Source organism: Lygodium microphyllum, chromosome 30 (genome assembly GCF_053477565.2).
Source record: "Lygodium microphyllum isolate KBCC chromosome 30, Lygodium_microphyllum_v1.1.10, whole genome shotgun sequence".
Lineage (NCBI taxonomy): Eukaryota > Viridiplantae > Streptophyta > Polypodiopsida > Schizaeales > Lygodiaceae > Lygodium > Lygodium microphyllum.
Window position 1 is genome coordinate 5,477,200 of NC_141164.1, and position 72,089 is coordinate 5,549,288.

The 72,089-nt window shown below is 38.8% G+C and overlaps 1 protein-coding gene across 2 annotated transcripts; it reads right to left on the reverse strand.

Moving 5' to 3' along the window:
• Nucleotides 1–12,619: 12,619 nt before the first annotated feature.
• SYP71 (syntaxin of plants 71) lies at nucleotides 12,620–32,329 on the reverse strand. Of its 2 annotated transcripts, XM_087672374.1 has the most exons (9): nucleotides 31,987–32,325; nucleotides 31,686–31,811; nucleotides 13,783–13,954; nucleotides 13,630–13,715; nucleotides 13,458–13,526; nucleotides 13,329–13,373; nucleotides 13,168–13,230; nucleotides 12,985–13,061; nucleotides 12,620–12,895 (listed from the first exon to the last, which is right to left on the reverse strand). In XM_087672374.1, exons 1-9 carry the CDS (start codon nucleotides 32,140–32,142, stop codon nucleotides 12,880–12,882), a joined length of 810 nt encoding a protein of 269 aa, XP_087528500.1. In that variant the 5' UTR covers nucleotides 32,143–32,325; the 3' UTR covers nucleotides 12,620–12,879. The 2 variants fall into 2 exon arrangements, with proteins under 2 accessions (XP_087528500.1, XP_087528501.1); XM_087672375.1 differs by lacking the exon at nucleotides 12,620–12,895 and having other exon boundaries at nucleotides 12,981–13,061; nucleotides 31,987–32,329.
• Nucleotides 32,330–72,089: the final 39,760 nt, after the last annotated feature.

Sequence of the window (72,089 nt, forward strand, 5' to 3'; positions counted from 1 at the left end):
ACAAGGGAGTTGAAGAGGTATTTGATCTCCTTAGCAAGTAGGTTTTTGGTTTTTTGGATTTGGAAAAGCATGTTGGAGTAGTATAGGTATTTTTTTGGTGATTTGGATGCATTAGGGTAGAAAAAAATAGAGAAAAAGGAAGAAAAACAAGAACTGGAATTTTTGCTATCATAACAGGGCTATTTGCTATTCTAGGTATATACAACTCTTCCTCTCCACCCATAGCTTTGATGTGGAGGTGTATGCGATAGGCCGTGACCTAAATCGTGTGATTTGAGTGATTTATTATTGCGTCGCTCAAAATTGCATCACGTTCGGCCCATCCGAGTGACTGCGATTCTAGGCCGAGTCCCGAAATCGGCCCTCGGCCCACTACGACTTGGATGCCCACCACTCGGCCCATCCGAATCAACCATTCCGACGAACTCAATATTCGGCCCTCGGCCATGCTGACTCGGCCCAACCCCACTCAGACGAGCTGACATTTGGCCCGGCCAAAATCCACTACTTGACTCATCCCTCGACCTCATGGACTCGGCCCACTTGACTCTGCCCTCGGCCATTCGAACGAGCCGAATCGGACATTCAGCCCCTGCAATTCGGACCTACTGGGCCAAATTTGAATTTTTTCAAAATTTTTAACATGTAGATTTTGAAACCGACATAAAGACCATATAGAGCTGAAAGCACATCATAGATCTATCACTAGGCTGAAATCTAGAGCAAGCAGTTCAAAACTTAGCTACGAACGGTCCTTCAAATCACACATGGTGTTTATCGTAACGCCCCTACGGGTCGAGGGAGATCTCCACACCTCCCCTAAGTAGGCTAGAGAGAAAACGCGTGTGTAGTAATGGCTTTACACAAGCAAAAACTCTCACTTGTAAAACAGCAACCGAAAACCCATACCCGAACAAGGACAAACAAAGACCCTAGAACCTCAATGGGCCAATCTAGCCAACAAGGGCAAAAAGGCCACACCACAAAAACATGTAGAGGTTGCATGTGGACTACAACTACTCAAAGTGAAATGCAACAACATCAAGCTACAACTGGGAGGATGACTAGATATGACAGTCCTGATAATAGATGCACCTTGAATGGCATTGCACAAATAACCCAAGACATTAGTGGAGAATCCACATCTAGTTGTGCAGTTGAGGACTCAAAGGCATATATCAGAAGGCTTGAATTTATAAGCCAAGACTCGGAAGATGAAGACATGGTATTGCCTGCTTATCTTAGGGTCAAACTCACCACAAAGAGAGAGCACACAATTGATGCTCTCATCGATGAAGGAGCTGATTTTAATATCTTAACCTATGAAGCATGGACTTTGCTAGGCCAACCACACCTCACACCGACTAATGCAACTCTTAGTTCTTATGGGGGACATCCACAAGCACTTATAGGGAAGTGCAAAATCCTTGTTACAATTGAAACTGAAAGCTTGCCTATCCTATTCCATGTTCCTCTAGATAGTGCTAATTGTGGAAAGGAAACCCTCCTAGGACGGCCCTTCAAAAGGGCGACGAAGTGTGAGGCCGACTATGTGGCACAGAGGATACACTTTACACTACTGGGGGTGAGGGTAATCGCAACCTTTAGCAAAGGTGACCTCATCAAACCTCGAGGGAAGGATAAGAAACATTCTGACATGCTAGGCAAGCTTGGTAACAAGAGTAAGGACTGGGTGAAGGAGTTGATAAAGGCGCATGTTAAACAAAGAGAACTAGTGAGTGAGGCCATGCTTGAAATAAGAAGGCTAGGAGACAATGCCAAGGACAGGCTTTGGGCCCACAAATATCTTAGAAGACCACAAAAGAAGCCCAAGTCCTATAGAAGAAGGTATCAATGGAGAGCCAGCACAACGTCGTGATAGATATCCAAAGCATTGCTATATGCTCAAGGGTATTATGCAGGTAACCAATGGATTTGGGTACCGAAACCCTCTGCTAAACCACCTCTGTCAGCCAAAGGCCATGATGTATCAAGAGTGAAGAAGCGCTGGAGGAAATCTTAAAAAAAAACCAAGTCTTGAGTCAAAAATCTTGGAGTAACCGAGCCCTTCATGATTGAAAGCAAGAAACCAAGTGAGACTATTCGAAGGGTAGATCCTCAACCTAGTGTCCTTGACAAGCAGATATTGGATGTAATCGTTGAGGGTACTCAAAAGCCACTAGTACTCAAGGAGCCTTTGATCTCCCAAGAGGATAACAAGCATCATAGGCACAACATTGCTCATGGTAAGGTCAAATACTCAACAAAGCAAATGATAGAACCATCTAACAACCAGCAAGTCTTCTAGCCAGTTTAGGAGTCCCAAGTCTCCTACACCCTCTTTCCCTAAACGGACATAGGAAGCACAATGGCATTCGTCAAGTATGGCTACTCAATTCCAATCTCTATCTCCATCTAAGATTCCGAATGTCCAAGAGGTGGAACATGACACCACCCTTAGCTCTCAGCCTAAGAATATGCATGTCCAATCCATTGTGACTAGCTCAACTAATGCTTTCGATCTGCACAAGTGAATGCTCAAAGGGTAACAAAAGACACAACCACTTCCAATTTGCCTAAGGACTTGACACCATAGTAACCTCGGTCCATTGAACTAGCTTTTACTACTTCCAATCAAGAATCAAAGCAGTCACAGCCTTTGACCGTGACGATGTCCCTTGCGGAATGTGTCCTTAGCAATTCATCGGTGGAAGAGGTGTCGCAACCAACATCCTTGATGCCTCCAACACTGTCGAAGCACCTAAAGCCTAGGTTTGAGGAGAAAACTCTCGAAGATATGGCCAAGGAGATGGCGCATCTGACCAATCAACCTAGCAAGGCTGTTCAACAGGTCACAGCTACATCCCATAAGAACAAACTGAAGAAAGAGAGAGCTAAGATCCAACCAAGCATATCAACGACTAACCTAGTTCAGGATCCTGAGTCTTTAAGGGACACACATTCATTGCCCAAGAACAAGAGGAGAAAACAACAAAAACAATGGCAGTTACAAGTGGTTCTGGATGCCAAGAAGATTGAGACCGAGAGCATGGAAGTCCTTGGGAATAAAGCATCTAGTCTACCCACTAAGGAACCCATGGCCATCTCTCCTAACAGCAATGAAACCTGAGGCACATCCGTGTGTTCTAATAATTCAAAGCAACCATTACCATCAACGATTGCTTGCAACACTCAATCCACCAACAACAGAACTCGCATTGATCAATCAAGAGTAGATACAACACTGTCACAACAGGTTGATAGAACTATACCAGTCACTTTCAAGGGAAACCATGATACAATAGCAACAAAGCCTCAAGGGAAGAAACGTGAAAACCCCAAGGATGTAAGCAATCCTAGCTTTGAGACCAATCTTGCTCATTTAGACCCGACCCCCCCAGCTATGCTAAAGCCTAGAGAAACTCCTAGAACCTTGCAGGAGATGGCTACTGAGCAAGCCTTCATAGAACATAGAAGTGTCATAGAATGCTTGACTGAGTTGGATGCTAAACTCAAATTATTCGCACATGTCTACATCCTTGCAAACATGGATACATTCCCTAAGGAGCAGCTTGAGGAATACTTGCCATCTCCTCTATCCTAGGAAGAGCAAGAATATCTTGATGAGCACTATGACAAGCTCCTACATAAACGCATGCAACTCATCTCTGACGAGGAAGCCGACGACTTACACTTAACTATGACATTCAATGATGTGCTTTGCCAACCAAATCTCTTAGAGATTGAGCAACTAAAGAGACAATCAGAGAGTTGAAGTCAATTCAAAAAACGTAGGTTTGAAAACCGTGTTACAATGGCCGAAGTGGGAGCCCAGATTATGACGGTCTCAGAGGAACGATTTGCAAAATGGCGGTCTCAAAGAGACCCAACCTATGTGGCACCAAATTCCTTTCGAGTTCTGATTGCCATTCAGGGTATGGACTCAACCGAAAGTAGCCAAGAAAACTATCTGGTTGATAAGGTTCTCACTAAGGAGGAGCTACATGTTGCAAGTAGACTCGGACAAGGTACCATGCTACTCGATGTTACGAAATATTTGTTGTTATTGAGTAGGCTGCCACGAGTATTGGATGCGTGTGCCACACTCCAGTACAATCCTAGTGATTGTGTATAGATAACACATGAAAAATAAAACCACCACACATACAAGCAATGATAATCAAGCACAGGTGATATGCATTGAAGTCAATGCCATGGGATTTAGATAAGCGATGTCTTTTTGAGCTGCACCTACTCATTATGATTGAAGCATATTACTTGCATGTACTTTCATGAGTTGTCAAGTGGATGCAAGATGACACATGTCTTTGTACGAAAGTGTTCAATGTCCAAGTCACCACAAGACCACCAACCCCACAAAGAACCGTTATGGAGGAAGTGATAGAAATACCAAGAGCAAAGAGCCATGATGGAAGCCCCGTTGGAAGACGAAATCAACCATGTAGAAAGCACACAGTGCATTTGAGCATGGCCCAAAGCATATTCATTGGCTACTCTTTCTTTATTGGCCAAACTCAACATCCGGGTAGGAGCCACACTCTCAACAATGAAAAATGTATCTTCATCTACTACTAGGATGCAATTCACCACTAGATGCTCTAAAGCCCTTGTCCATGCATAGCTCACTGCAGTCACTACCTCAATTGTGTCGATGTCTCACGTGTTACAAAGAGGTTTGCAAAATCTCAAGTGTATCTCTCCATCTCAACAAATGTTCCTCTAGCTTCGAGGCTAGTAACACAATCATCTTCATAATATCCATTTTTCACAGCCTTTGGATCTCGACATTTCCCAATCCAAATGAAAGGCTGATAGCCTCAGCGTATTGCAATGGACATATTCATTTTATCCACACAAAAAAGAGAGTAAAAGAAAAGAAAAGAAGAAAAAAAAAACACCCACGATCACAGCACAGCACCTAGGGGTCCTCAAATTAGGTATGTCTAGTGACCATGGTCGACTGGCTCCGTCCCTAATCCCCTAGCCCTTTTCCACACCCCCCACAAATTTTCAAGACACATCAAGGGCAAGACATACCTAGGGAGCTCATCTCGCCTATGGTTCTCGACCTATCACCCTAAACCATTTGCATGATTCTTTTTCACACTCCAACTCAATGCCATTGCAATCAACAGAGGTAAGCAAGGCATGAAAGACCATGGAAAGTACATTGTACTCTTCAACCACTACTAGTAGCCACCATCTACAAAAGCCAAGGCATTAATGAGCTCAATTATGCTACATCGCATTGTCCAAATCACAAACGATGTCTCAAGAAGCCTTCAAATGTGCTTCTCCTCAGCATCGACAATTTTTCTCACCCCATCAAACCCTTGCTACATCCACCCATTGCTACGAGGAACCATACCAGCAGTCTTCTAACTACGTAATATCTAAGTATGCACAGGCACACACATAATATCTGAACCACAATACACAATTCGGGTCCTCAAGCGCATGATATTACTCTCAGATTGCTTAGAGTTCCACCTATCTCCCAAACTAATCAAACTACATCTTGTGCACGATAAAAGACTAGCACTACCCCCAAGGAGAGACCACATATGCAAGGTTTTCAATCACACAGATACTGAGAACTCCATTAAAAGCATCATCAGCTCTTCATCATCAATCAATTCTGACCTCTTGACCATTCCCATCATGCAAGCCCTCGTCCTATGCAGAATCCCCAACAAACCACCACCTATATCAGCCACCCACGCCAACAACGTGGCCCCAATGACCTTCATCTGCCCCACCACCAAAACTCCTCCAAGGCAAACACAGATGTCCCTGCCACCCACGTCTTCGATGTATGCCAAAGTCTGCTACCTATGACGGTGAGTGCCATGGGACTGGCACTTATCTAAAAGGGGGGTAATGTTAACCCTCAGACAAACAAGGTGGAAAATCAGAAAAATCTAAAGCAGAAGTCAAGGTCAAGGCAAAAGTGAAAAGGGAGACGAAGGCGTGCCAGGAGAAATATGGAGACACAAGAAGTGCAAAAAAGTCATGAATCAAGGAGAAATGTGCACAAGAAAAAGTGCAAGTCAATACTTTTGTAAAAGAGTGCAAGGTGCACCCCGATTTATTTTAAGAGTGCTAGGCTCTCACCCATGCAATTTGTAAAGGTAGAGGGGCGGTAGGAAGGAAGCTAGAAAGATAGGAGGACAATGGGAAAAGGGGGCCTAAGCCACAGCCGGCCATGTAAAAAGGGGATGACTGCCCAAGGGAAAGAGGGCATGTATATAAAGTTCAAAAAGTGAACGAGAAGCTCATTCTTGTGTGTGGCCAAAAGTGGCTCTCCTCTTCTTCTTCTTCTTCTTCTTCTTCTTCTTCTTCTTCTTCTTCTTACTTGCTTGAGCTTGTGCTTGAGAGAGGGGTTGTGAGAGTGTGAGGGTGAGGGACCGGGGTGGAGAATCTCTATGTCGTCTCCTCTCCTCTTCTCTTCTCTTCTCTTCTCTTCTATTCTCTTGCTCGTAGCAATGGAGCTTGGAGCATGGAGCTTGAGGATGGAGCTCGCTTGAAGCTTGCACTTGGATTGTGGAGCTATCGGAGTGTTCAGGAGAGGAGGTAACTCGATCGGGCATAGAGGTAAGCTCACTACACCCGTAGAGATGGATAGTGTGTCGGCTATGTGAGAGGCTATGTGAGAAATAGCCATTAGTGCTTGGCTTAGAATGCTTGAAACAATAAGTAGTCTATGGGTCTTGGCGGTTGATCGCCCCCACAATGTGTGACTATAAATATTTTGGGTTGTAGATGCCAAAATTGTCGGAACTAGGAAGGGTAATTTTTTCTTGCCCTCTTGACTTGGTGTATAATCTTGGATGGGCAATGATAGAATACCAACATGCTCTTTCACCTGGCCAAATGAGGAAGAAGCTCAAATTCATGATTTTTTGAGCCTATTTTCTCAAACTTTTCAAACAATTCTCTCAAAGTTTCATTCTAATTTTGATGGTTATCTGTTATTTGAGGCTTTTAGGCAACTATATTTAGAGGTGTGCTATATGTTGCTACTCCATCAAAGCTCTCTATTCAACTCTCCAATATAGTCCTAAATTCGGGGCATGCTACAATAAGTTCAAGGACCTAATAGTTCTCAATGGGTGGATAAATTCAAGAGTGGGTGGGTTGTGAGTCACAAGTTTGGCAACAATCGACAATGCTATGCATTAGCCATCAGTGTCAATAGATAGCAAAGTGGACAATATAGATATGTCTAGATGGATACAGTGTCACTTTGTATCTAGGAGAATGAATGGACGTGTGTCCATTTATATGATGTGCCGTTTGTATGCAAGTGCGATGTATCTCTTATGTGCATTACCCAATATATTCAAATATACCATAATGCATTTTAATATTCTTTGTTCTAAGATTCAATGTGATTACTATGTTATGAGCACCTTTGTGTATTCTATTTTTTCCCTTCTATTCATGCATTTTAATATTCTTCGTTCTAAGATTCAATGTGATTACTATGTTATGAGCACCTTTGTGTATTCTATTTTTTCCCTTCTATTCATGCATAGTTATAAATCTCTATTCTCTTCTTATCTTTATGGTTCTTAAGTGATTATGATACTTCAAGGCTATCTATTCTTGTTGGCAACCTATTGGCTATTGTGAACACATGATGAATATCAAGAAACCCATGTTTGCCTCACTTAAAAGGAAGCATAGAGGATTTGTATGCATCACCAAGCATGTGCGGCCTTTGGTCCCCTGGTGTAAAGAAAGAAGCGAGCCTACTTGGAGAAGTTGGTCATGAGTTATTCTATATTTTCTTAGGACCATAGAGTAAGGAGTCCTAGCAAATTTTTGGCCTTCCTTGAGTTTAGACACTTATTAAATCATCAAAAGTGTGGCATACTTATGATGCCTTGCTTTACCATGTACATGGGTAGCCACCTTTCCTCAACCACCATTGTGCAAACCCATCTAGTCCAATTTGTTATTTGGTTGTATGATTTGAGATGCCATAAATGACACAAGGCCATGATGGACTAGTGGTAAAACAACTCTCTCATATACACAAGATGTGTTGCACCACTCTTAACCCATCTCTTTAATCCATCCCTTTGGAAGGGTTTCCTAACCAGCTAGTCCACTAGTACAATGATATTGATCTTGAAAGCGAATGATCCTACAATTGCAAGTAACTATAGGCCATCATTCTTGGCCACGTGATAGCCAAGCTTAAGGAATCAAAAGCATGAATTGAACAATTGGGTCAAGATACATGAGAATTAGGCATGTGGACAAATGGATTTTAGGACATATTCCACCTTGAACCATATTTTCACACTTAACCCATGATTGAGGAGAGTATAGCCCATGGGACAAGAGTGTATTGCTACTTTGTGGATTTCTAGAAAAGCTTCGACATGCTACAATGAGGGAGGTTGACGTAGAGGGTGTAGGACATGGATATACCAAAGGAGATAAGATGGAGTGTTATCTTTATATGAGTCAACCAAAGGCCAAGTTTGAGCTCCAAGGGGGATGTCAAAGGAGATCAATAGCACCATCAATATGAAGTAAGGTTGCTCAGTCTCAACCACACTCTTCAATATGTATATTGATGAGACTTGTGATTACATTGATAGACTTGGAGGCCCATGCATGAACTTAGGAGTGTTGATTCTTCTTTGCTCTATGTTGATGATATTATACTCATCTCAAACACATCAAAGGGACTACAAAGACACCTAGATGCATTATAAACATTTTGCTAGGACAAGAACCTCACAATGAACCTATGAAGATATATATTTATTTAGATGTCACCTTTATTAAGATGTGCTTCACTACAATGAGAATGGCAAAGGATAGATTAACTAGAGGTTATGCTGCACTTAGAGCTCTGGAGAACCAGTTTTTACACGTCTAGTTTCATGATCCTCAGACACAACTCTAGTTAGTCAACAAATTGGTTCAACCTACACTTTCAATGTGATGACATTATCTAGTAGTTGAGCCTCTATGATAGAGAAGTGGATCCACAATAGAGTCTCCAGTATTAAGCAAAGGGGAGTTCTATAATGGATGGGAGCAAATGGAGAGACAATTCATGATGATAATATCCCACATGATAAGGATTAAATCAACAGGATCACATGAAATAATCCAAGTAGAGATGGGAGCCCCATCAATTATAACCAAGTTTCATTCTTGAATCATTCCCATCCTAGCTATTGTATCAAGCCATTGTTTCTACTTTGACCCGCAAGATGTATTTAATCATTTTCAAATTCATATGTTTCATTTTCTACTTAGAATAACTAGTTTTCCCTAGGTTTTGGATGTCCTAGTACTTTTGTCTCATAGGCTATTTTGGTCTCCCCTCCCATGTTTGTGTGCTCATGTGCATGTGCGCATGTATGTGTTTGAACCAATGTGCAACACATGCATTACTACCCCCTCTATCCCAATCATTCTTTTAACAAAAGTTTACTCATGTTGAGGTCCCTAACACCCTAGGGTTAAGCTTTTACAACCAACCCATATGCACGTATTGCCATCATTGGATTTTGCATATTCACTTGCATTTTGCACGTCATCCTTGTGTTTGGCATCGTATATCTAGATTCATGTGGATTCCAGATAAAGAATTACAGCTTTGATGTACGAAAAGAAAAATGCACCAACATTGGAATACATTCAAAGGCAAGGTCCCAAGCCTTGCAAATGATGTTAAAGATCAATGCAAATAGCATGTAACTCATTGTGATTTTGGGAAGATATTTGCTTCAACACGTCCCCATAGTCTACTTTGGTAGTATTTAAGGATAGACATCCAAGGATGGACAATCAACATCATTTAGAGGAACTACTTGTTCAACATGTGCTTGAGGGGACTAGACCTAACCTATTTCAATGAGTCTTGGCTATATGCAACAATAACTTAGAGATCATGATTGTATTATGAAGCACATGTCAATTTTTCCAAATGTGTATTGATTTTGATCCTTGCATTTGAAGCACACAAGCTAGATTGACATGTATGCTCCAGGTCCTTGTATCCACAACACAAACTTACTAGAGGGTTGGGTCACAACAATGCAAAACTTTTTGAAATCAATGCTACAAAGCTTGTGAATTTGTTGTTTCTATTGGTAGGAGTGCCTATCTAGTCAATGTATGTGTCTAGATTTTCTAACCAAGGTAACCGTATCATTTGTCGCTAATACATACTATCGGGCTAATATACCAATATAGAAAAGTCTCATTATATCTTATGTACTAGGTAAACAAAGCCACAAGCTCTACATCATCATTATGACCTACATTGGGCATACTAGACATGGGATACAAACTCTCTACTTTATGTACTAGACAAACAAAGCACCAAGCTCTACATCCCATTGGTTTTCCTAGACATCTCTTCTATATCACCTCTTTGGCTATTTCTTCAATCTAGATGTGATATGCCAAACTAGGTTGATCATGAGACCATTGGGCAATAAGATCCAAAGTTCCCTTTCTAATTGTCAAATCTACAATATTGTTGGTTGTATATTCAACCCTTGATTGAGTAGTACTTGTAAACTAAAGTTGATCACAAGAAGCAACATAATTGTGAGCATTTAATACAAGTATCACACCAAAAGAGTCCAACATGATCTAGTCTAGAGTTGACTAGTGGTATAATTTGTGTTGTGCAATAGTCATTACACTTTGCTCCTAGGCTAAATGGGACTTTTAATTATTCATTGGCTGGCTTGCATTAGCTAATTTGTTCATTTGTACATCTTATTATAGGTAGAATCCTTCACCTTGCCTGCCTTCTTATTTAGGGATTCATCAATTGTCTTGCATTAGGTAATTTGACCATTTGTATATCTTATTCTAACTAGAATCCTTTGCCTTGCTTCGCTTGATATACTTTTTCGGTTGTGATGTCCCTTTGTAGGCAAATATGACTTCAACCATTGACCCCCAACAAGTTGACTTCCATAGGTATGGCTTCCAAAAAATGTATCGCAAATGTTTTCACATGCATGCATTACCAAATTGAGTATTTCCTTGTTGGGCATTCTTGTCAATGAAAATGTCCCTTGGAAGCAATTCCTTGTGAAACTCTCTTGAAGCACATAATCACATCTTATCCTTTTGACTATAATTGCAAGCAAGAGTTGGCAATGCACCATCTCGCAAGAATACTTACATGTGTGTGCCATGTAATATACAATAGTCCACTTGTTCAAATCATATCCAATCTATCCAAGTCCAAGGCCATCAAGTAGCTCTTCCTTCCAAGGTCATACTAAAGGTATTACAAGAGTCCTTTCTTGAGTCACTAGCCCCAAATGTGGTATACTTGCTTTTATATAGGTTTTTTTTTTTTGGCTCACTACTGCTCCACATGTTTATGAGATCTCCACTTCTAACAAACATGGAGAGGTAGTTCTCCAACCATCCATTTGCCCAAAGTTGGCAAAGGTGGAGGCAAGGTAGGCCAAGTTTCTAGGGTCATGCTTACTACACTTGCATAAGTTTCTCCTAAATATAAGATAGCAATGTCTTTCAAAGGAAACAAAATTCCATGGCAAATGAGCCACCTCATTGGGGGTGTTTGTTATATGTCCTTTTTTCTGAATTTTGGGGTTGGATAGAGTTCCTTTCAAGGGCAAAAGGGTAGGGCAACCAACCAATGTGGAATTTACGTGCAATTGGCATCAAACACTACAATATATGTACAAGCAGAATTGTAACAAATATCAAGGTTCCTAGATCTAGCAAGGCATCAATGAGACTACAAAGAGTTCAACGGTATACATATAGTAGCTCCCATCCACAAATAGATCTATAATTGAGGATGATGGTCACACTATTTTCTGGAGGATTCAAGCACATGCAAGTGCAACATTGGACAATGTTTCTATTGCACCCATATTACTTGAAAAGAATTCAGCCATTCAAGGAGAAAATACAAAGTTGAAAACACAAGTTGCCACCCTTCACAAGGAGGATTAGAGTTTAATTAGATGTGCAAAGAGGTGGAGCTGCTTGGGAGCTGGAATGATTAGCTGTAATGGGCCCCCATTGGATGCATTATCAATGGAGCCCTATTCAGATAAGGGATTTATTCATATTTGACAAGGACAAAACAAAGTGTGAGAGAAACTGCCATGCGGGTAATGACCGCCATCCAACTTGAGAGAATATTAAATTTGTAGATTGCCAAACTTCGGCCCTTTAATAAATATACTACTTATCTCACTCTGCTAATTGCAGTTCATCACAATGTTTATTAAATCTTCAAAGAACTATCCATAAATTATTGCTAAAAGTAAATTAATGCAGCACGTTCTACTACATGGCATGTTCCTAGGTGGCTAAGGGAGAATCACAATCTTGGGCTTGTCTATTGCATATATTACTTGAACTTTGCTTTGCTCAAATTCTAGGTTAACTTCGGATATTATACAAAAGATGCTCAAATTGTAGGCCAACTTTCAGATGTACAAATACTTCATACAATAATACCTCATGTGCAAGTTACTTGGACCAACTGAATAAGGAATCAAAGTTCAGTATCATGAGCACAGTGAACGGTTCAACTACATGAACCCAAAGACACAAGTCATGCTTCCAAATATAACAGCTGTATCTTTTTAGAAAATCAATTCGGTCAGAACAAGAATTGGTTACTCTCACATGATAAAACATGCAAAAGAATATGAATTCAGGGATTGCAAGCAAGGTTTGGACTAAACCACAAAAAAACACAGACTACAACAACAGCAGAAACTCCAGGAAATAAAGCTGATAACTTTTCAATGCCTTCACCAGCAAGTAGAGACAACATATTCCACGTGTCCAGATCCACAACAAGGAGTTGGAGAGTTATTTCTTTAAAACACTGCAAAATGAAATCAAGATGAAATATCACAAAGAGGCACCATAGGTGGTCCAAGTGAAAGTAAAAGGATGAAGGGCAGTACAGCTTACTTGTACAAGTAAGCTGCTATACCAAGTATAACACACAAAAGTATAATGTCGATACAAAAATTGCGACTGGAGCGTAACTGTGAGAATGAAACATATGCAACAGATAACCATGATCAAAAACAACAAAAAAAAAGCCCGCAGAAGAATGAGCATAAAACAATATTATGAACACCTAATATGCACCTTAGTGACCGTCTCCTTGAGTCTGACATTTGTGTTCCGCAGATCCGCAGTTGCTTTGTCAACCTTTTGAGTCCACAAACAGTTACAATAATATTTACAAGAAGATGAAACTAAATTTCCAAGCACTAGATCATGAATCCAACATTTGGAATATTTCTCACCTTCGTATCAATCTCATCAATTAATGGCACTTGCCGGTCCAATTCCTAGCAGAAGTATTGACAGGTTACACACCAGGACATAAAGTGCAAATGTAACCATAGCAAACACTCTTCAAATAGAACACAAACCTCATTAATATCCTGTGCCATATTTTTCAGTGTTGCAAGTCCTTCAGAAATTGTCTCTAGCCCTTGATCCTGAGTTCAAAGTGTCTTTTACTTTGGATATGGAAACCAATACCACTTTTTAAAGCAAAAGTGCAACTGAGCTGTGTAAAAGGATGTCAAAATGTGACCAAACCTGCTTCCTTTTACGCATTTCATATTCTTGTCTGAATTGACTGGTCTCCTCAGTTTGTTGATAATGTTCTGGTCGTAAGATATCATCTGCATAGCCATTGCAAACAGATAAGCACAAGAGACAGGAAGAGAACCAGACATGTTTACAATCAACCTGGATCCATGTGATCGATCTTGATTTCCATCCGAGTCCCTGCAGCTTTGCCACCCCATGCACTGGGTTTTGCTGTGCCCATCGTGCCATCAGGGATAGCATCGATTCTCTCTGAGAGTGCCAAGACCAAATCTGGGCGAGCTGCAAGTTCTTCCTTTGAGAGCCCTTTAACCTGCAGAAGGGTATTAGTGCTTGAAAACATGCATTACCATCTTACACTCACAAAATTCGCCCCTAGTTGTGGGCAGTGCTGTACAAATAAGACATCAATCTCAAACTGTTCCCTCCACTACCGAGAGAGGCAGAACTATCAATCATAGGCATTTGCTCACAGACAGAGAAAGTGGCCTTAGGCATCCACTGGAGGATTGATTGTCCAAGGGTCAAGCAGACAATGAAGCAAGAAGGACCTCTAAGCTCTCCTAGTCCTTTGTCATCATTATTTTGAGAATGCTTCAATTTATTTACTTGTTTTCTAAATGTTACAATTGCTCCATTATGGGCAGTGCCCAATATTTTAGTGTGTGGTGTGGACACAACTAAGTTAATAAGTTGTGTCACTACTTCTAGAGTTAGTTACACTCCAATTGAGTTAGGGATAGGTCTAACTTAGTTAGGACCTATTGTATTTTCATTCTATCATTCTAATACTTGCATCTTTTGAGCGTGGGACTGCTGCTTAGTCACCCTGTTTTTTGAATTTCAGGGTTTCTGAAAATTTGTGCAATTTCTGGTCCATTTTGCCCATCTCTGCCATTTCTAGCTGTGTAGAAATACTCAAAAACCCTAATTATAGAATTTGGGTCTTTTTGGAAATTTGTGTAATTTCTCATCCATCTTACTTATCTCATCCCAAATTTCAAAGAAATTTCCAATTTCTCACCTTGGGTTCCAAGAAATTTGGGGGTTTTCCACCAACTTGCCCAATTTCTGAACTTTCTTGAGATTTCCATCAGAAAAGTAGTGCTTTTGTTGAAATCAAGTCCCATTGCCAATGAAATCTTGGGATTCATCACCAATATTGATCGTTGGTTGTAAGTAATTTTGAATTTCTCTAATTTCTCAAAATTTATATAGAAAAACTTGGAGCTTTTTGCTCCTGTGCCTTTAAAGGCATGCTATAAGTGGTGGTACAGTATTAAATTAATGTTTTGATCAATTTGGGCACGGAAATCGAGGATTGATAACCATTGTTTGGCTATAGAACAATGATTCAGCTCTTGACAGTTTTGGTACAGCAAGTACTCTTGTTTGCATTGGGTTCCCAAAGAGGATTTTGGTCATTACCTTCTATGCTCTAAGTTTTGGTTAGCTTCCATCTAGGCTTCATCATTCATCAGCTCCACCAACATTAGCTCCTCTTCTACTTCAGCATCGACATCTTGTCATTTTGTACAACACTCTAGACAATTGTATGACACACTAGACATTCTTCTAGCTCAAACATGTCCTATGAAAGAGACTCAGTGTGCACATCACCATTCATCCCTTATGAGCACAATTCCTACCATCACCAATCTATAGTAGTGTATGTATCTTGGTGCCAAAGTGCAGACCCTAGGTGTCAAGACCTCCTGTCAAAGTGCATTTCATTTCTAAGTCTGGTGCATTTAATGTGGCTGACTGGTATACATATTTATTCATCAAATACTCAGCACACTACTTCCGTTGGAGATAGGAAGACTACTGAATTTTGTTTGCTCTCCTAAAGCCCATAACACTGCACGAATCTTGTGCCTTGGTATATGGATTCCGTTTCCAAGTCTATTCTCTTTGAGTGCTTTTATGTTGTTCTTTTTTGTTCATTGTCTTTACAGAAGATCTATCAGCACCATCTCTTTGCTTCTATTGCTCCACACTTTTCTTACATCAAATCGAAGCATGTGTCTCTTGGTTTTGGTGCTGGTTGCTGTTTTTGATAGCTATTCTCAGGTCTGACCACAATAGATTGCTCCAAGAATTTGTGTTTGCTGCCATCCTAATTCGGGTATGCCCAGTGATGGTTCCTACAGCTGAGCAGCAGTTCTCAACTACCAAGCCGCCTGTTCGGCCCGCATTTTTTAGTGTCAACCCTGTGTTTTGACTGATCAGCTTGTCTTTTGCCTTGACAGCTATCGTTTTGGCTCCTGTTGCTTCCAATTTGTTGTTTCTACAATCAATTTCCATTTTTTTCACAGGCTTGATCATCTACATTTTCAAGAAGTTTGAAACCAATCTTCCTCCCCAGATAGGGTGGTACTAACCTAATTTAACACTAATTACAACAAGTAATTAATTCACATAAATTGAAATGCGCACTTTACCACTTTAATCTTAGACAATGGATAGCCTATTGGCCCCAAGCGCCCCTTGCAATATTTCTTTAGCTTTTATGACAAATGGATGGAGTACAACTGAGATTCTCTACTCCCCTCCACTAATCCAAGTGCCTCTTGCTATTAAAATTGACCAACAAGCCTTCAAACCAATTTGCCCCTTGGTTTAAATGGGGAGTTGGCCTTCAACCTGCTCCTTGTGAGACAAATTTAGCCCCAAATTGACATTACTTGGCTGGCATCTTGAATCTCCCTAATATTCTTTAATTTCAGCTTTCAACTCTGCTAGAATTCAAATCCTAGACCCTCAATTCTGAGCACCATCTCCAAGTGGCTATCAAACCCTAATTTTTGCTCTGAATTAGGATTTACAACTGATATTTTCCAATATCTCCACCTCTAATAACCCAAATAGTTGGAGAATGCTAAGGGAAGTTCAGAAATGGCTGTAGGATGAGAGAGAAAGTTAAAGAGAGAAATCTCATACACCCCTCTTCCTCCATGCGAACCTGCAATAGCAGTAAGAGAAAAGTGAAGACAAGGTGGCCTATCTCTTAATATTTCAAGGGTATTGGATCCCACACTGTGAAATTGACTTGTACCTCACATGTGCAAGTCACATTAGCACATTTGGTTAACTTTTAATCAAATGCTAAGCAAAGCAATAAAATTTCACAACATCATCAAAAAACCATCTCTAAGCACAAAGTGCTCATGCCTCTGGCCATTGCAAAGGTGATCATATACATTTGCAAGTCTAAACAAGCAGCATACTAATCTTTCGTAGCATCCAACTCAGTGTGATATATGTCACGAGGACATGAATATTTATTGCTTTGCTTAGTGTTTTATTAAAAGTTAATCAAATGTGCTAACGTGACTTGCACATGTGAGGTACAAGTCAATTATTTCAATATCAGTTTAGTATTGAAGACAAAAGTCGCAATAATTTATGCTTAACAGATACTAGATGGTACCCAATGTCAAATTTAGACCTAGACCAATTTATTGGCTACTAATATCAATGGTGACATTAGCGATTACGTATTAATTACTTAATTAATACCAATCTAAGAACTAGTAGCTACTCCGGGATACTTGAAAAATGTCAATGATGACATTAGCGACTACACATTAATTACTTAATTAATGCCAATCTAAGAACTAGTAGCTACTCAAGGATACTTGAAAGATAAATTGGCCTAGCTAAATTTAATTATCGGCTAGTGAAATTAATTTTTTTAGCACTAGAATAATTATTAAATTAATTTTTAAAATATTTAAAATTAATTTAATAAGCTCAATAATGCTAAAAAATAGGATTAAAAGGTTACCACTTGGCAAAACTTGCCCATGCAAGTGGGAAAAACGTTTTTAGGGGCTGGTGGAAGTCTATTTCAACAATTGTGAGAGAAAACAAGACTATTAGAGAGTAAGGAGAGACTGTTGATGTGATTTGCAACCATCAAGAATCAGTCCTACAACAAGTGACAATAGTTTGGAGCCCTCCAAGAGAGGGTAATAGCAACCCAGGTCCTTCTGGTGCAGATGACCCCATACAAGAGAGCGCAACAGTCTTTTTGGTGGTCCTAAGCTATAGGTGACAGCTTCCATGACCGTTTAAGCAAAGCAACAACAGTTTTTTAGCATTTCTTGCAATGAAACTCTAAAATACCTCTCTCTATAGCATTTTTCTCATTTCCCAACCATCTCTTAAGTTATCTCAATAAACACCGGCCAACCAATAAGAGATTTGGGGCTGAATTTGTCTTTCAAGGAGCCAAGTGAAGGCCAATCCCTAAGCAAACCAAGGGACACATTGGTTTGGAGGCTTACTAGTCAATTTTGACAAAAAGAGACACTTAGATTAGCGGCGGAGGTCAACGAACCTCTATTATACTCTATCCATTTGTAACAAAAGTTAAAGAAATACCGCAAGGGGCGCCAGTTTTGGGACCAGTAGGCTATCCAATGTCCAAGATTGTATGGTAAAGTGTGCATTTCAGTTTTGTGAATTTGTTAATTGTTGTAATTAAGTGCTTAATTAGGTTATTTACCACCCTATCTAAGAAGGAAGGCTGGTTTCAATATACCATGTTAATAGCCAAAATCTTAGGCTTACGTGATAATGTATCAGCCACCACATTCTTTTTTCCATCTATGTGCACAATCTGAAAGTGAAATGTAGATAAAAAGTTGACCCATCTCATATGCTTCTTAGTCAACTTAATGCAAAAATGGTACATGGTTTGAGAGAGTTTCTATAAAACCCTAATTTGGGAGGGTCCATCCACATCCATAAATAGACAAGCTGCCCCCATTCAGTCTTCATCCTTTTGTGCACGTTTCTCGCTCTACTATGTAGATTTCAGCCATCAACCACCTACCATCTATTGTCCAAGCCATCACCAACTGTAGCACATTACTATCCAACCCTAGGCGGCCTATTTCTAGCCATTGCCCTGCTGTTTGGAGATCTCCATCTGCTACGTCATTAGAACACCTGATTAGCCTGTGTTTTCAGCAACTCGTTCTAAGCGACAGGCCGCTCCTATCTCTTTGACTAGATGACTACTAAAATACATGTGTTTATGTTGTCCACGGAGCCAACTACATTAGCAAACACCTCTCCTATTGTCGCTTTACAGTTCTCTGCCTCGAGTGATCAGTTTTCAGCCTTCTCTAGTAGTGCATTGCTGCATTTACTGGATTTCAATCTCCAACTGCTATGTTTTGGTGACCACCTTGCTGCCCTTCATTATTCAAAACCATGTCATCTCCAACTAGTGGTTATAGTGCTTGGGATCCGTCTTTGATGGATGTCACTCTCCGACACTATTGCTCTACCCTTGGGCACTTTGTACACTCTTCATTCATTTATAGTTTTCATTCACTTCAAAGTTGTGTTCTTTCTCTCTCCTCCTACTTGTCTTTGTTTCTATGTTTGAGCTTTGAGCTTTGCTTTTAGGGTTTAAGTCTTGCACATCTACATCTGTTTCGTTCTATCATGGTCGTACACTTTGTGTTTCTTTAGTGCAAACCCTAGTAGCTGCCCCATAATTTTCTTCTCATAGTATCAAAGCCAATGCTCTTGTAAAAAGTATCCTACAGACATTGTGGAGACTTGATTTTTTGAACGGCATACGAAGGATTTGTAACCAAATCACAATGTCTCAATCACCTTTTTCTCAAGACCCCATGAGGTCTTATCAAACTTCTCCATCACTAGCGGCCCTGAGAAGGCATTATGGACTCGACAAGGAAGACGACACCCCACCTTTACCTTCATCTTCATTGTTTTCTCCTCTTTTAGATTTCAAACTCATGTCAAAGGATGAGTTTCAAGAATACTTGTGTATCACGCACACTCAAACTTACACCCCTCCTACCCACTTTGCTACTCCATTCAGATCAATTGGTGAGACTCGCCATCTCTCTGATCATGGAGGACATATGACATTTGGAATGACTAGCAACCCATCTTCATCATCTCAGCCAGGCCCAATATCAAATTCATACAATCCCTTTAAGTCATATGAATCAAAACCCTCTCCTGTTTCTCCTTTAGGTGGTGCAGGATCAAATGATTTTCTATATGTAAACTTCAATATAGGCGCTCTCAAAGAAAACATCATTCATCAAGTATATCTACATCTTCTGTTTCATTTGAGCATGTAAGCCATTGTTCTCAAAACCAGCCTCTTCTAGTCTACACCTCAATTTCCTCTCTTCTTCATTCCAAAACCTTGGATTATACTCCACATCTACATCCTCCATACTAAGAGTTGGAACATCCATGTCCACACTAGCACATTCTCATTCTCCATTCCATACTCTCATTTTCCTACCACTTCACATCATGGTGCATCATTACAAGGAATGCCACTCTTTAACATTGTACCATCCAGTTACCCTTAAGTCATTTTGCACCATGGAGCTTTGTTGCAAGGCATGCTACCCTTTAACATGGTTCCCTCCACCTTTACGCAAGTGAGCACATCATTTGCTACTTGGACAATTGTGATGGGCATCCCTCCCACTAACCCAAGTCACACACATCCTTTGACCTCTCAAACGCAAGGATTTCCATCCTTTGCTTATGGTGCGTCATCACACTTTCCATGGGTCGCTCCTATGCAAGGATTCCCATCCTCTACTGCATGTGTCACTATCCCTCCGCCGTGGGCTCCTCATGCAATTACCATACCCATGCCTAGTCAATCTATGCCCACATTCGAATCCACTATGCACACTTCTTGCATGCATGGTGGGCACTCTAAGATTTTAATTCCCAAGTGTACTCCACTCCCCCACCCTATCCACCCTACCCTCATTACACACCTTATCCATCTCCTAGCACTACCACTCCTGTTGTAACGACCAAGAATGCCTTCATGGATAAGACTCATTTTAATGAGTCTAATTTTACCACTTGGTCAAACTTCATGCAACAAGCGCTTAAGTCTCAAGGCCTTTGAGACCTTGTTGTTGGTCTAGAGCCCATGCCAGATCCTCAATTAGCCCACCCTGACCATATCTGTCAATGGAGAGCCCGCAATCCCACAACCAATGTTGAGTTAATGCAGGGGTTCCTTCCTAAGTTTCACTCTCAATTATAATATTTTCCCGTCGCATCTGAGCATTGCAATCATCTCATTGACTGCTATGCGGCACGAAATCGCACTCGGCATATCAATCTTGATTTTGAGCTTCAAGAGTTTTCCATTAAGCAAGGGGATGATCTAAAATTCAAGTTGGCCAAATATCAGCGATTACTCGCGGAGTTTGCCCCTACTGACTCCCCGAAGTCTGATGATGATTAGGTCACGTTCTTCTTCAACAAGTTACCCGAAAAATACTTCCATTTTATCCAACACATTATCTCACTACCTAGATTGCCGACCTTCTACGAGTTTGAGTGCCAGTTCTTGCCTTACGTAGGGCTACACAATCAAATCCACAAGAAAGCCTCTACCCAACCTTACTCTGAGCAGAGGGGATTGGTTGCCTCTTCTTCAAGAAGGAAAACCAAGAATGCCAAGAACTCAATGCAAAGGCATACCAAGCATGCCAAATTACTAGTGGGCGTACACTATGGTGGCCACATCCTTAGATTATCTCCATCTTCAAACTCTTAGGTCTTTAGGCTATTGAATCAGGCCCATAGGATTTTGTCCTTAGATTTTCATTCTTAAGTCTTCCATTGCATTTACTCACATACACATACACATTTGCATCATTGCATTATTCATTCAATTAGCTTTTCATTTCTATTTTGCTTTGATTTTCGGAGCATTTTACTATTGATCTCTGTGGTGCTTGCAAATTTTCATCTCTTTTGCAAGGTTTTGTTTTCTGTGTAGGGCCAACATGCAAGTTTGCACCCGTCCTATCTAGGCTAGAGACTTGGGATGCACATTGTACCATTCATGGTTTCATCATCCTACGAGTTTTGCTTTTCTGCCAACATGGAAGCTTCCCCTCTCCAAGCAGATCATGCAACGTCTCTCTTGATGCTATCATGGCAATGACTTCTATCTTGTTCTTCCAATTGGGATGTTTTTTCACATCATGGTTCTTGACACCATACAAAGACTGCCATCCAGCTCCTCTTCCTCCTTCAACATTGACATCCAAGGTTGAAAGGGTGTTGCTACCCTTCTAGATATTCTAGAGATATCGACACTTGTCTTCGATATCAACCTTTCCCTCACTATTGTACCTCCTTTCGCACTACACAATTTTATTATCTTTGTAAAGGGCGTTTGGGCAAGTGAACAATTTTCCCACAAGAAATAAAGTCCAAGTGACACTTGCTACATGAGCATTTCACAACATGTAGCAAACTCATAATGTAGTGTACCACTAGACAGATCCTAAGTTGGTTCCGCCGGCACTTTTTACACCACACCATCATTACTTCATCTCCCTTCCCTCATCATCGACACCCCCAAGTGGATGGGTAGCTTGTCTATTTTGTGATGGGTTGGATCTAACCATCCCTTCTCGTTCTCCCGTATGGTACAGTTACTTAGTTGACCGCAAACCATTTCTCAAAATACCTTTACCTAATCTGGATGGGTAGCTTGTCTATTTTGTGATGGGTTGGATCTAACCATCCCTTCTCGTTCTCCCGTATGGTACAGTTACTTAGTTGACCGCAAACCATTTCTCAAAATACCTTTACCTAATCCAAAGAAAACACACAAAAAAAAACCAAAACAATGTTCATTATGGTTTCATTTGCCTTTGCAAGACTTGGTATGCCACTAGGTAGCCAAGTGCGCCCTTTGTATGATACCATGTCCTCTCTAGGGTGACTACTTGGACTCCCTTGGTAAGATAACAATTGTCCTTGAAGTCTTGGTAGGCGATTCAGCAACCACCATGCACCCTTTGTTCAATGCCCTAGCTGCTTTGGGATGGAACGCCTTAGGAAAACCTACATTGGCCTTCCTTTCTAGCTCTATTTCGGACCTAAGAAGGGATGTTGAGCTAAGAAATGCATTACACGTTGATTAGCCTCTTAAATAGCTCCAAAACATGCTTATTTAATGGAAAACGCAAAAACAATGCGCAGTTCGAGAGAGTTTCTGTGAAACCTAAATTTGGAAAAATACATCCACATCTATAAATAGACAAGCTATCCCCATTCTTCATCTTTTTGTGTAAGTTTTTCACTCTACCGTGTAAATTTCAACCATTAGCTACCTACCATCTATTGTCCAGGCCATCACCGACTATAACCCATCACTATCCAACCCTAGGCAGCCTGGTTTCAACCATCCCCAGCTGTTTGGAGGTCTCTATATGCTACTCATCATAGCACCTGATCAGCCTACATTTTTAGCATTTGATGCTAAGTAATAGGCTATTGTCATCTCTCGAACCACGCGATTGCTACAAAACTTGCGTTTTTACTATCCACCAAGCCGCCTACATCAGCAAACACCTTTCCCGTTATCGCCTGACAGTTCTTTGCCTCGGGTGATCAGCTTTCAACCTTCTTTGGTGGCACACTACTGCGTTTACCGAATTTTAACCTTCGGTTGCCTGTGTTTTGGCAACCAACCTATTGCCCTTCATTATTCAACACTCTCTCATCCCTGACTGGTGGTTGCAGTACTTGGGATCCATCTCCAATGAACGTCACTCTCTGATACTACTACTCTGCCCTTAGGCACTCTATACTCTCTTCATTCATTTACAATATTCATTCACTTCACAGTTGTATTATCTCTCTCCTTCTACTTGTGTTTATTTCTGTATTTGAGTTTTAAGTATTACTTTTCGGGTTTGAGTTTTGCACCTTTGTGTATATCATTGTGTTTGTGTCATGGTCGTACATTTTGTGTTTCCTTAGTACAAACCCTAATAGCTACTCCACAGCATTCTTCATTGTAATTGCCCTTGAAAGTGACTGAGAGAAGCAATTAGTATACATTTTCAAAACTAAAATGTGATCATTCTCTAACTTTGGCATGTTCCCAACATGTTCATTATCAACCTTATTCTTAGTAAAAACCAAGTATACTAAAATGTGATTTTTCATTGCTTAGAAAATGGTAGCAATCCTCCCCCTTTCAACTTTACATCCAAAGTATGGATCTTGTCCTTATGCTGAATAATGATCACTTTACTATGTGAATCAATCACTGCACGCACACAATGGCACCAAGGCATACCAAGCAAGACATCACAACCCTTAAGTGGAGCAATAAAGAACTTTTCGCTATCCAAATATCCTCGAGTCTATGAATGAAGCTTTCCAATGAGGAGTGTGACAAGCTTTGCATAGATCTTGCATGCAATACCAACTTCTTCCATGGGTCCATCTCATCCTCTCTGATACCTAGATGGACAGCCATGTCTATACAGATAAAATTGGCACCTGCTCCATTATCAAATAACATCAAAGTATGCTAATCTCTAATTTTGCCCCATGCTCTACATAACTTAGTAGCATGATCATTGGGTTAATCACTAACATCCGGTATCAATCCAATTGATGTTTTGGGCTTCTAAACAAAGCATTTATTTACAACCCTTAATTCCCTATGTTGTGAAACTGATTTCCAACCCTTTTTTCTTTTCAAGCTGATTTTTAGATCTGCCCCTTTTCTCAACCTTTTACAACTTCTTATTCAGCTTCTCCCCACTTTCTTGGAAGCATGAATCTTTCCCACGTAGCAATGCATTAGTTGTAGCAACAGTCTCCAAGAGCTAAGACATGCTAGACATTGTGGATTTGATGGAAAAATCCCCGATTCCCTTAGGCAACCCACATACATGCTTCCCCACTTTCTTGGAAGCATAAAGAGAAACTAGAGATAAGAAGTTATTGGAAGCAAGGCATCCCAAAACTTCTTATTATATTGTTCCAAGTTCTTGCATTGCATTGCATCAAGTTTGTTCCAAGTTGTCATGATGTCCATCTCAAGTGTACTAGTCAATTGATTCGATGAAAACATTTACTTAAAGTGTACCCATGTTGACGGTACTCCACCTTGCATTAAGAGCATGGACCACCATTGCAATGCATTTCCCTCCAAGAAATTGGTCGCCTTCCAAATCTTAGAGGATTTGGTGAAGTTTCCCCCCGAATGGGCTACATCAAACTACTGAATAAAAGTCAAGACTTTCAACCTATCTTGTGCACCACTAAAGGACTCAAACTTCACCTCTTTTTCACCCTCATCATAGTTCTTTGCTGCCCCTTTGGAAGTCAAGTCATGCACTGGCCATTGCAAAAAAGGTGCATTTGCAATACTTGCATCATGACCAACACCAAAAGAAGCTTTTGCGTGACCAATACTCATTCCTTAAGCCCCATAAGCATTTGAGTGTGCAAATGCATTACCAAGTGCCCCAAGCATCATACCAATGCTGCCATGCATAGGGTTATGCATATTACCAGCTATACCTAGATACATTGGGCCTTGCACACCATGCATTGGTTACTACATACTATAAGAAGTTGTGCCATACATTCCCATATGCGATCCCTAACCCACCATAGCATGGAAAATAGTGTCACCACCAAAGTATCCTAGCTACCCCATCATTGCATGCGCACCCGGCTGTCCAAAACCCATTGAATTGGTACTACCAATATGGCCTAGCATTTGGGTATCCAATCCCACTAGTACCATTTGCTTCTGCTTATCCCCAACCTTGGGTGCATCTTTAGGCTGCAATGGCTGTCCTTTGGAAGCTTTTGGCTACCCAAAAGCCTTTGAAGATGACATATTATTCTTGCCCTTGCTATGCTTTTTGGAAGAATTCAAAAATCTCTCAAATTGTGGATCTTTGGCCAATTGATCAAAGATGTCAACTATTGCCCTCAACCAAGCCTTGAACCAGTCATCAAATTCTTCATCTACTTGCTGGTCATTAGAATCTTGGGCCTTGAAGGACCCGCTTTCTAGTCAATAACCACATTTTCTCCTTACTGTCCATGCTGCAAGCTTGTTCTAAGATTAGGCATTGCATTTTCCCCTTCATTATGTGCATTTTCAAAATGAGATGCATTATTACTACTTGATCCCATCCCACTATAAGATAACATACTTACTGAAAATGCTCAACTGAACATAATTTCAATACATGAGCAAAACTTCTAGCCTTCAATCAAGTGCCTCAGGCCCACTAAGTCAAGGGATTTGATTGTATCCTGGCAATGGAACCATGAAACCAGCCTTCTTCCTGGGATAGGGAGATGCTAACCTAATTTAACACTAATTACAAACGTAATTAATTCACATAAATTGAAATGCACACTTTACCACCTTAATCTTGGACAATGGACAGCCTGTTGGCCTCAAAACTAGGGCCCCTTGCGGTATTTCTTTAGCTTCTACTGCAAATGGATGGAGTACAACTGAGATTCTCTAATCCCCTACGCTAATCCAAGGGCCTTTTACTATCAAAACTGACCAACAAGCCTTCAAACCAATTTGCCCCTTGGTTTGCTTGGGGAACTGGCCTTCACCCTACTCATTGAGAGACAAATTTAACCCCAAATTGACATTCTTGGATGGCCTCTTGAATCTCCATTATATTCTTTAATTTTAGGTACTGGAATTCAAGTCCTAGGCCCTCAATTCTAAGCACCATCTTACTGTCAAACCCTAATTTTTGTAATAAATTAGAGTTTACAATAGAGATTTTGCAATATCTCCACCTCTGATGAATCAAACTATTGGAGTTGAGAAATGGCTGTAGAATGAGAGAGAGATTTCAGACTTTCATCGCAAGAAAATGGAAGAAATCATATGCTTCCCTATCTAGATAGCCATAAAAGTTGTCCCCATTGTTGAAACACACCTAATACGATGTTATCTTGCTCAAACAGCCCTAAAACTGCTGTCATCTATAGTTGTAGTCTCTTCAAACTATGTCACCTGCTCTTGGAGGGTCTCTTGCTAGCTGGAAATGGCCTGTCAATTGTTGTAGCAGCTATGGCAACCTTCTATCTCTCTTAGCTTGCACAAGGCTAGAATAAGCCTCCCCCCCCCTCTCTCTCTCTCTCTCTCTCTCTCTCTCTCTCTCTCAAAACCTCAACCTCAACCTCAACCTCAAAAATGTCTTTCCCACTTGCATGGGCAAGTTTTGCCAAGTGGCAACCTTCTAATCCCAATTTTTAGCATTATTCAATTTATTAAAATATTTTTTAGAACATTTAATTCTAAAAATTAACTTAATAATTATTCTAGTATCCCAAAAAGTAATTCCGCCAGTCAATAATTAAATTGGCTAGGCCAATTTGTCTCTCAAGTGTCCCTAAGTAGTTATTGGTCCTTAGACTGGCATTAATTCATTAATTAATGCTAGTCTGTAATGTCACCACCATGGTCAATAAATTAATCTAGGCCCAAATATGACACTAGGTACCACCTAGCATTTGTCAAGCATAACTTATTACAACTTTTACCTTTGGCACCAACTGATATTTCAAGGTCCTAGGTCCCACACTATGAAATAATTAACTTGCACTTCACATGTGCAAATTACATTAGCACACTTGATTATCTTTTAATCAAATGCTAAGCAAAGCAATAAAATTTCACATCCTTGTGACAGAGTTTGTGTTTCCAACCTGATCTAGACAATTTCAAAGGACAGATTACACTGTCAGTTGTCGTGCTTCTGTCACTACACTTTCTTCACATATATTTCTGCCTTTTTTCAAAACCTATTTGCTTGGCAATCCACCCTTCTTAAAGTCCACTTTGTGGGGACTGTTCTCTACAAGCTATCTCTAGAGCTTAATGTGTTGCTAATGCCTTACGAGCTCAAACATCAATGACGCCTATCTATTTTGATCATATGACCTCTATGCTACTTGAGCATGAGGCTTCCTTGTATTTACGAGCATTATCATCTTGGTCTAGCAGCAAGATTAACAATTTTGACTTCAAAGAGGGGTGGCAAGCAGCAAAAGAAGAAAAGCCAATGCTACCATGGTGATAGAAGGGCCATCTCCAAAAGGATTGCAAGAAACTAGTAACATTGTGGAAGAAGAAAAAGAAGAAGAAGGGTAAAGACTCCTCTAATGAGTCGTCATCCTCCCCCGAGTCCAGACTTACACTTGGACTCTAGCAAAGTGCTGAAGGCCACACCACCCTCTTCAGCTTTCTGGCCCTAGTGATGCTTGCATCCCTTATGGCTTTCGAATGCCAAAGAGAAGTGTGAGAGGGTGGTGGTGATGGTGGTGGTGGTGGTGGTGGTGGGGCATCCGAGCTAATCCATATGCAAGTTTAGTAGACTCTGAGTCCAGCTTCCATGCATCAACTAAGTTTGGTACATTCAAATCATGTAGTTGGTTTGCCTTTTAGGCTCGCGATGGGATGTTTGACAGAGAGTAGTCTTTGCTCATAGTCTAACATCACATAAGGGGATACATTGGCGGTCTCGTAGAAGGCAGGGAATCCATGGTCATGACTTGCTTTCCGCAGAGTTGGTTCATAACAGGCATCAAGATTCAACTATTTCTACTCTTTGCATGCTGTTAGGGCTTGGTATGATTGACATTAGTGTCTTTTAAAGGCACATTGGTGGTGGCTCAATCACCAACTGCTAGGGTATTGATGGTCCCATCTGATTGTCATTGTTATATATACTATGATGAGTCCTTAATCATTGAGTTTTTTTATTGGACCACTCACCCATGAGCTATGAGAGGGTCTTAGCAGTGTACATATCCTAGGTGCCAGGACTTCCTATCAAAATGCATTTCATTTCTGATTTTGGTGCATTTAATGTGGTCGACTAGAATTTTGGCCACATTAAATGCTAGTCGACTCATCATAATTGTTGTATTATTCTTGCCTACTTATTATTCATAAAATACTCAACACATTGCTTCTGTTGGAGAGAGGGAGACTACTAACTTTGCTTGTTGTCCTCAGCCCGTACCATTGTACTACTCTTGAGCCTTGGTATATGGATTCCATTTTCCCGATATACTCTCTCAAGGTTCTTTTGTGTTCTTGTTCTTTTCTTTTTATTGTGTTTACAGCAAATCTGTCGACACTAACTCTTTGCTTTCTTCCTCCACAATTTTCTCACACGGTCTCCCATCATCCAAAGGTGCTAACTTTGCTGCCAGTCATCCACAGACTTCTGCCAACCTATTCATGGCCATCCTCCTACTGTTTCCAGCCTCAAGGGCACTCACATCCTGCTGCTTTTCTGGAGATTTACCAGCCATCATCTATTGCACACGACATGCCTACAGCTGCATTTATCCACCAGCAGACCTGTTTTTTGGCTGCCACATGGCTCCTCAATGCTGCATTTTGGCTCTAGACTACCTCAAATGTTGTTTTCTCCATCTGCAGATCTGTTTGCTCCTCCTGGTCTATATCATCAAGCTCTTTCACCAAAATCATTCCAACCCATCTAGAGGTTGTGACCAGGCTGTACACTGCTGCATTTCACTATTCCAACCCTAGAAATTTCTGTGTTTCAACATCCTGCCTGCTGCCCTATAGCCCTCAGCCCTAGAGATTGTTGTGTTTTGACCAGCCCTCAGCTGCTGCCTTTCATCACCCTCAATCCCAATCTACTACTTCTACTTCATCATTGGTGGTTTTGCTGCACTTGGGATCCGTTCTTGAAGGACCATTCTCTCCGCCACTCTCCCTTACTCCACTCACAACACACAGAGTGACTATTGGACGGTCTTCATTTCTTAAGCTCCATGAATATCACACACTCTCCATTCCTTTATTCATTATCAATCATTCATTCATTATGTTCTTTTGCATTCTTGCCTGTGTTCGTTCTGTTTTAGTCTTGTTCATAAGCTCTTAAGTGTTTTCTCCCTGCAAACCCTAGCATGTATTCACATCGTGGCAGTATTGTAACTTTCCTCCTGCTTTCAATGATGGATTCCATCACCCATTCATGATTCTCTCTCAATTTTGCATTTTCTAATTTCACCTTGCCAATTGTGTTGTGTTTTGTTTCATGCTTATCATTTCTACTTGCACTTCCATTATGCACGATCACATGGTAACAAACCTCTAGTTCACCTAGATCTCAGCACATTTAGTTTGTGTTTTGTTGTTGTAGGTTTGCTCACAATTACATTTTGAGGTTTGGGAGTGGTAGCTTCTTGTGTCTACCTTTTGTCTTCATCAGGGCAACCTACTGGGTGGTTGTAGACAGCATCATGAACTCTACCCTCACCAATGCTGCCCAAGAACTTTTTTTCTCAATTGCAACGCAACTACATTGGGTTGCACGTCTCCTTTTGTAGTTGTGCATGTTTTCTCATCACATCTGCATTTTAACGCTTGAGATAGGGTCTCTTGTGTTAATTCAATGCTCCTACACTACATATTGTTCATTTTTGTCCCCGTTCTTCATGGTACATGTGCATTTTGTACTTTATTGGTGTGTTCTTGAGCTGTAAATAGCAAGCTATTTAACCTTATGTCTTGTTTTGGGCTCTTTAACCACTCAATTACTCTAGGTATCTCTTTCTATTCCTCATTTCTATCATCAATTTTCTCTATGGCACCCCCATTTACTACGAAAAGAATAAGCCCCACAATGTTGACTATAAAACTTAGAGCACTGTTATGAAGGCTTGGTCTGTGCAAAAGAGGGTCTAGTATATCATCTTTGGATGAGCTCCCAACCTTAATGACCATTACTACTACTAGACAACCAAGACGAAGAGGACTTTCAAGAGAGCCACCTCCTTGGCACCATGATGACGCTTTGGCATATTCGACACTTCTTCAATGCATCTCCAAAGAAGTCCTACCAATAGTCACCTCGTATGGGGCAGCTTCTTAAGGTGTGGGCCAAGTTCAACTCATGTAGAGGCTCCATCCACAAGCAAGCTGTTATTTGCTAGGCAAGAGAAGGGAAATCAATCCCTGATCCAAACGCCAATTTGGACCGCAAGCACACAACAAGGCAACAATGATGAAACAAAGATTGTAATCTTGCACCTTCCACAACCCCAACCTCAACCCCCAAGTGCTGACAATTATCATTGAATACCCATCGATAATGCAGCGTATGGACAACCTTTGTTGGACCTCCCATTGACTTTCTATCCCAAGCACAATATTTTCTCACTTGAGTTCTCTCATGATGGGTCCTGGGTCCATATCTATCAGCTGCCAATTGCTCCACTGTGCAACTAGTAGAGGGGCCACCCTACCCTCTGTTGTGGCCATCCAATCAAGCAGATCATGGATAGAGGTGCCACCCATAATAAATATCTTCATTCCACAAAGACCTATGGATGGGGGTGTCTAATTTAGTAACAATTCCACAGCCAAGTTTCAAAGCATTGGCTCAATTCACTTTGGAACTCACCTAGGCTTGAATCTCCTACAAGTAGACAACAAATTCCTTGTTCCACAAATCAATGTTAAGTTACTCTCAATCTACAGTTTTACCTGTTGGGTCGAGCTATGTTCTTTACCAACAACGTAGTTGAAATAATTGATAAGACAAATTAGTCATAGCTCCGGATGGAGCACAGCCCCATGTTGGAATTCTCTTCTAAGCTGAGTACAGAGGGCTCTAAGTTTCATCAAGTTCACACTTTTGTTGCTCAAGTTGTGCTTCTGATATAGATTGCCTTTGGCATCACTATCTTGGCCACATTTCCTATGATACACTCTACAAGAAGGCTTTGAGTTTCATCCCCATTGAGTTCACTCTTTTGTTGCTCAAGCTCCTTCTAATACAAACTACCTTTGGCGTTACTATCTAGGCCTCATATCCTATGACATTCTCTGAAAGATGTCTAGGGATAAACTGGTAGAAGCTATATGCTTTACAAGGCACCTACATGAATCGATATCAAATTATATGCTCTGCAAGGCACCCACATTGCCAAACATCCTAATCTGTTATCTTGTGGGCAAAACAAGAGTAAAAACTTAAGTGATGCGGTTACAAGAGAGATATGATCCAATTAGAATGCAGGGGATTCTTTAAAATCTGCTGGGGCTTAACAGCGTTTGTTATTGTTGATTACAAAGCAAGCTATGTAGAAACTCACAGCAAAGGATACACATTCCGACCAGCATTAACAACAGAAGCAAGTATAATCACCTTCCTTTGTGCCAGCTTCTCTAGCTTTGGAAGTTCATTGCGTAACTCTGTCTTTGCCCGCCTTATCTCAGCATTGAGAGTTGCAGTTACCGCCCTATTTTTTTCGATTGCAGCATCATTGGCTTTCTACAAGGTCCCAAAAAGTAAACAGATGATATAAATGAAATAAGTCGTAGCAGTAACATCGAGATCCAAACAAGCAAAATTGCCATTACATACAGCGATGTCAAAACAAAAAACATCATCGGCACAGAAAACGATCATAAAGCTCTGCTTAGAAGAGAAATTGCAGAGAAATAACCTGAGTGCAGGCAGCGATCTCGCTGTCAAAGACGGTGTAAAGCTTAAGGAAGGCGTCATTGCCGGAGATCTGCTGCTCGCGCTGCTTATCGAGGTCGTACTTGTCGTACTTTTGGCAGAGGGCATCAACCCGGGTGAGGATGTCGATGACGCTCATGGCGAGCAAGAGAGGAGATCTCCTGCCACGGTAGGGAAACGCTCCAACCAAAATGACAAATGCTGTTGTCAGATGTATTTATAGAGAGCACTTTTGAATATTAATTTACCCATAATTTCTGAAAGCGCGACGGCAAAATGCAGTCATAGAGAGGCAGAGCCCTACGGGTGTTCACGTTGGCTTGCAAACGGGAAACCGGTTTGAATAAGTTCTTCGATAGGAAAACAAACACGGTAATGTAATTGCAAAGGCCTACCAAGTAAGGTTAGGCATTCCTACTCTAGATGCCTAAAGACATTGGCTACTCCTTAGGCTTCCAACATGAATAGCTCTTTCTTATTCTAAGGTAAGACCTTCTTTGTAAGCGACTCGTATGCATATGTGTTACAACTACACGTATATTTAGCTCTGTTTTTAAAAAAGATTTTCTCCATGTGCGTGAAACATATCTTTTCTTAAGAAGGTAAGTACTTACAACGCCCTCAAGATGGTATTTTCAAGGTAGAGAAGACCATCAAACCAAAAATTGCATAAGCTTTCTTATAGGTTCATACAACTTATCTTTCTTAACAAGCTTTTTAACCAAAAAGTGAGCATCAACTTAGATAGATGAACTTCTATTCGGTAGAGTGTGTAAGGGCTTACCAAGCCAACCAAAAACTACATCGTTCCTATGGGATCATATCGCCTACAAAGTCCAACCACAAATTGCATTCCAAATCTTCTCAAAGAACTCAATTAGGTTGCCTCTATCTCCCTATACTGATTACTTCAAACTCTTTTAATTTTCCTATCATGTTGACCTTTTTAAACATAAGAATTATATCTTTAGCAAAGAGATCTCAAAATTCCTAACAAATCTCAACTGGCAAGCCATCCATCCCAGTCCATTTATTTCTTTTAATTTCCCCAACTACAAACTTGAGCTCTTCCTTGAAAAAATGACAATCCAAGGTAGTTGCCTTCTTAGGAGAAATAGAACTTAACACTTGTTCCAAAATGTAGACACCTATGGCTATATCATGAGATTACCCCCAAAGGCTTTCTTTCCAAGCAGGATGTAAGCATTATCAATTAGCCAATTCTTGATCATAACAGTTTCCTCCAAGCTTAAGGAAACAAATTTTCCTCTTTTAGTCCCAAGAGTCAAACCAATCTTAATAGCTATTATCCACGACAAGTTCATGCCCAACTATATTCAACAGATCTTGAAGGTTCCAACCTTAATTGTTAAAAATATTGAATCATCAATGCAAATATCTCAACAAAAGATAGAATGATGAATTTTCCAAGATAATTGTGTTGTTATCATTAAAAATAGAACGAGTGTTTGCAAAATTTAATTGAACAAAAAATTTAGTCGATCATGCACATATACCAATTTAAAATTTTGAAGCACAACCTAAACCCTAAACATTCTCTGGTTTGTTGAAGAAATTGAAAATACCCCCATTGATCAATAGATTAACATAAAGATACGTAAACATGCAACCTACCAAGCATGCATCTACCAAGTACATTGCATGTTTAGGTATCTTTGTGTTAATCTATTGATCAATGGAAATATTTTTAATTTCTTCAATTAATAGGAGAATGTTTGGGGTTTAGGGTTGTGCTTTAGAATTTTTAAATGATATATGTGCATGCTCGATTAAGTTTTCTATTTGATTCAATTTTGCAAATATTCATTGCATTTTTAATGATAACGGCACCATTACCTTGACAAATTCATCATCCTATCTTTTGTTGTAGTATTTGCATGGTTGATTTAACATCAATGATTTAGGTTGGAACCGTTACATTTATTATTACGGTGCCATTAGGCTGGTTATTTCGTTAGGTTGAATTGATATGGTACCATTGTATTTGTTGTTTCATTGTTGTATCTTTCATTGCAATAATTGCGTGAATTATCTTTGCATTGGAGTGTCTTTTGTTGAGTGAAGTATTATCGCTCCATTATTCAGATCAATTATCTTTTGTTCCAATATATGCATGGACTATCTTCATATTGGAGTGCCTTACGTTGGGGATGAAGTATTATGGTTCCATTATTCACATCAATTATCTCTTGTTCCAATATATACATGGAGAATCTTTGCATTGGAGTATCATTCATTGATGGAATATTTGCATTGGAGAGTGTTTCATTGTTTCTTTAGAGTAACTCTCATTGTATATTTGCTTGCAATATATTCATTGGTGGGTGGAATATTTGGATCCCATCAATTGCATTCAAATATTGACATGATTTATGGTTTGTAATAAAGCTAAATTCCACAGCAAGCTTTTAAACTAAAAATACAAGAAATAGACATAAAATGCCAGGAAGCCATAGCCAAGGTAGCTTGGCAAGAAATGGTATTACCAATATTGGTTGAGAATCAAATGGTGAGAGGCTGCAACAAGGTATGCACCCCAAGCTATGGTGGCTAAGAGTATTCACCCTCTTAGATGGTGGGAGGTTGAGATCTCAAACAAGATATGTTTGTAAAATGACAAAAAGATGCTACACATGTTACACCTCCAACTTTTATACTTACCCTAGATTAAGGTATTTATGCTTTATTACAAGCCATCCCGACCTAAAAGAGCTTTGTCCTCAAAGCTGGAATTGGGACAATTGATAAAGGAAGATTACAAGAATAGCTTGTAAGTGATGAATCCATGCTAAATGAAACTCCGAGTTGAAGAAGATCTCATATATCAATGAAGTATAGGTATAAAATTTGAATATCCTACTGGAAACTGTCCAAAACAGGCTGCTGCACAAGAATGGCCATAACTTGAAGAAGGAATGTCCAATCATCATAGTTGCGCTATAGAAATGTAGAGGGCAATCCCTAGTATCCAGCCATGCCATAAAAATCCAATTTTGATGACCATAGAGCAATCATCTTTATGACAGAAATTTAATACAGCAAGCTATCCTGTCAGATATTACTCTATTTCTTGCAAAAGCCATGGAAAAGAGTCAAGGTATGATGATGGTTTCCAAGTAGACTCCTCCATGAGCAAACCTTCCCATTTAATAAGGTACTCCAGCAGCGAACGATTCCTTAAAATCTTTTTTATTTTGCCAATAATCTTTTCAGGCTCATAAATGATAAGGCCATCTTCATCCATGGGAGGTAGCTCCTTTAACACCTTTATGGATGGACCCACATATCTCTTAAGTTGGGAAACATGGAAGGTAGAATGGATCCTTGTTGAAGAAGGCAATTCAAGCATACCTAGATTTAGGCACTTTGAGGAATACCCAATCCCCTTCTTCAAACTCCAAAGGTCTCTGCTTTTCATCAGCATAAGCCTTTATAACATCGTGTGCCTTCCGAAGGTTTTCCTTGCATTGATGCAAAAGAGCTTCCATTTTCTCAACTTCAGCCTTGGCTTGTGGATTCACATCTTCATGAAAAAGGGCTGAAGGTATTTTCACTTTGTATCCATAAAGCGCTTCAAATGATGACATGCCAATGCTCATATGATGAGTATTATTATAACAGAATTCAGCAAGATGTAACCAATGATCCCACAAAGCTTGAGTGTCATGGCAAAAATGATGAAGATAGGCTTCCAACCATTTATTGACACGCTCCATTTGGCCATTAGTTTGGGGATGATATGCCGTGCTAGGAGTCAAAATTGTTCCCATAGAAGTGAATAAACTCCTCCAAAAGCTTCCCATGAACTTAGTATCATGATCGGATACTATCTTCAGTGGCATGCCATGAAGCTTAAAAACACATTCCATGAACCGTTCAACCACTTGTTTTGCTATAAATTGAGCCTTAGTAGGGATAAAATGAGTTGATTTAGTCAACTGGTCCACCACCACATAAATACTATTCCACCCATGCTTTGTTGTAGGTAAGCCCACAATAAAATCCATTGTAATATCAGTCCACTTGCCTTGAGGAATAGGAAGTGGCTGAAGTAATCCACCGAGCAGAAGAGACGAATCTTTATTTTGTTGACACATAAGACATTGCATAACATAGTCCTTAACATCCCTCCAAAAGCCCTTCCAATAGAAACTCTTATGGATATTGTCAAATGTTTTGAACAACCCATGGTGTCCCGCTAAGGGTGAAGAGTGCATCTTATGCAAGATACAGTCTTTAAAAGAAGATTGTGGTGTCAAGAATACTCTACCACGATACCATAAAAGACCGTTGTGCCATTTGAAATTTAGATACTCTTCTCCTTTGCCTTGTTGAAATTCCTTCATCATCTTTGATGCTTGCTCATCAAGCAAATACTCCTCTTGGATATTATGGATCCAATCCTTATGCACGATTGAAATGGTAGAAATGGAACATGCCCACATTCTTGATAAGACATCCGCCACCACATTGTCTTTTTCAACCATATAAGATATTTCGAAGTCATATCCTTGAAGAGTAGATAAATTTGGTTGTGAAAGAAAATATTTCAGCACGCGATGATCACTTTTGACCTTGAAATGGTTACCATAAATGTAATGATGCCACTTTTTGATAGCATGCAATATTACTTAACATCTCGCTCATAAACATGTAACTGACGTTGGGTGCTGAAATTAGAAGAGATTTCAACTCACTTAAACTTTGATCGGCGATGGAGTTCCAAAAGAAAGCTTCCTTTTTTAGCCTATCCATCAATGGAGCTGCCACATGAGTATAATTCTTGATGAACCTTCTATAGAAGGATGACAACCCAAGAAATCCTCTCAAAGAGGTTGCATTTGTAGGAGTAGGCCATTCTTTGACACATTTTAACTTATTGGGGTCCACTCTAATCCCTTGTTCTCTCACAATGTGACCTAAGTATTCAACTTCATCTTCCATGAAAGAACACTTTGTCATCTTGGCAAAGAGTGCATGTCTTCATAAAGTGTCAAAGACCTCTCTTATATGCTTCAAATGCTCATCCTTGGATTTACTATAGATTAGGATATCATCAAAGAAAATAAGAACTATTTTGAACAAGAAGGGCTGCAATATTTTATTCTTAAGGGCTTGAAAAGTAGCAGGTGCATTGGAAAGTCCAAATGGCATAGCCAAGAAGTGATATAACCCTCTTTCAGTTCTAAAGGCTGTTTTGAACTCATATCCTTCCTTCATTTGCATTTGATGATAACCCGATCGAATATCTATTTTGGTGAAGACCTTTGCATCTTTAAGCTCATCCAGAAGATCATCAATTTGGGGAATAGGATACCTATTCTTGATCGTTGACTTGTTCAAATCCCGATAATCAATACACATGTGAAATGATCCATCCTTCTTTTTGACTAAGAGCACAGGAGAGGCAAACGATGATTGACTTTATTGAATTAAACCCATTTGCAAAAATTCCTTGACGATGCTCTACTTCTTCCCTTTCAAACTTGGACAAGCAATAGGGAGGTTTGTTGATGGGTTTTGTATTGGGCAACAAGTCAATAGGATGGTCAACTTCTTGCTTTGGAGGTAAGGATGATGGTGGTCCTTGTACTCCTCCAATAGCTCTTCTAATCTTGGATCCCTTTCCTTTGAAGGAGAAAATGGCTGATGTTGATTGACCTTCATCTACTTTCGCAAGTAAAAGAGTGAAGATGCATGATTTTGCATTGATTTCTTTTTGCAACTTCTTCATGGAAATGAGTTCTATTTGTTTGTGGTCTATGCCTTTCAACTCTATGTGATGTCCTTGCCAATTAAATTCCATTAGCATTTGTTCCAAGTCCAAGGTAAATTTGCCAAGTGTTTTCAGACCAATTACAACCAATGACAATGTCAATAGGCCCCATATCCAAAGTGATCAAATCCACTTTTATTGTGCAAGAGGGCGATAACTCAATTGAGGTACATGGACACACTTCTTTACTAGACTCATATGCATCATTGGCAACTTATATCCACAAGGAAGAATCCATATCAATGGGTAGCAACTTCAGCCCATTCAAAGATTTGGTGTTGACGAAGCTATGAGTGTTGCCCATATCCACTAGAATATATGCAACCTTGCCATTAATGAAACCTTTGAGTCTAAGTGTATTTTCCCCTTTGCAACTGGTCCATGCATCATGTGAGATAGTATACAAGGAAACATGAGAATCATGATTACCACCTGGATTAAAAGGAAATCCATCCATGGAATCATAGAAATCTTCGTTGGTGGCATGCTCCTCTTCATGAATCTCTTCAACCATTGGATATGCATCAACATGCAGTAAATTTCCCTCTTGATCTTCTTCTTCTTCAACTTCCACTTCTTGAGTGATCACCATTTTGATTTTTGAGTCCTTAGTTTTACACTTCAGCTTATGATCTTGTGACCACTTCTCCCCACACTTGAAGCATAACCATTTTGCAAGCATTTCCCGAAGCTTGTCGTGAGGAAAGGAGTTGCTATTAGAACTGTTTTAGGGCACTTTAGGAGCATTTTCAGTTTTTGAAAAAGTGCTTCTTGACTCAGCCACATTTTTGAAAGTTTGCCCCTGTTTTGGTACAATATTTCCACTCTGTTTAGAGGCATAAACAGTGGAAAATATTGGCACTTGCTATTATAATTGTTTTGACTGTTATAACCTCTGTTTTCTTGTCTAAAAGAGTCTCTTGATTGGCTGAAAACTTGCCCATACTTTGTAGGTTGATTGCAAACATTATTACCCATACTTCCTTGCTGAAAATTTCATGCATCCCTTTTGTACTTCAAAGAGTATCTTTCAGCCAATTGTATGGCCTCATGTAATGTTTTTGGTTGTTGAGCTCCTACCTCCGATGATAGGGTAGGGTCAAGACTAAAAATGTATTTATTCAGCTTAGCAAAATCTGAAATACCTTCAACATACATGGAAAGATTCAAGTAGGCATTGGAATAGTCTCTAACGGACATTCCCCTTTGAGCGCATGCATACCATCTTCTTTGAAGTCTTTCTTTTTCCAAAGGAGACACAAAGACATCAATCATCGCTTGCTTGAACTCCTCCCAACACTCAAAATTTTGCCCAATCTTTTGCATGTAACGCCACCAAGTATGGGCATAACCTTCAAGATGAAGAGCCGCGAAATAAATTTTGGCCTCTTCACTTCTAGGGTAAAGGGTGAAGTATAATTCAAGCTTATTGATCCACTCCTCCCATTCTGAAGGTGATGCATTATCTCCTTTGAAATTAGTGATATTGATCTTCTCTTTATATTCTTTTTCATTGTAAGATGGCTGCCCATGAGATTGTTGTCTCCATGAATCTTTATTTCTTGAATTTTGTCTAAAAGTAGGTGGCCCAAAACCATGAGATGAGGGTTGTCCATTTGAAACACGCTCTTGGTTTGGGATGTCATGGGTTGATCTTCGCTCATCATGCCTTCCACCTTCATGAACTTGATTGTTGGCTACATTTCCTATTTGTGCATTTGAGGGCTGATGATTAAAATTCTTGTAGAAGGGGTCACATCCATGATAATCACTATCCCATCAAGTGTTGTCCTGTTCCCCTTCATGTATATGATTATCCTTTGGACTGCTAAACTGAGGCCTTGGAGTATGAATACCATGAATTTGTGAAGGATGATGGTTGCCCTTGACTCTAGATGGCTCTTCCTTTTCAAAGGTGTGCATTACTGGCTGAGACTTTTCTTTGTTTGGATGGGAAGGATTACCAACAAAGGGAATCACATGGGAGTCTTCAATATTTTGAGGATCACTTTGTGGTTTGCTTCCGATTTCCTTTATGGCTAAGATGAGATATTGTAATAAGAATTTATTACTTTGTTGCAATTCAGAGATTCCTTTGTGTACTTGAGCCATCCCTTGCAACAAACCTTGATTCATATGGGTTAAAACTTCATTCAAAGGCTTCAAATCCTTAGAAAGGCCTTTATTGACATGTCCCAGCTCTTTTGACAGTAGGAGATAATCATTCCCCACATGCTCTTAATGTATGTCCTATTGTCCTTGATGTGTGCTATGAGGAATCCCAATACTTAATTCTTCATCTACTTGATCAACATTATGGGCTTCAATTGTGTAATTTTTATCCTCTTGGAAGTCTCTGACACCATCATTCAATGCCTCAGTAATAGGGTCTTTCTTCTTATTCCTAGGCATTAGGAAGCAGTGTTGTAATAATAGACAGATTATCACTAAACCACTTGTTTCGCTTTGAATATGGCACCAATCCCAATGCTTAATAGCTCTATGGAAAGCTTATTATATGTGGATATACTAAATTTAATAATATCTCAACTTGCAATAGTGTATATAGGTCGATTGAACTCAAACAGTGTATTCCAGACAGCCTGTTTAAGTGCAATCCACTAGACCCCCTATCAATAAATTGACCATAACTTTTGCTCCCAATGTCGGATCAACAAATTTTTTGATTCAAATCGGAGCTTAGGATCCCCTCTTCAAATGGAGCTATCAAGTTCTTAGTTTGGATTAGGAAAGAATTTTTTGTAATAAGAACTGTATACCTATCCAGAGAATTCCTACAACCTGTTAACACCCTGTGGGAACCCTGTTTGACCCTGAAATGAATCCTGTAGTACTTGTAGATCTTCAAAGAAATTAGTAGACTTATGATAGGCTGTAAGGCACCTGTAAGTATCCAGGAAACCCCTGCAACTGATAGGTACCCGTGTGAAAAGACCTATAAATCTGTCCAAGGATGTCATAAACTGCTCTATTCGGTACCTCAAGTCTTCAAATCTTCATCCACTCTTTCCCAAGTGGTCTTCCATGGTCCACCACTTGTGGTGAGGGATAAAACGATAGGACGGGCACCTACATGGGCTCTGAAACTCCGGAAGGTGTGCAAAGTTCCTTCTGGGCTAGGTTGTGTACCCCTACGGAGTCTTAAATAGCAAGGGAGGATCACCTCTCTTTTGTCTTGCTATCTCGTCTGGCTTCGACCGTTTTCCTCGGTCGGAATATACATGGTAGAGCTAGTGTTCTAACAATCAAGGAATGTAATGCATGGCTAAATCACAATTTTTTCATTTCATGGTATGCAAGAATTGAAGGGTAAAATATATGAAAACTGAGGATGAGAAAGGTTTACCAATAGTAATCAGTTACTCAGTGATTTACTATGCTTACCTTTTTACAATTTATTGGATATTCTCAATGGATTGAACCACAAAAACCCCAAAGTTAGAGATTAAGCAATTCTTAAGCATCAATGAAAGGAAATTGCATGAGTTTGTAATACAGGTTGATCAAGCAACAAAGCAAGGAGTAATGAATCAATCTATGCAATCATTTAGGCATCAATTTATGAATGGACATAGTTGGAAATTAGTAAACAACATCAATCAACCCTAGGTTGAGTTCTCATGTTATCTAAGAGTAAATTTAGAAGCTCAAATTGCTCAATATCTCTCTTATCAACAATAGGACTTAGCTTAACAATAGGGTGGAAAGAGAGATTTAACAATGAGCAATAGGAATACCTCTTGATTGTTGATGAAGAATGATAGATGAATCACAATCTGTCAATACCCCATAAAATCCACCATCAAATTGATCCAAGTTGAAGGGTATAGGCTTAGCTTCAAGAGAAGATTAACCCCATAATGCTTGCTCCAACTTCAAGCAATCAAGAAGCTCCAATTGATTATGGGAATGCCATCATTGATTGAATTCCTTCAAGAAAGGGCTATAGATAATCCAAGAACCTTGAAGAAGCCTCAATTCTTGATTAGAATCAAGAATTTATGAGAATTTAGGACCTTCTTGCCTTTATGAAGAGAACATGCCTTCAATTCTTGATAGATTGCTCCAATGTTGGCCATCCTTTGATGTAGTAGATTTAATGAGACCTTCTTGAAGCTGAAGAATACAAAAGCCCCATGATTTGAGCCTTGTAAGACCAAAAATTTTGAAGAATTGAGTGGCTACCTTGTTTTCCCCCAATTCAAGAGAGCAAGGATGCTTCAAATCTCTTCAAAATGCTTCAATGTCGGTTCTATTTCAAGCATAGAAGCTTGCATTCATCTCCAGGAAGCCATAGATCATGAAAACCCTCTCCATACTTCAAGAAATTGCAAGAATCTTCATGATGTCCAAAACAGTGAGCTCTAGGGTTTCAAGAGAGAAGAGGAGTCCACAAATGCTTTGAAATCTTGCTAAATTGATGAAGGAGGATCATTGCCAAGCATTGTAGAGACCATAGCTTGCTTACTATGAGCTTCTATGGCAATGCGCTCTAACCATATCTAAGCAAAATGAGTAGACTCTTTTAAACTATACATCAAATAAGGAATATTGACAAGTTTTTGAAGCTAATGAAATTTGACTAGAAACTTGTTGTACAGCCTGAGACATCGTGTTGATGAAAAGTACCTTGCAAAACTTAAGCCAAAAATGAGAATGTTGCTTGGTCAAAGTCTAAGATGTGGTGGCTTTCACATTTCACTAATTTTTTTGGTTATGACTTAACTTATAACTTCATAAAAGCATATGAGTAACACAAAAAGACACATAAATATGCTATATAAACAACACGTTGGAGAGTTGGGATAGGTCTCTTTGTTGTTTTATCACACATAAAAAAGCACTTAACTATTATGAAGATGAACAACTCAATATGTAGAAAGCTTTTGTTTATGAACTACCATTATTTGAACTTCCAAAATTGATTCAATCTCTACATTCCATGAGCATTAGGGTTCCCATTGCTAGTGTAAGCTTGTCTAGTCCAAGAGAATACAACCATGGTGAATACTAACAATTGCGAAACTCTACAAACTTGAATAATTCTTTTTACCTTGAGTCTTCACTTCTCATATGCAAAAAGCTATGCCTTAATTTAACCCAAATTTTACAATGACCTTTCTAATGTGTTTGATTGCCTATTTATGGACATCCAAAAGAAGAAGTTGCAACTAATTAAAGAAAGGGCTTATAGTTTGACATAAAAGAAGAGAGAGATAGACAATCAAAAAGTGAGGAAGAACACATAAATATAAGCTTTACCTTGTCCAACAAATTTTCATTATGATGGTAGATTGTAAAGATTCTTTGACACAAATTTGGGATCAAACAAGATACATGATGTACATCCAAGAGAGCAAAGAGGAAACAACTCTGCATGTAGCAACATGCAAATGCATTGACACACACGACATGTTTATTAGACCAAACATTTTTGAGCTTTCAAAAGAGACTACCACAATCCATTTATGAGTTATCAAAAAAGATCACCATGCACCAAGTAGTAAGGAAGAAGAGCTTGAAGATTGTAAAGGAGACGCTTAAGCTTAAAAATTAGACAAATATTCCAATACCATGTCTTGCAGTGAATTGTGATTGAGAATAAGACAATGTTCTTTTACACCATCCAATTTCATGACTTAGAGAGGTCAAAGTAGGTTGATGCTTATGTAGAAACGAGGAATGAGGTACTTGTTTTACTACTAATTTCCATATTTGTGAGCATCAAATGGAGTCATTGGCAACTATTGTTGTTACATTTTAGCAATCTCAGAGTGCTTGCAGGCTTCTAGCTATCACATGCTCCTCCATACCCTTAATTTGTCCTTCATTAATTGGAATCTCCTCTTTGCAACAATAATGTATAATTCTCCCCCAAATTCCCTATGTCTATTTTTTTTTCTCTCTCTCTCTCTTTCTTTGCCTTCTATTTTAGTTTATTTTTTCTTTTCTCTTGGTTCTCTCTCTCTTTTCTTTCTCTCCTTGCTTTTCTTCTCTCTCTCTCTCCTTTTAGTCTCCCCTCTCTCTCCTCTCTTTTTCTTCTCTCCCTCTCCTCTTTTTTCCTTTTTTCTTCTTCTTCTCTCTCTCTTCATTCTCTTTTTAAATTTTTTATTCTCTCTCTCTCTTTCTCTCTCACTCCTTTTCTTCTCTTTGCGCTTTTCTTCTCTTTCTCTCTCTCTCCTCTCTTTTCCTTCTCTCTTTCTCCTCTATTTTTTATTCTCTCTTTTTAAATTTTATCTTTTCTCTCTCTATAATTCTCTCTACATGTTTTCTCTCTCTTTTTCTTCTTATTCTTATTCTTTCACTTTCTTTCTCCCCCCCTTTAGTCTCTCTTAAAGTATGTAAATTTTATCTTTTCCCTATATATAATTCTCTCTTCATGTTTATATTCTCTCTCTTCTCCTCCTCTCTCTCTCTCTCTCTCTCTCTCCACTCCCTTTTCTTCTTTCTCCCCTTTCTCCTAATTTTTCTTTTTTTTTCTCTCCCTTTTAAATTTTATCTTTTTCTTCTCTTCTTCTCTCTCTTTTAAATTTTATCTTCTCTCTCTCTCTCTTCCTCCCTCTCTCCTTTCTCCCTCCTTCTCTCTCTCTCAAAATATTTAAAATCTAAAAATAATTTTCTCTTTTCTCTTTTTCCCCATCTCTCTTCCTCTTTTCCTCTTTTTTCTTCTTATTCTTCTTCTCTCTCTTTCTCTCTCTCTCTCTTTTTCTCTCTCTCCCCTCCCCTCCCCTCTCCTTTCTTTTTCTCTCCTCTTTTTTTCTTTTTTTTTCTCTCTTTAATTTTTTTCTTTTCTCTTTCTTTTAAATTTTATATTTCCTCTCTCTATGTTCAAATTCTCTCTCTTCTTCTTATTTTCTCTCCCTCATTTTCTTCTCTTTGTCTCTGTCTCCCCCTCTCCTCTATTTTCCTTTTTTATTTCTCTCTCTCTCTCTCTCTCTTAAATTTTATATTTTCTCTCTCTATAATTCTCTTTCTCTCTGTTCCCCCTCTCTCTCCCTCCCTCTCCTCTTATTTCTTTTTTGCTCTTTGTATATATATATATATATATATATATATATATCTCTCTCTCTCTCCTTATTTTAATTAAAAAAAGTTTCTCTTTTTTTTCCTCTTTCTTTTAAATTTAATCTTTCCTTTCTCTATAATTCTCTCTCTATGTTCAAATTCTTTCTCTCTTCTCTCTCTATAATTCTTCTTATTTTCTCTCTCTCATTTTCTTCTCTTTGTCTCTCTCCCCTCTCTCTCCTCTCTTTTCCTTTTTTTCTTCTCTCTCTTAAATTTTATATTTCCTCTCTCTATCATTCTCTTTCTTTGTTTTAAATTTTATATTTCCTCTCTCTATCATTCTCTTTCTTTGTTTTAAATTTTATATTTCCTCTCTCTATAATTCTCTCACTGTGTTCAAAGTCCTTCTCTTCTTCTTATTTTCTCTCTCTGTCTCTCTCCCCCTCTCTCCTCTCTTTGTCTTTTTTCTTCTCCTCTCTCTTTCTCTCTTAAATTTTATATTTCCTCTCTCTATAATTCTCTTTCTCTCTATTCCCCCTCTTTCTCCCTTCCTCCCTCTCCTCTTCTTCTTTTTTTGCTCTCTCTCTCTCTCTCTCTCTCTCCTTATTTTAATTAAACAAAACGTTTACATTAAAAAGTTTAATCTAACAGAGAGAGAGAGAGAGAGAGAGAGAGAGAGAGAGAGAGAGAGAGAGAGAGAGAGAGAGAGAACCTAGGCCCTATGCATGAGAGAGAGGGGGAGGGGGAGAAGAAAAATGTTTAATTAAAAAAACTATTCTCTTTCCTTTTTCTCCCCCTTCTCTCTCCGTCTTATTCTTTTTATCATTTTTTTTTCTTCTTTTTCTTCTTCTTCTTCTTCTTCTTCTTCTTCTTCTTCTTCTTCTTCTTCTTCTCTCTCTCTCTCTCTCTCTCTCTCTCTCTCTCTCTCTCTCTCTCATTCTATCTCTTTCTCAAAGTGTGTGAAAAACTATGTTCGAAAAACTTTAAATTAAAAAAAGCTTTTAAAATATTTAATTAAAGAAAAGTTTAAATTAAAAAGTTTAATATAACACACACGCACACACATAGAACCTAGGCTCTACACATGAGAGAGAGAGGGGAGAGGGGGAAGAATTTAATTAAAAAGGGGATGGGGAAAAGAAAGAGAGAGATTATAAGTGAGAGAGAGGGGAAGGGGTTTTAATTTTAAAAAGGGAGGTGAGAGGGAGGGGGGAAGGCTTTAATGTAAAAAGGGAAGGGGAAGAGAAAATGAGATATTGCACGTGAGAAAGAGAGGAGGGGAGGGGGTTTTGATTGAAAAAGGGGGTAGGTTCAGGGCTTTCCGAACCTATAGCTAAAATAATATAATGCTATTTCTCTCTATTCCCTCGCTCTCTCTCCCTCCCTCTCCTCTTCTTTTTTTTTGCTCTTTCTCTTTCTCTCTCTCCTTATTTTAATTAAACAAAACGTTTACATTAAAAAGTTTAATCTAACACACACACAGAGAGAGAGAGAGAGAGAGAGAGAGAGAGAGAGAGAGAGAGAGAACCTAGGCCCTACACATGAGAGAGAGGGGGGAGGGGAGAAGAAAAATGTTTAATTAAAAAAAGACTAATCTCTTTCCTCTTTCTCCCCCTTCTCTCTCCATCTTCTTCTTTTTATCCATCTTCTTCTTCTTATTTTCTCTCTCTCTTTTTCTTTTATTCTATCTCCTTATCAAAGTGTGTGAAAAACTATGTTTGAAAAAAATTAAATTAAAAAAAACTTTTAAAATGTTCGATTAAAAAAATTAAATTAAAAATTTAATCTAATTGAGAGAGAGAGAGAGAGAGAGAGAGAGATAGAGAGAGAGAGAGAAAGAGAGAATCTAGGCCCTACACATGAGAGAGAGAGAGAGGGGAGAGGGGGGGAAGAATTTAATTAAAAAGGGGATGGGGAAAGGAAAGAGAGAGATTATAAGTGAGAGAGAGGGGAAGGGGTTTTAATTTAAAAAAGGGAGGTGGGGGGGGGGGGGGGGGGGGCGGGGGAGAGGCTTTAATGAAAAAAGGGAAGGGGAAGAGAAAATGAGATATTGCACATGAGAAAGAGAGGAGGGGAGGGGGTTTTGATTGAAAAAGGGAGGTTTGGAAAAGGGAGTAGGTTCGGGAAGCCCTGAGGTTCCGAACTTATAGCTAAAATAATATAGTAGTAAGATGTGAAACTCACCTTGCACAAAATGATTTTCACAAAAGTAGGGGGTTTTTGTTTTGGGAAGGAGGTCACATCTAGAGACACTTACATTCCAAATGTAGTAAAAAATGCTTTCAATCCCTTGAATCTAGCTCCTTTGTTGATGGAGAGAGAGACACCATATGGATTATATTGCATTTGAAAACCCTTGAGAAATTGATATTTTAAAACCATATGTGTCTACAATAGTTTCCGTGAAAACTTTGGAAACTATTTTTTGAAAACCATGTTAGGGGAATAGCTCCCAAGCCATGCTAGGAAACTTCCAATCTTTAGAGGTAAGTTACTCACTGTCAATTTTGAGAAAGGGAGATTATGAGTAGGCTAACACGGTTTATGATTTGTTTGCATGAAAATGTAAAGTATATGTTGTCATACCTTACTTAAAATCAATATCTAATATATGTCATGTTGGCCCTAAGGCCTAATATAGTGTACTATACATCATTATTGTGGTTAGGTAGAGTTTCACTTTAAGTATATTTGTGAGTACTTCAATACAATATGCAAATATAAATGTGCATGTATCATATATAATACTCTTGCACAACATAATACAAAATAGAAAATTTAAAGTTAAAAGATTGACTGCACTAATATAGACTAAAATATTTGTGACTACTATAGCGCAATGCCCAATATTATTATGGCTAGGGAGAGTTTCACTTTAAGGAAAAAAGCATCATATTTATTTGAAAATTATGTAATGGTATAATATATTAATAGCTTGGCTTATACAATAATTGTTTGCTCATATTCAAGATGTTGCTTCTCCTTGAACTTTTTGGAGTCCTCGCTTCTGTTATTATGCTCATTCTATTTTTCATTAGCAAGCTTTCATAGCTCTCTCTACTCATTAGATAGAGAAGGCATGGGATCTTTGCATGCATCCATGACCTTTTCGAAGTCTACTATCAAATTCACACCTACTTCTTGGTCCTTATCTAATGATATGAGAATACCTTGTAACCGCATCTTTATAAATCCCACCTAAAGTTCATCTTTCTCCACAAGTATATGATTTCTTCCTTTTTGAATAGCCCATATATTGTTGTACTTATTGACAATACAAAATTTAGAGCCTCTTTGCATGGGTATAGTTTCTCCACAAAATGGCATTATTAAAGCATTTGCATGTGGCGAAATGATCATTGTTTTGGTCAAAATGATAACTTATTAGCATTTCCTATTACCCAAACTTAATCTTGTTTGCATAATTGGGTTGTTTGCTACTTGGAAGCGTTGGTTCTACCACAAACTGACATATCATTTGTTGGTCATAATGGACATGCTACTTGTTGAAGAATGGCAAAGATTTGAAATAAACCATGCAAAAAACAAATGATATAATCCTGGATAATAGACATGTCAATTGTTGTAGAATCGGCATTGTTCTTTGCCAAAATTCACATTGAATTTTGTGGTAGGCATTTGTCATTGATCAGATAAGGCATTACATAGCTACGCTTTGTGATCTCCACCCTTTGCTTCAAGTGCTTGCCTACCACAAAATCTCATAGCTCATTTCTATTGCATGCATGCAACAATCAAGCATTCAACAATACTTCCATTTTAATATTGAATTATGCATGCAATGTTTCTCTTCAAAATATGCATGCAAACATTTATGGTTCAAAACATGCATGCATTGACCAATGTTTTCCAATCCTTTTTTGTATGAGAGCATGCTTCAAACAACCATTCAAAAAATTTCCTCCTATTTTTAGTCTCTTTGCAATGCACATACAATGTTAACGATACCAAATTATGCAAGAAAATTATGTTAATCTACACATGTGTGAAATGATCAATCATTTATTTTCCATTGCCTCATGATATAAAAACAATGTGGGGTTAGAATTATGTGATGAGATACCCATGCATAGCTTGATTGCAATCAAGCTATGCATGGAATGAATCTTCTTCAAAACATGCATGCATCTACCAATTAGACCCTAAACTCATTGTTGATGCATCCATGCAATGTTATCATTGAGTGCACGTTCACTGATTCATGTGCATGGTTGTTATATAAGAACCAACTTTTGGGATATGATTAACCATGCCTTCATTTATAGTGAAGAGTTGTAAGAAGGTTTTTCTCTTTAACATTGAATAGTTTTCCATTGATTGATATTCCTTCAATGGTCGTTACTTTCAATGTTGGTTTGGGAAGTAAAGGTTTGTATTATCCTTCTTGGTGCTTTGTACATCTTTTGGGTTCTCAAGTTTATAACCAATATAGGTGTTGGGTTTACATCCACTACCTGCTTGAGTTTATATCCAATAAATTATAGGTTTATATCCATTATGTCTTTACATGCAATTTAGGGTTTGGAATTGTAAAGTATGTATTGAAGTTTATATCTGTTAAGGTGTTATGCTATGATCATTACTAGTTTGTGCTTCTCTGATTCTGAATAATTAAGTTATTGTGCTAGGATGATTAATTTGCTTCTCATTCTTAGTTCTTATATCCATTAAATTTTTAGGTTTACATCCACTCAGTTTTATATGCCATTTAGGGTTTGGGATTGTTAAAGTATGCATACATAATGTCCATTAAGTGTTATGCTATGATAATTCCTACTTTGCACTTCTTGGATAAAAAAAAACCAAGTTATTGTGCTAGGATGATTAATTTGCTTTCTATTCTTAGTTTCAAAATATTTTTGGCTTACGATCTACACCCTTTTGATGTCTTTTTAGTGTGTTGTGATGACTTTTAAATTTTGTTTAAGAAAGGTCAAAATGAGTGTAATAGAGATGTACCATCACTCACAAAAACCTAATGCAATCTTAAGGAATTCCCATGTAAGACTTTACAAATTTGTTGGGAGATTTTTTGCACGATAGGATCAACACAATTAGGGAAATGTTGCTTTCATCCATATAAAACTAAAAAATGAACAAAATCTATACAAAAATTAGCATAAGTAGAGGCAAGAGAAAGAGTTATGGAGGTTTAAACAAGAGAGAGCAAGATCTATATGTGGAAATTCCAACCATCACAATGCGTGACTTGCCTTCCCTTTATTATCCTAGCATAGTAATGCATAAGGAATAAAGATGGCAATGATGGGCGATCACCATTTGCAGTGTATAGGTGTACCAACACTTAAAAATAAGGTAAATACTAGTGGTTAGGCACAAGAAACCTTAATCCCTAACAACCTCCCACATAAAGGTGAATGTGCTTGGAGTAAGGAGAAAATTACAATATATACACTTTAGTACAACAAGATGAGGGAAGACATAGTCTCACCATCATCTTCCTAGGAAAGGCAAAACACTCCACCTTGGAGACTTTTAGTTAATAGATTATTAGGATTCTCATATGTAGAGACCTTGACAAGCTCTATGTGCTTATCCTTGATCATCTCTTAGATGAAGTGATAACACACCTCAATGTGCTTAGTCTTTGCATGAAAGACCAAATTGCACGCCAATTGGATGACACTCATAGAATCTAAATGCAAGGTAGGAGTCATAGAGGTAATACCAAGTTCTATAACTTGACAGTCTAACCAAATGGCCGCCTTGCAAGCCTCAGTGGTGGCTGTAATGTACTTAGCCTCTATAGTAGACAAGGCAGTGCATTTGTGTGCCCTAGACATCTAAGAAACAACACCTCTAGTAAAGATGAAGACATAACTAGAGGTAGACTTTTGACTATCTGTATTTTTTGCATGATCTGAGTTAGTGCAATCCACGACTCTAGTATCCTAGCTACCATAGCAAAGGCACAAGTTTGCAGTGTCCTTAAGGTATCTCATGATACCCTTCATGGCATCCCAATGTTACCCGCCAAGTGTCATTATGTAACAAGCCACAACTTCCACTGCAAACGCTATGTCAAGTCTAGTGGCTATCATGGCATACATTAAGCTACCAACTGTGGATGCATACAAAATCTTGGCCATCTCAACACTCTCATCATTTGATTGGGGACAATATTCTTGATAGACCTCTATATGAGAAGGTAGTGGGGTGCCAATAGGTTTACCACCTTGTATATGGGACCACTCAAGTATCTTGTGAATGTACTTCTTTAATGACAAGTAGAGGAGTCCCTTAGAGCGATTGTGTGTAATACACATACCAAGTATATGAGAAGCATAACCCATGTCCTTCATCTCAAAGCTCTTCTTGAGGTGAGTCTTTAAAGCATCTAGCTCATCATAAACACTCCTAGTAATTAGCATATCACAGATATAGAATACAATAATAATAAGGCTACTATCATAGGCTTTATTCGTGTAGGGACATGGATCCATAATGTTGTGAAAGTAAGATTATGAATGCATAAAGGCATCAGTACCTACTTAAGTCCATAGTACGCTAGATGTTCCCTACCCTTTTCCACAAAGCCGTTAGGCTACTGCATATAAATATCCTCATGTAGATCTCCACGTAGAAAATTAGCCTTAACATTCATTTGGTTCAAGTCCAAATCTAACTATGCAACCAAGGCCAAAACCAAGTAAAGGGTAGTCATTTTGACCACATGAGAGAATATCTCATCAAAGTCAAATCCCTTTTCCAATTTAAAATCCTTTGCAACCAAATGAGCCTTATATGCTGGGTTAGGGTAACTAAGGGTGCTCTTTAGCTCATATATCTACTTCCATGGTAATGCATGTTTTCCATTAGGCAAACAAACCAAATCCCAAGTATAGTTTTTTTGCAATTAGTCAAACTTAGAATGCATGGCCCTTGCTCAAGAAGAATTGTCACCTCGATGCATACCTTTCTCAAAAGTAAGAGGCACATCAGAATCCATCACCATGACATAATCCATAGAGGACTCATTAACAAGCAGGAGGATGCGAAACTCTAGTGGAGCGTTGCAAATCAAGATGTGGAGCTTATACATCATGTTCTCTTTGTCTAACATCAATAAACATCAACATGAGCCTACATAATAGGCAGATTTTGAGCCATTAGGGCATCAACAATAATTGTAGACTAGCTATACAATATTAGGAGGTTCCTCCTAAAAGACCAACATGCGTAGCTCAATGCCTACTCAAGTTTCTTATGCATCTAATTTTCATGAAACACAACATTCCAAAGACAATAGCCCATCCCACCAACATCACTACATCCAAGAATACATTTGACAAATTTCAGATCCAACTTGTTGTACTTGTCTTTGGGAATATGGAAGAATTCCTCATATCAAAGGACTTACAAGTCTCGGGTAAGTTACTCATGAATATATGTGTGCATCATGTGTTCAAAATAAGGTATTTTTAAAATACCAAATTTATACATTTTTTACATACACAAGGGTATAAAAGCATTATTTACAGATTGAATAGAAAAGGGTTATGTTTTATTCATGAAAAATTTACAAATAAAGATATTTATAAATAGGCCTTGAACGCATGTGATGTAGAAGATATACATATAGTAACGTCCCCAAGTTACAAGTATGCATATGAAGGATGTTTACCATGTTATACCTCCTCTGCAACTCTACTACCAAGAGTAGTGCATGGGGATCTATTAACTAAATGAACTATAGTACTAATTGTCCTAGCAAAAAATGTATGGGATAAGCTTGCATGACTTTGAGCATACTATGGCTCATGATTGAGCATACTATGGATCCTCTCTTGAGTGGTTCTATTCATGCACTTGACAATACCAATCTAGGGTGGAGTATAAGGAGTGGTCAACTGATACTTAACGTCTTGATCATCATACAGCTACTCAAAAGCATAGGATATATACTCGCTCGTATTATATGATCTTAGATATTTTAGCTTGTGCCCAGATTGGTTCTCAACCAAAGTAACAAAGTGCTGAAAGTAGCTAAAATATCTAATTTTTACTTTATGGGATAGGCCTACACTTTAAATGAAAAGTCATCAAAAAGTGTAACAAAATACTTAGCACCACCCAAAGACTAATAGGGCATGGGATCACAAATGTCAAAATGAACAAGAGCCAATGGCTCACCCATGTGCATAGTGCAAGTCTTGTTATGAGTATTGGGAGTTTGCCTTGCCATATAAGCAACTGTCACAATAATCAAACAAGAATAATCGAGGGGTAAGAGATATTGCAAACAAGTCAAAACTTTCATTCCTTTTAGTGACATGTACCCAAGGTGATGATTCCATAGAGATACATGAGGAAGATCAGTGATTTGATGTTGCCTAATACATGATCAATAGATGCGAAAATAAGCAAGGGATAAACATTGCCAACTTTGGCACCTCTAGCAAAAAATGAGGTTGCTATGAGAAATCTTCCAAGTAGAAATACCAAAAGAGACATGATAATGAATATCATCCAATTGTCCAGCAAAAATGAGGCTTTTTGTCAAAGTCAAGACATGACATACATCTCACAAAAGAAAAGAAGTACTTATAAGAAATTGCAAGTGAGCATCATTGATACAATACTATTGCATGCATGATCATCTCCCAGTTATACAGAGCCGAAAATGGTATGGTAGGTCGAAAACCAACTATGATGCGGGGTCATATAAAAGGAAACCCCTGAACCAAGTAGCTAACACTCAAAGAATGAGGGTTGATAGATTAGGAATGGCACCAAGTGAAGATGCAGCCAATATGCAATCATTTGAGCTGTACTTCAATGCATTGATATGTTCAATCTTTATAGTGGATTATCATTTGATGATTTAATATTATCTTTTTTTAAAATAAACCTTTATCATGTCTATCTTAGCACATCTTCTAGCACTATGGCTATATGTGTCCCTACTTCTTGCAAAAATGACATGTAAGTGAACACTTAGAATTGTGAGATTTATTGCAAGCATGCCACGAGATCTAGACTTAGAACTATTCTGTTGTGGGTCTCTACCACGACAGTCATAACTGTCTCTAGTATCATTCATGCCTTGAATAATGAGAGCATGAGAGGCACTTGCTACATCAACATTCTTCTTGTTAATCTCTTCAATGAGTAAGACTCCCTCTACATCTAAGCATGTAAAGTTGCCCTCAACATTAGGGATAACGACAATATGAAATGTATTCCATGCCTTGAGGAGAGTGATAAGCAAGAACAAAGACTTAATATCGTCATTAAAGACAATCTGCTAAAATGTAAACTGGTTGGAAATAGAATGGAACTCATTCAAATGAGTAAACATAAGAGTTTCTTCCTTCATACAAAGGTTAACAAACTTCTTGAGCTACTACAACTATAAAGTTGGGCTTTGCTTATTATAAAGATCACATATCATTTTCCCATAACTACCATGCACCACTAGTAGTTTCAATGAGATTAAAATATACTTGCTTAGACAAAGACAACATGATCATGGACTTGCATAGCTCTTCAAGATCCTCCCAAGTGTCAATTCTTATGCCTTTGCATTTTAATGGCTTAACTTGCTTCTCTTGGACCGAGACTTGCCAAATTTGTGTCTTCTAATAGTTGAAGTTATTGCCATCCAACTTATCAAGGTTAGAAATATGCTATCCCTACAAGCACTTGCCATAATGACTGCAAAATAAAGAGAGTATGGGCTACTATATTTTTAGCAAAACAATCCCAAAAAATGAGCCAAATGTGTATGCAAGAGGAGTACAAAGCAATGTACTATTGTCCACAAAATAGGAGTACTAAAGTGCTTGAAACAAGTGTCTCCCTCAATAAAATAGCTCAAATATAAGGTACAATAGTGTTGTCCATAAAACTATAGTACATGAGAACTCAATTGTAGGCAAATGTTCAAAATAAGTGCAATGTCTATATAAATCAATGAGTATATGTGAGAGACTTCCACAATCTCTAAAAAGCCAAGCTCTACAACAATAAAATCTAAAAGTTTTCCCATTGGAAGCCAACCTAAGTATCCAAGAGTAAGCAAGCTCAATTGCCTATAGTTGCCTATAGTTGAGTTCTCATTTACCGTAGTTTTATGGATAACACTATTGTATCTTATATTTGAGCTATTTTATTGAGGGAGGCCCTTGTTTCTTCAAGCACTTTAGTGCTCCTATTTTGTGGATAATATTACATTACTTTGTACTCCTCCTCTTACATACACATTTGGCTCAATTTTTGGGGCTACTTTGCTAAAAATACGGTAGCCCATACTCTCTTTATTTTGTAGTCATTATGGCAAGTGCTTCTAGGGATAGTGCTATCTCTAACATTGATAAGCTAGATGGCAACAACTTTAACTATTAGAAGTCACAAATCTGGCAAGTCTCGACCTAAGAGAAGCAAGTTAAGCCATTAATATGCAAATATATAAAACTACAAGATCTTGATATTGACTGTTGGCAGAGGAGCTTGATGACCTATGCAAGTCCATGATCATTTTGTCTTTGTCTAAGGAGTGGATAGAAGCATAAGCTTTGACTCTCATGCAATCTATGCTTACATGCCATTTGGGAATGCTCTTTGATCATATGAATGATTGGCATTGCTTGTCATGTATGGATATGCTCCCCTTTGAGCTTTGAGCTTTGAATCTAAGCTCCCTTACATCCATATTACAGAGATTGTAAGATCTAGTGATTTCTTATTCACGGGCTTGGATGCTTATGCTACTTACATGCTCCTGAAAATATTATATAGTATCTTTGGGCTTCCGCATTCCTAGATGGCGTGTAAGCATAGATTGCATGAGAGTCAAAGCATATGCTTGTGTCCACTCTTTATGAGAGCAAAGATCCTTTTAATGGTGGCTGAGAAAAATGAGCTCTAATCAATTCATAGAGTATCATCAAGCATCAATACATCATCTCAACATTAAAATCTTAGTGAATAAGCATTGCTGAAGCGTAAATATTCAAATGCTTTTGATGTCTCAAACTATAAACAACAAGCTTGTCAAAAAATGACAATCGATGGCTAGTGATCTCTTCCTCAAATGATGCCTAAGGTAGAGCCAAAAGTGGTAGGAGAAGTGCCCAATAGCTGAGAGAAAAGAGTAGGAGAAGTATTGGAACCAAATGTTTAAGGGGAATTGAGCAGGACAACCCCCCTAAAAATGCACCAAAAAATATGGGCTGTTGTCTTGGGCTTCTCTTAATGCTCCTAATCCTCAAAGTCACTTTGTATTGACCAAAGGTTGTCTTGAAGTTGAGAAAGAAGTTGGGAAAAGTGGGGAGTAGATACTTACCCCAAATGATTGAAGATATGACTGCTATGGAAGTTGGGATAGAAGCTTTTTTTCTCAGGCTGAAGTAGAATATTTGAAGCTCCTCAAATGCCCACTTTGATACTAGTTGAAAGGGTGAGTAAGAATGAAAGAGAAGAGCACACATGGAAGCAAGAGCAAGAGCTATGGAGGTTTAAATAAGAGAGAGTAAGACGTGTGTGGAAGCTCTAACCATCACAAAGTGTGACCTGCCTTCCCTTTATTATTCTATTATAGTAAAGAATAGGAAATAAAGATGAGAGTCATGGTATGTGGCTACCATCTGTAGTGTACAGAAGGTAGATATAGATGGCTAGGCATAGACAGCCTTTAACCCCCAACAAGAAGTACTTGGGATCACTCACAATGGTGAAATAATTGGAGTGCAAGGTAAATATGCTTCTTTTTGGTAGAATTATACTAGTTATACACAAGCTGAGTGGATAGGGTAGCATTTAAGACCAAGACGTGTTGCATCAGCATGTATATCTATGATTGGGCCACAAATTTTGTGTGATGGACAAATTTGGGCAAGGGATCTTCCTTGCCCAAGGGTTAGATCTATGCCTAAGTAGGGAAGAAGACAATCATATTTCTAAAGAAAACTATACTAGTATTTTTAAAATTTAGTCTTGAAAAGTATACTAAGGGCTGGGCCACATACAAGTCCATATGACTTATTTCAATTGATATAGTGGAAGTTATCCTTGTGTGGGCATGCATCTTCCACTTCTACTTGTTGATTGTAGTACTAGGTGCATTAAACTAGAGTAGCTCTAAAATTAGACACATTCCACTTTGCTATCCCAACTTGGCCCCACATGATGGTCAAGTTGGGATGGACTTTAAGGTTTTGATAAGTGCATTGCATTTGGCTCCTTGATGATTGACTTTTGCTCATTATCGAATATAACAAGTTTAGGGTGCTCACCTTAGATATTCATCAATTGTTATGGTGATCAAGTTGGGCCGAGTTTTAAAATTTTGATAAGTGCATTGCATTTGGCCCCTTGGTGATCAACTTTTGCTCAATATTGGACATAATAAGTTTAGGATGCTCACCCCATATATTCACCAAGCCATAGTTGTGTAAATTAACTTTAGTACTTTGCCTCAAGTTAAGTTAGGAACTTAGACGCATGCCGCACCTAGGTCTCTCACTTGCCCTTGCATGGTCATTGCTTTGAAAGAAATACAGACATGCACAAGTCTTTTGCTCTTAGGGCCCGGACATGTGGAATAAACACTTGAGGGATCATGATGGTCGAATGATTGGAGTGCAATGTAAACATGCTTCTTTTCAGTGGAATGATCTAGATATGCATGTGCATGCTTTGTGGCAGACGACATTTTTTCTAGGCATTTTAGACCAGTTTGAAAATTTATGTTTGTAAGCATAAAATCATAAAGAAGGAGTCTTACTCTAAATTGATGACTAGTACAATCCACCTCGGGTTCGAGAAGAGCTTGTTGCTTTGCAAAAGGACTCGTGAAATCAATAGAAATAGAAGTGTCTCTAGGCAATGAGAAGATAATCCATGACAAGACTATTATCAAGGTTGTGGCCTTGCTTAAGATCTATGCTAAGTAGAAGGATCTGGACAATGCCACTAGGCCACATATCAATATTATGAAAGCATGTTGCTTAGAAAGAGCCTTTATGTTGCAAAGACTTTAATTAGTCCTTCCAAACACACATCAAGTTCTTGACAAGCTTCCTGTCAGATGTGGTGACTTCTGTAATTGATTGTCGAATAATTCCAACATAGGAAGCACTCATCACTAGGGCCTTTTCCTGATGGAGTCACCTTTGTTTGCATCTCAAAAGCATGTGCTACTGTGGGATAAGCTACAAAAGGCAATCAAATTCATGACGAGATTTTCAGACAAGGGTTGGCAAATATATACTATGTAATGCAAAATGTGGTGCAGTTCCTAAAGGGCAATAAGTGTCCGCCGATGAGCATTCGCATTGGGATGTAGTTATTTGGTTTGCATTGATTACTATTATACCCAACATGAGGATGTTGCATAAGCATTGAACTTCTTTGACTAAATGCACTGTGAGGGGTTTCCTTCAAATGTAGTCACATTTATTTGCATCCTAAAGCATGCACCATCCTTTGAGTAGCTACCAAAATCAAGCAAACACGTGAATATAGATTGTCAAACAAGGTTTGTTGGAAACATATATTGTGCTTGACAATGCTTTGATGGACATGTATGTAGCATGTGGTGCACTTTCAAAAGCATATTAAGTGCTTGAAGAGCTTCTACTTTGGAATGTAGTAACTTGGTATGTAGTAATTGTTGAATATGTGCAACACAAAAAAGGTGAGGAAGCTTTCAATTGCGCAACGTGCATGTCTTTTTCAAGATGTAGTGTAAGACTCGCAATCCTAATGCACAACTCAATGAAGATAAGAGAGCTGGGAAAGAGATCCTCAAATCTTTATTACAGTAGTTAAATAGAGATTTGTTCAAAGATAAGAGAGTTGGAAAAGAGATCCTCAAATCTTTATTATAGTAGTTAAATAGAGATTTGTTCAAATATCAGCTTTGAGAGCCCAAGATTTGACCAGCACTTCAAATCTATGAAGTTTCCCAACTAACCTATCAAAGATTTGTTCACATATCGGCTTTGAGAGCCCAATCTTCAATTCAAATCTACGAAGTCACCCCATTGTCCTATCTAAGATTTGTTATTGGCTTTGAGAACCCAAGCTTTGACTAGCACTTCAAATCTACGAAGTCACCCAACTGTCCTACTTGAGATTTTTCAAATATTGGTTTTGAGAGCCCAATATTTGACTAGTACTTCAAATCCATGAAGTTGCCCAACTGTCCTATCCAAGATAGCTCTTAACTCTATCTCAATCCACCTTGAACAATCTTCACCTCCATTAAGCCACAAACAAGATCCAGCTTGCCTCGATCTCGCACGTACTCTAGCACATGGGTAGACTTGCTTTGTTGCTCCTTGCACCTTTGCATGAACACAAGAAGAAGAAGAAGAAGAAGAAGAAGAAGAAGAAGAAGAAGAAGAAGAAGAAGAAGAAGAAGAAGAAGTGTTTGCTGATTGCCATCCGGATGGATTCATGATGATGCCCTCAGTTTGCCATCAACTAGTAATATGTAGCATGGAAGTTTGTGTAGTTGACACTAATTTTATCTGTCTAACACATTGTTTGTTGTCACTTCTTTAAATGATTAAATGGTGAACTTTAATGTTTGATGCTGCCATATCATCAAAATTAATCACCTTGCACAAAACTGTTCTTTTCAACGGTTGCTTTTAAGTCGACATGTTCCATGATCTACAAGGCACGATCGTGCTCCATGAGTTGTTGCCCATGATCTAGCACCACATGCTCATCTTGGCCATTCATCCACCTCTGCCTGTTCTATCACTTGCTTGGCATATGAGCACATGCATGTGGATAGTGCTTGGGTGCATTATATGTAGTCACCTATCAAGAAATGCACAAGATCATGGAAGAAGTGAGAACTGAAAGGACACCTCATGGCATGTATACCTTGGAGGAGGGAATTTTGTTTGTAAGTAAGAGATTGTACATTCCCAATAGTGTGGAGTTGAAGAAAATCATACTACATGAAAAGCATGATGGGAAGTTAGGGGCACATAAGGGCCAAAGCAAGACACTCGAGACCCTTCAAAATAATTCTTTTGGCCAAACATGAAGGAGGATGTCATAGACTATGTCAAGGCTTGTCTCGCTTGCCAACTAGTGAAAGCACCATGCTCCAAGGCAGTAGGTTTATTTCAACTAATGCCAGTACCTAGCCAGACATGGGACATCATTAGCATGGGTTTTATTGTGGAACTCCCCAAATCCCATGGCTATACTATCATCTTTGTAGTGGTGGACTATTTTTTCAGACAAGCCCACTTTATTCCTACCAAGCCAAGGAGGTAGCTTGTCTCTTCTTCACACATGTCTTCAAGCTATATGGACTACCATTAGCCATTGTATCAAATTGAGATGGTCGCTTCATGAGTGACATGTGGAAGGAAATCTTTAAGACTCTAGAAACACAATGAGATTCTCATTATCCTTCCACCCCGAGACAAATGGCAAAATAGAAAGTGTGAACCAAGGCATTGAAGACTATCTCAGAAGCTATACTAGGGTGGACAAAAAAGATTGGGCATTGTATCTTGATGTGCTCAAGTTCCACTACAACAACTCAATTCATTCAGCAAGGTTACACACCCTTTGAGTTAGGCACAGGGAAAGAAGTCATCACACCCTTAGCCTTAGCCTCAAGAGTTGCCAAAGCCGCGAAGATTAGGATGCATAAGACTTCTTGAAGAAATGGAGAGAAATAAATGGAGTCACTAAGTAGAGTTTGGAAAAGAGAAAAATCACCATGACTGAACACGCTAACAAGAAACACAAGGCAATCTTCTTCACCAAAGGAGACATCATTATGGTCAACTCCTAGCATATGTCCCTTCCAAAGAATATGAGCCCCAAGTTTAACCACCCCTACTATGGACCCCATCGTTATGGTCAGCTCCTAGCATATGTCCCTTCCAAAGAATATGAGCCCCAAGTTGAACCACCCCTACTATGGACCCTATCACATCACCCAGATCCTGAATGAGGTCACATATAAGTTAGACTTGCCAAAAAGCATTTGTGTCCACAATGCATTCTATGTACACCTTTTGTGCAGGTTCTACCTCAATACCCAATGGGGGTGATATGTTTCATTGCTTCATTCCAATAGCTCCTTCAAAGTAGAAGGAATCGTTTGGCGCTAGGAACACAAAGGTTACCTTGAGTACCTCACCAAGTGGAAAGGGTGCCCTCTCAAAGAAGGCACTTGGATTTCAAAAGTAGAGACACATGAACGTGGCAACGAGGCCTTCACTACCTGGCTTAAGGAAAATCCTAACAATACTTCCAATATACCTTGAGTCGCCACTTAACTTACCATAGGACTTGCAAAGCCTCCACTTCTCAAATGTAATTGAGTCGAGGGTGGATTGGCATGGTAATAAGAATCAGAAGAAAATTGATTCTAGAGATTGGTAAACATTGGCCAGCTTGATAGGAAAATTTGTGTTAAGACCCCCAAGTTGTAGTGCGGCAGACACTCACCAGCTTGATAGAAAAGACTACGTTAAGACCCCACTAATGTGTCAAGTCCTAGACCCGTAGACATTGGCCAGCTTGTTAGAAGGAGTTGTGTTAAAACCCCACAATGAGTCAATAAGCACTGCCCTAAGATTGCTAAGGACAAAAATTCATTATGTGGGGTTAAGTGTAAGGGCTTTGTAGTTATACCACTACAAGATACATGTCTCATACAGATGTTCAAAGCAATGCAAATGTTCATTTAAAAAATTACCCATGTTGTCGCTATAAATGTCTCGACAAAATCATCGTAGAAATGCGACATAGATAGCGACGGTTTGCGATGTACATATAGTGACACATACAGAGAAATCAGCGACACTAACAACGACACTTACAAAGGAAAAAATTATTTTGTGGCAGGGCAACAAGCTGTCTTGCCATATATAGCACCATGTGATGTATAATATTCTGCAAAGCAATTACATGTTTGATATGCAACATTCATCAAGATGAGCACAAAAAACTACTTAAACCCATAAGACTGATAACTCATAGAATAAGTACAAGACTAGTGATGACAACTCATGACATTACATGGAACCATGTAGAGAGAGGAGAGCAAGAAAAAAACATGAAATTCTACTTGTAATTATTGCAAGATGCAATTTTATACAAAGGATGATAAGTACATCTAAGAAATAGTACATGGAAGATGCTTGCATAGATCATAGGACAAAAAAAATTCCATTTGTGCCCCTGCAGTGTCTCTCTTTCCTGTGATGTGGTTCCATAGTAAGCTGCCCACATTTTTGAAAATATGCATGGGATCTAATAAGTGGTTGATCTGTAAGTGGATCCAATATGGCAACTCGTAGAAAATTGAGAACCGTCACATTCTGTTTGGATGTGACTCCATGTGGATCATTTTCAACTCATACCAGCTTTGGACATTCATTCATGTTGGAGGCCGTTTAAGAAAACCTTCTTTTAGTTCATGACCCTCTGGAAAGAAAGCGGTGTGTCCTTGATATGCCATCTTCTTCATGGTTTGTGACATTTGGGAGTCTAAATGTGGCCCACACAATGGACATACATGATAACTTGAGGCAACCAGTCCTGTCACAACACCCCTATTTAGTCAACACAAACTTGAATGAGCTATGTTGGATATCACCAATGTGAACAGAAGCCCAGTTAACTAAGCAGTCCCCAAATCCCAGAAAGTCACATATGGCCAACATAAGAATGGCTCGTATATTGGTGGACCGTCGACCATCATGCTTGCTTATGTCTTCCACAACGATCCCCTCCTCTCACAAAATCTTAAGCTCATCAACTAATGAATGGAGGTAGATGTCCATGTTCTTGACTTTGTACCGCCTAGGAATGAGCAAGCTAAGGATTAGGTGTCCTTTCGTCATAGAAAGCTATGGTAGGATGTTGTAGTTACAAGGACTACAGGCCACACACTGTAAGAAGTTGAGCGAAGATCAAATGGATTCATGCCATCCATAACAAGATTGACTCGAAGATTCCTTGGCTCTCGTGCAAAGCCTGGAAAGGTGGAGTTAGTGCGGCTCCATGCGCATGAATCTGCTGATATTCGTTGGACTCTATTTGTGGATTTATTCTACGCATGCCACATTATCAAGCCGGCCATGCTCAATGTACCAAACATGTGAGATATACACGATATAAGTGGAAAGTGCCTAACAACTTTCTGAGGGATGGTTTGCCCTTGCAAGTCCTATCGATACTTGTGAGCACCACACTTTGAACATGTCTCCATAGTCCCATAGTCTCCTTGAAACAACACACAATTGTTGACACATGCATGGATGCTATTGTAGTCCATGCCAAGCTTTCGTAACACCAATCGTGCATCATCACGGGACTCAGGTATCGTATTTCTAGGTGGTAATATATGATACTTTAGCAACATGAAAAAAAAATCAAAAGATGCCTTGAAAAAGCACAATAAGTGCTTTCTATAACAAAATAAATAAACATCAACGGAGCATAGAATGTACCTGAATAACTCGGTCACACTCACATCGCTCCACTTGTACTTTGCCTGCACACTTAGGAGCGCAAGCAGCGTCTTCAAGAGAGATACTTGGCACCCATCATATAATGTTATGGACGCTTCCTCTCTTAGTCGATCAGATGACTTGGCATCCATGGGCATCAATGCATCGATCATTGCCTGCATCTCATGCTCCAAGATTGGAGGTAGGTCTAAACGATCGACTATCTCCTCTGGTATTGAGGGTGTAGACTAAGTAGTGCCCTCCGCTTGGTGTATCAGCTTAGGCACTCCATCCATCACATGCCCACAAACTCTTCTAACTGGTTGTAATAGGTGCATTCCTTGGGATGAGGAGTCACCTCCTTGTACAAATTTTATAGGTACATCTAATATTTTTGTATATGATATTCAATTACTTTGCGAATGTAAAGCATGATAAATACACACTTTTCTTACCGTTTACTCAAAGTCTAAGATCTCTTGATTAATGATCTCCGATTGAAACTCACTGAAGTGTCGTACATGTTCCATGGACAAGCGATGCTTTTGTCCGATTGCATTGAGTGTAAGGACATGTGACACACTGATTAAGATACGCCTCACAATCTTAGACATCACGAACATCATCGTTCTCCATTTGGTCTATGTTATGCCAAACAATAGGTTTTTGTTCCCTTCATTGATGATCTTCCTTCCTTTTAATCTCTACTCCTCTTTCTCTCCCTTTCCCTTTATTTGTTTGCTTCCCTCCATCTCTCTTTCTCTGTTCCTTTTCTCTCCATGTCTCTATGTCTTTATCTATCCCCCTCTATTTCTCTCCCCGCCCCTCTTTCTCTCTCTCTTTCCCCTTCTTTTATTGCTTCCCTTCATCCTTCTTTATTTCTCTTCCCACCTTTCAAATTCTCTCTCTTTCTCTTTTTTTATTTGCCTCCCTTCATCCTTCTTTGTCTCTCTCTCTCTCTCCCTCTCCTCTCTCTCAATGTTTCTTTCTCTCCCCCATCTTCCCTCCCCACTCTCACTTGTTCTCTCTTTTCCTTTCCCTCCCTTCTTTTCTCTCTTTCTTTCTCTCTTTTCCTCGCCATCGCACTTGACGCATCTCGTTACAATGAAAATCAAAGATAGAAAATAAAAAACTCATAAAACAAGATATTGAAAGACCCTCTCTCCCCACCCCTCTTTGTGTCTCTCTTCCCCTTCTCCCTTTATTTTTTTATCATTCCATTCTCTTTAATTCTCTCATTGTTTTCTTTTCTCTCTCTCCTTCTCTATCCTTCTCTCTCGCTCTCTATTTGTTGTTTTCTCTGTCTCTTTTTTTCTCCCTCTTTCCGTCCATTTTTCTTCCCCTCTTTCTCGCTCTCTCTCTTTTTTTTTTTCACTCTCCTTCCTCTCTTTACCTCACCCTTTTATCCATATCTTCCTTCACTCTTCGTTTCTTTTTTTCCCCCCTCTCTTTCTTTCTCTCTTCCTCTTTGTTTGTTGCCTCTCTCTTTGTTTCTCTCCCCCCTCGTTATTTCTCACTTATTCTCCTCTCTCTCTCTCTCTCTCTCTCTCTCTCTCTCTCTCTCTTTGTTATCTTTTCTCTTTTTCTATCTCAAATAAAAGAAAATAAGAAAACACAAGAACAAAGCAAGAAGAGGCAATGTATCTACCACAAAGGCTCGAGGATGGATTATTCGCCTCCTCTTCGCAACATCCCTTTTTTCTCCCTTGCGCACTTATCCCTTTTCTTTGCGAATGGTGGCGGCGGTTGAGCGGCGAGAAGCTCTCCTTCTCTCTTTCCCTCTCCCTCTCAAGGTGACGATCTCTCTCACTCTCTCTTGAAAATGTTTGTGGCAAATGCTGCACTCGAACTTTGGGCATTTTTTTCTCTTAGACTGGCGTCGCTATTTGCATCACAAACTGTGTCGCAAAATTAAGTGGTGAACCCTCATATGTACGACATCACGAGGTTGTAGTCTTGGGATGTGCCTATGCTGTACCATTTTTTTCGTTGAATAATACAAGAGTATACCTTGCTCTCACATATCGTGTTACATTTTTGTGCCGTTTTGAGTAAGTGATTGAGTATAGGTGCATTACACCCCTAACAAGGGTGTATTTAGTACACATGATCAGTCTGTTGTGTCTCTGCTGGGTTGCCACATCACTTTACTTTGACATGGTATCGGAGCAATGTTAAGGGTTGATCAAGCGTGGGTAGACATGAAAAGGAGGATTTGATGTGACACAAAAGATGTGTTTTCAGCATACTAGATGTAAGTAGGAGGGCGGCACATCAACATATAGTTATAGTGAGCACATATGTGTGGATGAAGACTTGTTTGCTATTTGTGTGTGCAAGAACAATTGTTAGAGCATGAAAAAGGCCGTGTTTTGAGCCTTTTGGAGCTGTTTCGATTTTTTGTTGCCTTTGGTAGTCCAAGTGTCTCATTGTATGGGAAAAGGAAGTCCTAGTTGCCTGCATTTTCAACTCCTAAGGGGGTCTACCCAACATACGCAAGTTCATTCAAGGTGGAATAGGACATCTTCCAAGGCAGACATGGAATTCAAAACTATCATTGACCACAAGGTCCTTGTTCTACACTGGTTATTTCCTAGTATCAGAAACTTGATGGAGAGAACTATAACATTTGGTGAGTGATATTGAGGCCATCTTGGAATCATATAATTTGGCAAAGCTTGTGATCAAGAAGACTGCAACCCTTTCTCAAGCTAAGAAATTGCGATTGGAAAAGGCCTAAGGATATTGGGATAAGTTGATTACTTGCATTTGGTTGACCGCCTAATGATTCAGGAGACTTCAACCCTCTCTCAAGCTAAGAAATTGTAGATGGAAAATGCCCAAGCACATTGGGATAAGTTGATTGCTTGCATTTGCTTGTTCATATTTCTCTCATGCCCATCAATAGTCTTTGCTCACAACAAACATATGACGGTTGCTAGGCAAATATGTTTGCATCTTGATCAGCTATATAACATAACACGATGACGCCTATGAAGAGGGTCTAGAATTCTCAAAAGCAATTTAGAGGCTCTTATAAGTCAAGACACAAAAGGAAAAAAGAAGGGGAAGGAGAAGAAGAAGGATGATAAGTCCAAGAAGGAATTTTCCATAAATGTGGCAAGATAGCTCATTAGAAGGAGGATTGCCTAGACAAGGACAAACAAGGACAAGAAGGAAAAGCTCAAGGACTTTGAGTCATTAGGCATAGTCATTGCTCCATTCTCATCTATGTTTTTTCATTTGGAGGTGATGGAGACAACTGCTACATCTGAAGTAGCACTAATGGCCCCTTAGGCTTGAGAGTGGATTATGGACAATGGCGTGTCTCACCACATGACTCTATTTGAGAAACACATTGTCCACTTGTGTTTGACATAGGGGCATTCTTATTGGAGATAGCTCTTCTTTCCTTGTTCATAGCTTTGATTAGATACAGGTCAATCCTAATAGGAAAGGTGGAGCCTTTACAACATGTGTCTTATATATCCTAGGTATTGGCTACCATTTACTCTTAGTGAACAAGATATGTGGACTAGGCCTCATCATGGAGTTTGATGCTGACTCCTCTAGGATTCTAAATGGCTAGTTGTGAAACATGGTGTGTCGAGGAAGGACAATGGCATCCATAAGCTTCGAAGTATAATAGCCCTCACCTCTTATCTCCTTTCTTTTCAATCACAAAATGAGCTTGGTTACCTTAACCATGAGTACCTTCATAAGGCAGCTTGAGACTAGATTGCTTGTGGCTTATCTGGTGCATAGATCAGATGCTATGTGCGCATGTAGTGAGCGTCGAAAGGTCCCCAAGAACAAAAGAACTCTACTTTTTGCACAAAACTCAAGGTAGAAAGCATGCATGACATGAACAAGAGACCAATTGGGTGCAATCTCCCCCCATGCATTGTGTGAGCGCTCCACAAAGCATGTATTTTATGTATTAATCATCTTCAAGCTCAAATAATAGCCCAAATTACAAAATAGCACGCTTTTGGCTTTTGAGTTTGCTTTAGTGCCAAATAGAAATAAAGCTAATGGGTGGGCGCCCAAGAAGTCAGGCATACCCAATACAATGTCCAAATACAAATATCATAATCGTGCGTCCATGCGCATACAAAATAATAAATAAATATCCAACGCCTTAATAAATAGGTGCGACAAAATATAGGTGCCATGCCTAAGGTATGCGCCCATCAAAATATAAGTGATAACTCGAATACACGCTATCCTCCAATGCTTTCCTCTGCCACTACTGCTATCTCTACACATCAATTGAAGCATTCACAATCGTTAGTAAAATAATACAATTAAACCGACAAAAGTGAATACCTAGCAGTCTTCGGCTACATAAATAAATCAATTGGTTAGAAATCAATCCTAACCTTAATTTATCACGCGTGCGCACTCTAAACTCATAAACATTTATTAATTTAATATGTATTTTGCGGAATCACCCACTATGGAATCACCCATGTACACACTAAATTAACGAAACGCCTGAAAAGGATAGGTGTCCCCATCGACTTCTCGCACAAAGAATCCACTTTGTGTATGAGCCCCAGTAATCAAAGTTTACAGAATCCACCGTAAAACCTCACAGAATCCACTGTGGCACGGAATCCACCGTGAAATATGCCTCCTGGCATCATATCCCCGGGGTGGGATAGCAATTGTCCTCAATTGCTATTAGCTCAATGTGGGGATAACAGAGTGGGAAAAGCATTTAAGTCTCTAGCGTGCATCCATAGGGCATCTTCAACAGGATGGTTTTTAAACTTGACCAAATATCTAGAATATCTATGGCCAGTTCTACTGGTCATAAAGTCAGTATCTATGATAGCTTCAGGCTCAAGGACTTCAGTCTCTTCATCTAACAAAGGTGGGTTTTCATAAACAGGGTGTACAGGTAATTGGCCTCTAAAGGGTCATAATAAACTAATATGAAAGGTGTTGTGAATTTTCCAATGTGGTGGTAGTTCTAACTTAAATGCATTATCATTGATTTTGTGAATGATCTTAAATGGTCCATAGAATCTAGATGCTAATTTCACAACTTGGTGTTTATCTACACTTTGTAATCTACGTTTTTCTATTCTTAACCAAACATAGTCATTAACTTTGAAATTCATGGCATGTCTTTTCTTATTTGCTTGCTTTGTATATGATTGCTGGGCTTTGGCAATCATGTCTTTAACTTCATTAAAAATAGTAGCGTGCATGTTAGCAATATCATCAGCACTCTGAATTCTATTTGATAAAGATGCAACAGGTGTAGACAATCTATAACCATAAATAACTTCAAACGGTGCTTTCTTTGTAGCTGTGTGTGGAGTGTTGTTATATGCAAATTGAAGTAAATGTAGATGTGTATCCCATGTCTGTGGTTTAGAAATAGTGTAAGCACGTAAAAGATCTAAAATAGTACGTTAGTAGCTTCTATTTGACCATTAGTTTCAGGATGAAATGCAGATGAGAAATCAATCTTTGTTCCTAAGTTAGCAAACAAAGTAATCCAAAAATTATTACAGAATCTGGAATCATGATAAGAAATAATAACTTTTGGTAATCCATGATTAGTGAAAACAGTTTTCAAAAACAATTGTGCTGCTTGAGATGTTGTTAAAGTTTTCTTGCATGGAATGAAATATGCTTGTTTACTAAACCTGTCTACAACAGTCCAAATCATATCATGGTTAGCTTTAGTGCTAGGTAAACTAGTAATAAAATCCATAGAAATTTGTTTCCATGGTCTTGATGGAATAGATAAAGGCATTAGTAAACCATACTGTTTACCATGATGTCTCTTAACTCTTTGACAAACTAAACATTCATAAACAAAGTTAGATACATCAGTGTCCATATGTGGCCAATAAAAATCTTCAGTCAATGTACGTAAAGTAGATATGATACCTCTATGACCTTGATATGGAGGGCAATGAATCTCATTCAAAACAAAAGATCTAAATGGAACTGTAACACATAATCTCTTTTCATAAAACATGAATCCATCATTGTAAGACATTGAATCAACAGGAATCCAGTTATTTCCAACTAATTTATTCCAATCAGCTTGAAAAGTAATGTCCTGATGATAAGTATATTTCATAGGGGTAATAGAATCAAATGATATGATAGAGATATTATGAATGGTCGGTCTTCTACTTAAAGCATTGGCTACTACATTCTCTTTTCTTGGTTTATATTATATAAGGGGATGAAAACTCTGAATGAAAGCTGCCCATTTGATATGTCGGTCAGATCTTTGGGGTTGACTAAGGAGATGTCTAATACTTTGTTGGTCACTCTTAATCATAAACTTAGAACCCATTAAGTAATGTTTCCATTGTCTTAAAGCTTGTACTATAGCTAACAATTCCTTATCATATGTAGAATATTTAAGTTCGGATGGTTTCAGTTTACAGCTAGAGTAGGCTATGGGATGATTGTCTTGCATAAGTGCAGCTTCTATTCCAGATCCACTAGTATCAATAACTACTAAAAAGAATGGTCTATTGAAATCAGGTAGTTGTAATATAGGAGCATGGGTTAATGCATGTTTCAATAAATCAAAAGATTTTTGTTGATTATCAGACCAATGATAAACAATACTTTTCTTTAAAAGTTTAGTCAAAGGCAAAGCAAGTAATGAAAAATTTCGCACAAACTTCTTGTAAAAACTAGCAAGACCTAGAAAAGAACGTAACTCATGCACATTTTTAGGTATGGGCCAGTTCAATATTGCTTCTATCTTCTTAGGGTCAACCTTAATACCTTTTGATGACACAATATGACCTAGATATTCAATTTTTGTTTGAAAGAACTCACTCTTTTCTGGATTAGCATACAATTGATTATCTTTCAACAACTTAAAAACCAAAGACAGATGTTCATAATGCTCTTTCTCATTTTTACTGAATACCAAGATATTATCAAAGAATACTATAACACAATGCTAATATTTCAAGAATATGCGGTTCATCATTCTACTAAATGTAGCAGGTGCATTAGTGAATCCAAAAGGCATCACTAGAAATTCATAATGTCCAAATTGTGTTCTAAATGCAGTTTTAAATATATCAAATTTATCTAATCTCACTTGATGATAACCAAATTTAAGATCTATTTTACTGAATATGGCAGAATCTTGTAGTTTATCCATAAGATCATCTACCCTAGGAATCAGATATCTATTCTTAACAGTAATCTTATTCAGGGCACGATAATCTATGCACATGCGATAAGTATTATTATTCTTCTTTACTAATAAAACAGGTGCGCCAAATGAAGAACTACTAGATCTAATTAATCCTCTGTTTAATAATTCCTCTACTTGATTTTGAATTTCTTTCTGTTCAATTTGGTTATGCCTATATGGTGCTTTACATGGTGGTTGTGTACCAGGAATTAAATCTATTTTGTGATCTTCAGGACGTGAAGGAGGTAGTCCAGGTGGTAAATCTTCAACAAGACAATCTTTAAATTGTGCAAGGAATTCTTTATGCCTAGGGTGCATATGTTTTTCTTTAGCTTGAAGTTCATTCACCCAAATTAGATAAGATTTACTACTTTTACGTAATGCATGTTTAGCTTGAGTATGAGTACGCAGTGAAAAATTATTAGATGCATGCATACCATACAATGTAATTTGTTTTCCTTGAAAATGAATTTTAATTGAATGCGTGGAATAATCTATGTCAGGATTATGTTGATGATGCCAAGGCATACCTAGGATAATATCACTGGACTGTAAAGGTACAACTAGGAAATTCCTTCGTTTAGTGTATTCACCAATTTTAATTTCTAAGTCATGCACCTCTTGTGTTCCATTATACCTTGTGCCTAAGAATGCTGCTTTAATGCGATAATGCGTAGGAATAATTTGTAATTTCAATTCTTTCACTAACTTTGCAGAAATAAAATCATGTGTACTACCATCATCATGCAAAATAATCTTTTCTTTTCCATGCACTAAACATTTCATTATTAACAAAGAATGTGGAGTTGGCATACCTGGTAAAGTATCCGAAGGAGTAGCAATGTCGTCCTCATCTTCCGTAAAGTCAGGCATTTCCTCACGTTCTTCATCTTCCATTGTTCCAAGATAATTGATATGGACAGGTGACTTCTTCGATTGGCAATTGACTGCTAGATGTCCAGGTTGATGGCATTTGTAACAAACTATAGGTTTGGCTTTAGATACATTGTTTGCAATGGCAGGAAGTCTAAGAATATTAGGATTGGGCTGTGAGGATGGCTTAGAGTTTTGATTGGTATTTGATGGCAAAGCAAGTGGTTTTGTCCAAGACTTACGAAAAGATGATGAAGGAAAACGACTTTGATTGAATCTTCTAAAATTTGAATTGAATTGCTTAGAACCATAGTTACCATTTGCTTGAAATTGTTGTGGACGCTTGTCTCTTCCTTGAATCTTGTCTTCAGTGTTGTGAGCTAAAGAAATTGCATCTTCAAGGATTGCAGGCTTAAACATATTGACTTCAGTGTAGTAATGTCCAAGTAAACCAGACATAAACTTGCGCTTGTGAGTCGCTTCAGGTAAGTCTTCAAGCATTCTGAGTTGCAGTAGGGCATTCCCAAAACATTCGGTGTACTGGGAAATAGGCTCACGATCTCTTTGTTGTAGAAGATCCCATTGCTTTATGGCTTTTTCATGAAATTGAGGAGGAAGGAAATTCTGCATAAACTTCTTTTTGAAACTCTCCCAGGTAGTGGGACAATCTATGCTATTGCGAACCACGGTTCACCAAAGAGATGCTCGAT

Bases quoted from the DNA above. Each gene is read 5' to 3' on its own strand.
- SYP71 (XM_087672374.1), bottom strand. From the start codon at position 32,142: ATGAGCGTCATCGACATCCTCACCCGGGTTGATGCCCTCTGCCAAAAG. The intron at 13,955-31,685 runs GTGATTATACTT...ACCCTTCTGCAG, and splicing joins AGAAGCTGGCACAAAGGAAG to GTTAAAGGGCTCTCAAAGGA. The intron at 13,716-13,782 runs GTTGATTGTAAA...ATGGCTATGCAG, and splicing joins GATCGATCACATGGATCCAG to ATGATATCTTACGACCAGAA.